Source organism: Equus asinus, chromosome 10 (genome assembly GCF_041296235.1).
Source record: "Equus asinus isolate D_3611 breed Donkey chromosome 10, EquAss-T2T_v2, whole genome shotgun sequence".
In the NCBI taxonomy this organism is placed as follows: Eukaryota; Metazoa; Chordata; class Mammalia; order Perissodactyla; family Equidae; genus Equus; species Equus asinus.
In genome coordinates, this window is record NC_091799.1 from 45,854,892 (window position 1) to 45,923,908 (window position 69,017).

A 69,017-nucleotide genomic window follows, 5' to 3' on the forward strand; every position below is an offset into this window, starting at 1 on the left:
GGGGTGAGACAGGAAAGGGGAATAGGCAGGATATGGTTTTGTTTCTGATTAAGTGTCTTTGAAAATTTCCCATCTTGTCTAGATTAACAGGAAGTGGGATCTGTTTGACCCCAGGGCAGGTGGGGGCAGTTTGAGGGAGAGGAGGGCCTGGTAATGAGACATAGTGGTGGTAGCTGGGCTGTTCTAGGAAGGATTGCTGAGCTGGCAGAATCAGGAGGGGTCTGGCTTCCATGCTGGTCCATCCTGCGGGCGCTTAGCTTCCTCCAGGCTGTTGGGGTGGGTAGGGGTTCTTTTCCTCCCTAAAGCAGTCCAGCCTGTCCCCAGGAATCCAGGCCCCTGCTGCTCCTCCCATCTTCACTGCATCTCCAAGAGGAGGGCACCCTCCCTGCCCCAGGGATGGGCACTGCAGGGGAATCCCACAGGCCAGGTGGACAAACGGGCTGCCTAGCCTTGGTCCACATGACGGGACCAGGGACAGATATGGGTGCATTCTGCAATTTCCTACTTTGCCCCTGTAGCAGTCTCTGCTAATCAGTCACAGGATTCTCACTGGGATGTCTAGTTGGCAATGACATCATGCCCCACATGGCTTATAAGAGTCTGGGGAATGGATGGATTCTGAGTGGATCCTTCCTGAATGGAAGTCAGAAGCTTCATGTAGAAGAGGAAACAAAGTGTTACCAGCCTGTGCCCTGGTCATCCCCTACCCTGTCAGAGATGGCACTGGGGCTTCCGCTTCCTGAGTCCATGAAGCAAGTGGTGTTCAGGCGAACATCCTGAGGGGTACCTTGGGGAGGTGAAGCCTTGGCATGGCCTCAGGCCCAGCCAGCGGGGCAGAGACTCCAGTGGGGCTGGGGCAGCAGGAGCCACTCACCTCAGCTCCCAAGACACCCCATCCCTCTCCCTCCATGGCTCAGCCAGACAGGGGCCTAGACACTCATTGAGATCCCAGAGGACAGGACTCTGGTTAGTGGTGGGGCTGGGGTGGGGTGAAGGCAGCTGGGACAGGGCCTCCAGCTGGAGGGGGGAGCGGCCTCTCCTCTGTGGGCCTCTGAGCAAGTCACTACCCCACTATGGGCCTCAGTCTCCTCATCTGGAAAATGAAGGATGATGATTCTGTGATGTAGGCCTCACAGGGTGGTATGAGGTACAAGGGAGGAAAGGAATGTGCTGGAGGTGTGAGGGGAGAACAATAATGATAGTAATATGGCATGGAGTCCTCAGGAGGCCCTGTGAGGTAGGTGGTATTCTCACACTTTCTGGATGAGGAAATAGGCTCAGGGAGGCCAGGCTGCAGGCCCAAGACCACACCCTGGTGGGTGTGGAAGCTGGGACTGTTCTAGAATCAGAGCACACTGAAGGATGGAGTAGTTGTTAGCAACTGACTCGGATCAGGTGTCCAGGGTCTGGGTTAGGGGTCTTGGGGGAAATGGGGTGATGGGAGTATGGCCTCACTGACCCTGTTCTTGACCCTGGCAGAAGTGGCCTTCCAAGTTTGCCATCCTGGAGATGCTCCCCCAGAGAGCCCACAAGAAGTGGCAGCAGAAGAAGGTGAGTGTGCCTGTGGGGGAGCGGCTCCAGGGTCAAAGGAGAGGGGGCTCCCCCCTCTCAGCTGGAGATCTCCAAACCGACAGAGGAGGGCCCTTCCTCCTCCAGCCCTGCCTCCTTGTTCCACGGTGCCTGAAATCTTCCATTAGAAGTGACCAGGAGGAGGGCCTGGAAGAGCTGGGTGCAGGATGGATTTGGGGGTGGGGAGAGGCCAGAGACCACATGCCCTGTGATTTGCCAAAAGCAGGCCCTGGGAGGTGATTAGGAGGAGTCTGGTGTTCTTAGAGGGTGAGGGGAGCGGGAATTGAGGGGAGGCTGCTCCACTTGGGAATCCTGGGGTGGGCTGGGAGGTCGAGGGTGAGGAGTTTTCAGGGCAGGGTGCATGGGGGCACCTGAGAGTGGGAGCTCGTTACCGCTCCCACCCTGATGGCACAGGGTGTTGTTCCTTTCCTTGGCACGTTCCTTACTGATCTAGTGATGCTGGACCCTGTGATGCAGGATTATCTGGAGGTGGGTGAGCTAGGGCAGAGCAGCGGGGAGCAGGATCCTGAAGCTTGGGAGGAGAGCTCCCGCACTGAACCCTGAGCTCTCAGCACTTGGCAAACCTGTCCTGAGAGCCTCTCAGCCACCCCTGTGCATGACCCAAGGCTGTGCATAAGACACCCGTCCCAGTCCCCAGGCTGGCTAAGCAGCAGAGCCACCTGGCTGCAAAGCTGCAGAAGGTTTTGTGGGAGCTGGAGTCAGCCTCTCCCCCAGATGGTACCCATGGAGAGGAGACAGACTTTGGCTTCCTCCAAGTCTGGCAGCACATAAGTGGCCGAGCAGTCTCTTCCTGCCTGAGGCCTGTCTCCCTCTCTGTCATCAGAGAGAGCTGGGCTAGAAGATCCCTGAGCCTCAGCATCCATGTCCCACCAACCTGGAGCCCAGAGCCTGGCCTAGGTCCAAGCCCGTTTTCTGTGTGTGCTGCCCCCTCGAGGGCACTAGTGGTAGTGCAACATGAGAAAATGTGAGGATGGGCTAGTATGGGCTAGGGGGCTCTTTCTGAAGGACTTTGGCTGTCTGGCTCTCAGAATCAGATCCACCTCCAGAAGAGGAATAAGGTGAGTAGCTGTGGCACTCACTGCAGGGGAGGGGAGAGGAGTGGAAATCAGAAACCTTCTGGGCAGGATGCTCCCTGCCCCATCCCCTACATCTCACATTTATTGGGAGAGTTTGATAACAGAGAAGTGGGAAATCCACTGAATTGGGGGGGAGGGAAAGGGGCTGGCATCAAGGACAATTTCCGGAGGAGGGGCTATTTACACCCATCTCTGAGAACAGGTTGGACCAGGATGGAGTTGGAGAGGAGGAGGGTTCCCATGTGACCAAAGACCCAGGATGGAGCGCTTCCTCGCTCCTCACCCCCAACAAGGCCCCTGCAGCATCCCCCACCAAGGCCCTGTCTGCATTCTGTCCTTCCCTCTGGCCCCAGGAATACAAAGTAATGAGAGATTCTGCTGCTCCAGGTGGCTGCAGATCATTACAACAGAGCCTGAGGAGCGATTTAGGGCCAGGTTCCAGGACATGCAGCAGCTCAGCGAGAATGGGAGGTGAGGCCAGGCCGAACTTGGGTGAGGACACTTACAGACCCTGCCCTTGTGGCCAACTCTCCCTGGTGGCCGGCTCCACAGAGTCTGCAGCCATGGCCCCGGGTCAGTCCCAGACCTTGTTGCATGGCGACATCTGGTGCACCTGGACTCCAGCTGCTGGGCAGGCCCTGGGAGGGACATCTGAGGTGTGGCTCCTGGTAGGCTCACAGGCGCCACTCTGTCCTGTAGCTACAGCCTGTCCTGCCAGCTGGAGCCCTGGCTAGCCCTGGAGTCCTATTTGGCCAGCAGAACTCTGAAAGCCAAGAAGAACTGGCCATCATTGAGCTCAGGTGCAAGTGAGTGTCCAGGCTGGCAGTGGCTGAATCCTAAGGGCTCAGTAAAGCTTTGGGCTAAGCGTGGTCTTGGGGAGTCAGATCCCAGCTCCACTATTGACCAGTCCTGTGCCTGGGGTGAGTCACTTCAGCTTTCTGGGACTCAGTTTCTTCCTCTGTGAAATGGGTGATGCTAAATCATCGCTCACTTGGCAGGGACAAATGGGGTGCTGTTGACTGACCGAGCACTGAGCACCAGGCCTGGAGCTCAGAGTGCAGTGGGGACAGGCTGGGGAGGGTGGGCCGTCCCTGTCTTCTGTCTAGCCACCAGGCCTCCACCACAGAGCCCAGTACCAGTGGCACGTCAGTCTTCTAAGACCAGCTCAAGTGCGACCTCTCCCTCAGAAGTAGGGGCACAGCTGGGGCACTCGGGGTACACTGGGCCAGCTCCTCCTGCTCCGAGGTGAAGGAGAACATTGTGAGCCCTTCCCTGGGGTCTCCTGAAGGCCAGGAGAAGAGGGGATGACCCTGCGTCACCTTGCTGCTGCTCTTCACCAGCACCTGTTTATCTTTTGGGGAGAGCAGTGTTTATTTACTGTAAGTAGTAAATGCTAGACTTGAATAGTAGTATATTAACATCCTGTTTCTTTTACAGCCTGAGAGTTGAGGTTTTGTTCTTTCCCTTCCTATGCTAATTTAAATGAGATACAGACTCTCACATTCCTCCTTGAACCAAGAAATCTTGCAGGGTCATCAGCTTATTGTATGTGGGAGAAGGCAGAAGGGCCAGCTCTCCTCCCAGGCTATGGAAGGAGACCCCCAGAACCCCATTCCTCAGAGGACATGTTCATTTCAGTATCGTTAACCTGGGCCGGGAGCAGAGACAGTTCCCCAGAACTCCTGGGATTTAGAGGATGAAGGTACTTTCACAGGCAGAGCAACCACCACTGACATTTGGGTGTCTTTAAAAATAACACTTGCCAGGCCCATTTCTGCCCCAGGACAGTGGCTACCTTTCTACACTGTGGAGGAAGAGGGAACATTTTCTGCTTCTCCTGTTGAGGTTTCTTTTGGCAAAATATTAGAAACTTACGGTTTTCTAGTTCAGTCTCTGGAACTGCATCAGCAGTGAGTGGGGAAAAAATCTAAGGAGAGCAAACATTCCATGTGGAGAGGACGAGGCCAGAGGAAGATAATTTGCAGATGGACTAAGGGCTGGCAGGACTTTCTGTCCTCAGTCCCCTCTAGGGGCTCCATGATCACTCTTCACCTAGATTTGAATCCTCCTGGGATCCTTGTCCATGACCTTCCATTTCCTTTTCCTGCTTGTTTCATGTCGGGGGAAAGATTTGGGATGTACCTTTTAAGGCTGCAGCTGGGCCTCTTTTCGTAAACGTTTATGCTACCTATGAACTAGGACTTCCAGCATCCCTGCACATCCTTATACAATTCTTTTAAAACAGAAATTCCCTAGAAGCCCCCAGCCTCTCTGTCAGTACATCGTGGCCACTCCTCCCTGGCTGGGACCTGATAGATCACAGATGAGTTCTGATTTGTCAGAATATGGGTGCATATACTTAGCCAAGGAAAGACCCCCACACTCTGCTTTGGTGGCCAAGGTGACTTCTGGGGCTGAATCTACTAATAGGTCTAGAAGCAAATAGGGCTGGTGAGTGTAGGTCCTGAGGAGAATCCGCAGTAATTTGCAAGGCAACTACCTCAGGGAAGACCATTGCAGGCCCCTTTCTTCATGGAGCTGAGAGCACAGCAAGAGCTGTGCAGATATAAATCAGATCACCACAATGTGTAACATTACAAATGACAATAACTGATATTTATTGAGATTAGGATATGTCAGTTACGAGCTTAGAAGTATTTATATGTATTAACTCATTTTGTCCTCAAAATAATTTTGGATGTTACAGGTATTACTCCCTTTTTATATATAAGGGGAAAAGGAAGCACAGAAAGACAAAGTAATTTAGCCAATGTCACTCAGCTAGACGGCGGTGGTGTAGGGATCCCAATGCTGAGTCCCAATTTTCTCAGTTTCTAAAAGCAAAATGATAAAGCTTAGTTGCAGCGATTAAGTTAAAAGAGAAGTATGGCAGACACACTTAGCAACCAACACGACTGGGTTTACAGGAGGTGCTCAGTAATGATTATTGAATTTCAGTGGCTCTGGGACTTGGGAGGTGGACAGGGACTTCCCTCACCCTGTTGGTGGGTCCTCCTGGCACTTGCACAGGCTTCGTGAGTGACTTTGAATGGTCAGACTTTGTACAGGTTCTAGGCTATCAGAGATCTTAGGCTTCGGTGTGAAGAATTTCGGTAAGTACTGGGCCTTCTGCACAACAGGAAATGTCCAGGCCTCCCAGCCTGGCCTCTGGGCCTCCTTGGAATGGTCTAAGCAGCCCCCAGCACCCTGCACTGCATACACCAGGGGGCTCCCCCTCCTCAAACATGCGTGGGCCTTTCTGGTTCCCACACCCTTGCTCTTGTTGTCCCCCATCCGGAATGCCTGCCCATCCTGTCTCTGCCTTCTCAGATAGGCAGCTGTCCCAGGTGATGCTCCCTCGTTAGAGAGAATCTATGCATCTTCTTTGTGACCAAGACCCAGATCAGTTCGGATCTGTCCCTCATCCCAGTGGCCCTGGCAGGGAGAGCTCAGTGTGTGCCAGCTCACCCTCCCAGATTGGAGGCTGGTATCATGGATTTCCTTCTCTCCCACCACCGTGAGGAAGGCCTGGAAAGGAGGAAGCGACGAGGACCCTGTTGCATTAAGGCCATACTTTCTTCCAGAGAAAAACTGCGTCAAACAGTTAAACTCTCCTGATAGAGAAATTTTCCCACCTTCTTCAGTGACACAAAGTTCCATCCTGTGGTCAAACTAAGTGCTTCTCACCATGGAAGTCTCCGAGGCTGCCTCCTAACAGTGGATAGTGGAAATCATTATTAGGCAAAGTTTGTTTAAGAGTAATTCTCTTTAGTTCTTGATCTTTTTGCCAAGGGAGTGAATTAGACCTGACACTTCATTGTTTAGCCCAGCTGCCATCCTGGTCAGTGCTGTGTGCCATGTGCATGGACAGGGGCTGTGCATCGCATCACATTGCAGGGGACAGCTGCTGGGTAGCCCGGGCCTTCTCTCAGGGGCTGTGATCCTGGAATGGCCTTGTAGCAAAGTTGGAGGTCAGTGTCAGTGTTCTGAGCACGTCAACAGAATCTGGGTAAACTCCTGGGAACCATAACCTGCTGTTGATTTTCTGAGCGTGACCAGTCTGGGGTTGTTGATCAGGGTCTGCAGCAGGAGCCACCTCGTCCTGGACCTGGCTGAGACACGGGGACCTAGGATAGAATCAGAGCCGATGGATTAGGACGAGGGGCAGCTTGTCTCTGTCCTTCTGTGAGGCTGTAGGGAAAGCTGCCTGGTAGATGTGAGGTGTGGGAGAAGGAGCTGGACCAGGACTCCTGGAGACATGAGGGCGGGTGGAGGGATGTGCGTTTGTCCCACAGAGCCTGGTATCTGCAGTGGTGGGAGCAGTGGTGAACACAGTCCAGATCAGTGCTGACAAGACATGGCTAACTCGTGGGCTTCCCAGCAGAAGGCAGAGCAGAGTAACAGGGGTGGCAGTAGACAGTATAGAGCCTTGAGGGGGCAGGAGTTGGGGGCAGGGAGAACTTGTGGTGGGCAAACTGAGTGCCATCTTGGAGGGCATGCGGCCTGCAGCCTGGGATATGGGTGGGGTCTCAAACAAATGAGGAAAGGAGGACCCAGCCAGCAGAACTAGAGCTCATTTCCCAGAAGAAGGAAGAGCCCAGTCAGAAGGACAAGGACACAAGGCCTCGGGCCCAGAGCCAGGCTGACTGGGGACTAAGCCTCCTGGTCTTCCAGGTAGAAGGTTTCCCCGGGCAGGGAGTGTGGAGGAAGGGGGGCGGGGAAGGGTAACCTGGGACATCTCAGGGATCCCAGAGAAGCCTCAGTGTGCTTGTTTCCTGGTGTCCAACCCCAGTGTAGGTTCAAACAGGAGACTTACATGCTGACTGGTTTAGGTACCAGTATTTGATGGCCCGCTGCAGCCTCCTCTCCCTGTGGCCTGTGATCAGGATGTGGCAAAAGCTGACGAGCACAGGGTTGGTATGATAATGATCCACATAGAGCATGCCGATCCACGCACTGTAGCCTGAAATCCAGAAGACGAGTCAGGCCAGGCAGGACTGCCCAGGCCGGCCCCATCGTGCTTTTTATAGCGTAACTGCAGCATCACTTTGTTCCTAAATGGTGCCTGTGTCTTTGCTGAGAATCTAAAAAATGAGGTAGGAAGAGCTGGAAGAGTTCTTAGAGATGACATCCTAATCCATCCCTTTATCGGGAAATTGAAGCTCAGCGGGGCTCGGAGCCTCTGGCTAATATGGAGAAGGCATTGGTCATATAAGGACCGGTGAGTGAGTGAGTGAATGGACACGGCCTAGAAATAGAACAAAAACCATTTTTGCTCCACAGAAATGCCTTTGATTTTGGAGTATTTCAACTGAACAGACCGTTTTCTTAACTAAAGAAATTTCCAACTAATACCAGTAATTCTGAGATGTGTTCTTTCTCAAAATTTTGAGAGCCATGCATTCGTAAATTACCTGCTAACTGGACAGAATTCCACTACCTCTCACTGCCCGCCATGGTACCTCAGAGGTCTGTCACATGTGAGGGGTTTAATAGCCTGACCTCCCTTCTGAATGAGTGTGTTTTTCCTACTCAGCTTTGTAGCCTCCATGGGAAGATAAGCTCTGAATGTAAGTGAAGAGTGTGAACTGTGGCCTCTGACCCCTGCCCTCCAGGCAGCTTGTACAGAGCTAAAGACCAGCCCTCGCCAGATGCTTGGCCATCAGGGGCTGGCCACTCACCCATGTCTGCTCCCTCATAGCCACTCTGCATGATGGTCCTGTCGATGCGGGCGATGAGCCACGCGCCCAGGATGCAGCTGATGAGCAGCCTGGAGAGGCAGGCGCCCAGGCCCAGCAGCACGTTGTAGAAGAACAGAAAATAGTTGAAGTTGTGGAACGCTTTCCTGCAAACGGAAGCAGGCAGAGGGCAGCACCCTTTCAGTATGGGAAGGTGGCTAGGCAGGTGGGCTCAGGGTGTGCCCAGACCTGTGGTCAAATACTACATCTCCTGTCTGCTAGCTGCGTGACCCCGTGCTGTAAGCAGGAGCCGACTGTCCCCACCTCACAGCACTGGGGAGAAGACCAGCTCAGAAGCAGTGTAGTGGGCACTGAGCGCAGTGCAGGACAGACGTTAGCGGGGACTGTAAAGTTGCATGGAATCCTTGGGTTTTGGGGTTTCCTGTACAATAAGAAATCTCATGTTGCTACAGCTGGTTTTGTGGCTATAGCAGAGGCTATAACAGTGGAAAAGCACTGTTGTGACAGTGACATGCCCCTAGCGGGGACTGCTCCAGTTCCTCCAGATGAAACTTCCCAAATGACCACCTGATCCCATGGTTTCCTGTTGCCTATGGGATAAAGCCCAAGCTTTGCATACTGAATTTCTGGGCCCTCTCTGAGAGGGGCTTTCTGTCATTGTCACTTTGTGCTTCCTCCCTGACGCTCACCACCTGAGGCCATTGCACAGCCACCATATTGGATTCTCACTCTGCTCCCAACATGTCCTGCCTTTCATGGCTTCCTGCCTGTATCCATGAAGCGGGAGCTGCCAGCCATGCCCTCTCCTCATCTCTACCTGTAGGAATCCTGCCAACCTACTCAGCTCAGCTCAGCTCAGTTGTCCACCAGCAGCTGAGTTAATACTCCTGTCTCTCCTCCATTACTCGCGTTTCTCTAGTATCCTCCCACACCCTCTCGAGTCTGCCGTCCCTATGGGTCTGTGTCTGTCGGCTCCAGTGGACTGTGAGGAGCTCACAGGCAGGTCACATGGGGATATCTCTTTATCCTCAGTGCCCATGTGTTTGCTCCATGAGTGATGAACTGGAAAGGATTACCATGGGCCAGGCACTGTTGTTCTAAGTTCATATCTTAACATTTCATCCTCTGAACACCTCTTGGGGTATGCCCAGTTATCTGTAAAATGAGGAAGATGAGGTTCACAGGTGTTTAGTAAGGTCACCCAAGGTCACACAGCTCATAAAGGGTGGAGCCAGGATTTGAACCAGGCAGTTTGGCCCCAGAGCCCACTCCTGAACCACTGCCCCTCACCCCCTCAGAGAGTACAGAGTCCGCCCAGGAACCTGCCACGGGTGGAGAGGAAGGAACGAGAGACTGCTGAAGCCAAAGCCCTACAGTGCCTGTTCCCTTCTCTGCCCGCACCTGTTGTTGAGAGCCAAGGGCTTCTGCGTGTCGGCTGTGCCCATCTTTGGTTGCAGGAAGAAGCTGGTGGCGATCCATACCTGCAGCATCATGAGACCCAGGACGGTGGATATGGTGAGGCTGAAACACAGGGCGAGACCATCCTGAGGTAGCCTTGTCCACTCCTCCCAAGCCCTTCTCGAATGCCGGGTGATACAGAGGGGACAGGTGCCGATGGCCCGCCACACTAACAGTAGCACAAGCTTTGTGCTTTCTGCTTACAGAGCATTCTCACACTCATTGCGCAGATGAGAAAATTGAGGCTCACAAAGGGGAGATGACTTTCCTGAAGCTGCAGAGTCAGGTCTTCTGGCTCCAGAGCACAACTCCAGGGTTTAATTGATGTCCTTTTGTCCAGAGTGCGGGCAGCTGGGATGAGTGGTTTAACAGCATGGGACTCCATGAAAGGAATGGGGCTTTTAGAAGAGCTCATGAAGGCCATGAGAGAGTGGACAGGGCAGGCTCTGCCCCAGGCTCACAGGGGGCTCTAAAGGAGGAGGGAACCAAGGAGCTCAGAGCATGGAGGTCCCCAGACAGTACCACATCCCGTGTGTGCATCCTCTGAGCATCAGTGTGGGGTAGGGCTTAAGTGAGGCTTTGATGTTGATTGCCCAGCTCCAATCCTGTCTCTTCCCCCTCCTTGGACAAACTGCTTAGCCTCTCTGTGCCTGTTTCCTCGTCTGACAAAAGGGGGCTAATGTAAGCCCTAACCTTAAAGGGTTCTTAAGAGAAAAGATGCATAGTAAATTCTCAATAATGGCACCATTCACCTTCCTCTTCCATATGGGTAGCCTGAGGCTCAGAGAAGCAACTTACCCAAATTCAGAGCTGATCTAAAACCAAAGCTCAGATTCCTTCTTTCCTTCCACTATACTGTCCTCTCTCTCACTTCACCTCCCTGAACCTCAATCTTCCCAGCTATAAAATGGACATACATATATCTTCCCACACACAATTGTGAGGACCCTGCTGGACAGTGAGAGTGGAACCATCCTGTAAACTCTAAGGCTCCCATCCTGTGAGTTGCTATGATGGCTCATCCCTGCATCAGAGCTGAGAGCATGGTGTCACAGGTTGGTAAGAGCCCAGAGGGAAGGGGCATTTTGGAGAGGGGCAGCAAGAGCCCACCAGCCCCCAGGCCCTGGGTAATGACAGAAATCCCCAACACTTACGTCCCGATGCCCAGTCCTCGGAGCATCTCCAGGCCCTGGTTGTGGATGATGGGCAACACTAGGCCATACATGATTGCCAGGCCACACAGGCTCTGCACCACGTGGATGATGAGGTAGCCTGTGGGCCAAGGGAGCCCACAGTCACTCAAGGCCCCTCATGATCCAGTCCTGCATGTCCCTCCTTGCAGTCCCCCTCTATCCTCCTCTCACCGAAGCCCTGGCACTTATGATTATGCTGCTTCTCCTGCCTGGCATGACTTCCCTTTTCTTCCTGCTCGTCACCTGCTCATCCTCCCAGGTGCAGTTCAAATGTCAACTCCACTAGAAAGCATTTGTGCCCTACCCTGGGCGTGAACTGTCACTTCCCCCTCTGGGTCACCACCACCCTTAGTGTATACGCCCTGTGGGCTCAGGACAGATGGTGATGAAGATCTATATGAGTGTTGCTTCTCCCTCCTTCCTGCAGGTCCCTCGAGGAAGGGCTAGGGCTGCTTCTGCCTCACCTCTCTCCTCCCTGCCCACACCAGGAGTCTACCGGTGCCCGCGGAATGTGGGTTGACCGAATGGGTCACGTGATGGCACTTACCCCACAGAATGTAGGCTATTTGCCAGCCAGAATACCTTGCAATGGCCACCTGAGATTTAAAAGAAAGGGTGGTCTCTCAGAGGGGAGAGAACCTTGATTGCCTCTGACACATGCATCCAGCATCCCTGTCTCATTTGAGGTTCCCCGGCCAACCCACTGAGGCAGGTGTTGTGATCATCCTCATTTTACAGATGAGGAAAGCGAGGGCCGGATGGGCACAGTGACTCATCCCAAGTCAGTCAGCAGGAGAGCATACTAGAATGGAGGACTCTGGACTCCAGTCCAGGGCTCTTCCTCCCCCAGCTCCTGCCCCCATCTGAGAGGCAGAAGAGCAGGTTTTGGCAAATTGCTTAGTCTCAGCAGAGAGAGGCCTCTGCAGGCTTACCACACTCTCCGACGAGGAAGGATGGTGGAACTTCAAAGGCAGAAAGTGTTTATCTCCTGCCCACAACCTCCTCATGTGCTTTCTAGAGAAAGAGTGGGAAATTAGTAATGTCCATAACTACGGCTCTTTATGCACCTAGAGCTCAATAGATATAAACCAGAAGGCTTGTGGAAGGAGATGGCAGGCAGCTCAGCCCCCCTGTATTGACCACAGCTCATGGGACGGTTCTGATTAGCCTGAAAATCTTTAATATATTTTCTAAAAATACCATACACTTTCCTGGTCTTAATGGAGGCTGAATGTGATAGTTGACACTGTGTGAGTCTTTGATCTTCTTCATTTCACTCTATTATTTTTTCTACCATGAATATGTATTACTTAACTAATAATAATTAAAACAGAAAGCCATTTTTAGTGCTAGACCCACCTTATAACAACATAAAGGGAAAGGAAAAGGGCCACAACCCCTCACAACCCCACACCCCAAGAAATCCCGTGCGCTGGTCTGGCCCTTTGCATAAAGATTAGGTCGGCATAGTTATGATCACAGTCCATATCCACAGCTGTGTCCTGCTTTTTCTTAACCTCTGGTCTCCAGCGTTTCCCAAGTTGTTTTGCAATTTCGTGACCACTGAATTGAGAAGACTTAGTATGAAATAAAGGATGTAAATATCTCATTAATAGTTTGTATTTTATTACATGTTGAAATGATGGTGTCTGGCTTATGTTGGGTAAATTATTAAATCATTTTCACCACCCCTTTTACCTTTTTAATAGTGTCTACTAGAAAACTAAAATTGCATCTGTGGCTTTCGTCGTGTTTCTGTTTGGCAGCACTGGAGCAGAGTGCGCTACCAGGAACACGAACACACACAGATATATTTGACTAGAAAATTCCTGGAAGGAAACTCAGAAAATGAATGCCAATGTTTAGCTCCAGGGCAAAAAACTGGGGTCTGAATAGCAGGAAGACTTAGTTCACGCTACATACTTTTTGTAACATTAAAAAAAAGAGCCCGGGGGCCGGCCCAGTGGTGCAGCAAAGTTTGCACGTTCCACATCTCGGCAGCCCAGGGTTTGCCGGTTCAGATCCCAGGTGTGGACATGGCACCACTTGGGAAAAGCCATGCTGTGGTAGGGCTCCCACGTATAAAGTAGAGGAAGATGGGCATGGATGTTAGCTCAGGGCCAGTCTTCCTCAGCAAAAAGAGGAGGATTGGCAGTAGTTAGCTCAGGGATAAACTTCCTCAAAAAAAAAAAAAAAAAAAACAGCCTGTAAGTAGGTTGGAATAATGCTAAGGAAAATAAAAATACTGCCACAGTGGTAGTGCTTCCCACTTTGTAGGGTGCTTTCCCATCCAATATTTCCTTTGCCCCACGGTCCTGGAAAGGAGACAGGGCAAGGATCATCACTCCTGGGTGACAGGTGTGGGGGCGAGGGGCCAGCCTGGACAGGAAAGAGGCCTCCCCAGCACAGGTGCCCTCTCTTCCCTGTGCTGCCTCCACCCACGTCCATGCAGCCAGCTCTGCACAGTAGTTGTCCCTGGTTGTGGTCAAATGCCTCAGTGAAAATCTCCCAGCCACTTGCAGCCTAATGAAGGAGCAGACATCCCTACGTCAGATCGGGCAGGGAGAGCAGCAGAGTGCGATCCACCCACTGGGTCCAGGGAGAAGAAAGCAGAGAGAGGGAGCAAGCCAGGGTGGGGATGGAGAAGTGGGCCCTCTTCGTGCCAGGAGAGTCTTCTCTTGGATGCCATCTGCAAGAGACCCCACCCTTTGAGCAGCCAGATGGGGAGCATGTGAAGGCAGGATGCTCTGGAGTAGTGGGAATTGGCCCTGGGCTTCCTGTGAGTGAGTATGAGTTACAGACTGAGCCAGAAGGACAAAGGGGCAGAGGCAGAGAGACAGAGACAAGGGAGCAGTAGATACCCAAAATTCATCTGCTATCTGCATGCAAATGCTGGCTACAGATTGAAGGCCATCGCCTCCTCCTGCGCTGCTGTTCTTGAACCTGCTACACCTGGGCCCCTGGACCCAGTGTCCTGTGAGGTCCCCTTGAGCCAGATTCACCTGCCGGGAGCCCAGTGTGATTGGTTCTGAAGAGCAGGGTAGGTCTGACATCCAATAGAGATGCCAGAGTGGACAAGAAATGACGGTCTCTGGGGTCAGAAGACATGATTGGCTGCTAATTGCTTGGGTAAGTTATTTTGTTGAGTCTCAGATGTAAAAAGGGAGTTGAAAGTACCCCTCAGGGTTATCGTGACAATCTAAAGATGATTCTAGCACAACGTCTAGATGATAGTAGAAGCTCAAATCAATAGTTTTCTTTTTCTTACTACCAATAGATGTGGTTGTCCCTGGATCTTGCATAAACTCCTGGTTCCAGGGCTGCCACTGCTGCACTGCTCAGGAATTCTTAGGGAAGTCTGTCAGATGCTTTCCTGGCGGAAGACACAAATGACTCCCAGAGCCCTCTTACCTGTAACAGGCCAAAATGTGGAACAGATAGCTCACACACGTAAGGAAGGCAGGCAAAATGGTCACCACCCAGACTCCTAAAATAGAAAAAGCGGTATGAGAGGCCTCAGAAGATGAACCAGAAACAATATTCTCTGCAGAAACTCACATCAGACAGGTCTGGGCAAAATACATTATGCTTCCTTTAACATGTTCCTTGTGTAAATAAAGGTTTGCTTATATTTCTGTTTCATTTTAGGCACACAAACCCTTGATATACTTTATTTCCTATACAATCCTCTCCTTCGGTATTAATATTTTCAATTTACAGTGAGTAACGGGAAGAGAAAATTATGGAGTATACACATCACAGGTCGCCTCCATCCTTGTCAAGCCATTAATAGTTGAACTTGTAGCTGCCACTTTTTGGGTGGTGGTGACCCACACCCAGTTAACCATTAACCACGTGCAAGGATAACTGGAATCGAGAGGGCTGGAGTATCCATTCACCCATCTTCCAGCAAGTTTTGAATACTTCATATCTAATTTGCTTTCAGAGGGATTCTGTGTATTTCTGAGAGAGTGATGGAGAAACAAGGAAGGACGATGATTTGTGGTTGTAAAAGCTTCCATACGAGCTGGTTCTCAATAGGTGCAGAGAAAGCTTTGAAAGAACCCAACACCTCTTTATAATTAAAAGCACTCTATAAACTATAAATAGAAGGCAACTTCTTCAACCTGATAAAAAGCATCTGCAAAAATCCCACAGCAAATCATACTTAAGGGCAAAAGAGTGTTTTCCCCCTAAGTTCAGGAATAAGAAAATCAATATCCATTCTTGCCAGTTCTACCCAGCGTTGTACTGGAGGCTCTAGCCAGGGCAATCAGGCAAGAAAATGCATCCTGACTGCAAAGAAAGAAAGAAAGCCATCACTATATATATATATACATATGACTATATATATATATATGACTATATATATATGAATATATAGAAAATCATAGGGAATAAATTTTTAGAAAATTAATGAGTTCAGCAAGCTTGCAGAACACAAGACCAATATATAAAAATCACTTGTATTTCTGCACACTAGCAATGAACGATCTGAAAATGAAGTAAGAAAACATTGCATTTGCAATAGTATCAAAAAGAATAAAATACTTCAGAATAAATTTAGCAAAAGAAGTATACAACTTGTACACTGAAAACTACAAAAATTGCTGAAAGAAATTAATGAAGACTTAAATTAATGGAAAGACAACCCATTTTCTTATTGGATTTTCTCTGTTTACAGGGCAATACTCCTAATACAATTGATCTACAGATTCAACCCAATCCCTATGAAGTTCCAATGCCATTTTTGCATAAATTGATAAACTAATCCTAAAATTCATATTAAAATGAAGGGACTCAGAGTAGACAACACATTCTTGAAAAAGAAGAACAAAATTACAGGACTCACATTTCTTGATTTCAATCTTACTACAAATCTACCCTAAGGAAGACAGTGTGGTACTGCCATAAGGATAGACAAATAGATCAATGGAATAAATTGTGAATCCAGAAGTAAGACCTCATTGTCAGTGTATTTTCAGCAATGATGACAAGACAATTGAATGGGGAAAGAATATGCTTTTCAACAAATGGTACTGGGGCAACTGATATTCATGTGCAAACATTGAAGTTAGACCCCTACCTCACACCATATACAAAAAGTAACTCAAAATGGATCATAGGCTTAAATGTAACAGCTAAAATTATAAAAATCTCAGAAGAAAATATGAGAGTAAATATTTGTGACCTTAGGTTAGGCAATGCTTGCTTAAATATGCACAAGTGATAAAAGGAAAATAGATATGTTGGACTTCATCAAAATTAAAGACATTTGTGTTTCAAAAGACACTATCAAAAAAGTGAAAAAGTGGGGCTGGCCCTGTGGAGTAGTGGTTAAGTTTGTGTGCTCAGCTTTGGAGCCCGGGGTTCATAGGTTTGGACCTAGTACTGCTTGTCAAACCACGCTGTGGTGGCATCCCACATAAAATAGAGGAAGATTGGCACAGATGTTAGCTCAGTGACAATCTTCCTCAAGCAAAAAGAGGAAGGTTGGCCACAGCTGTTAGCTCAGGACCAATCTTCCTCACAAAAACAAAAAAGTGAAAAAGTAACTCACAGAATGGGAGAAAATATTTGCAAATTATATCTCTCAAAGGAATTTGTGGATTGAATATATAAAGAACTCTTACAGCTCAATAATAAATCAACAAATAACTCAATTTTAAAATGGGCAAAGAATTTCAATAGACATTACTCGAGGAAGATGTACAAATGGCCAATAAGTACATGAGAAGATGCTCAACATCATTAGCCATCAGGGAAATGCAAATCAAAACCACAATGAGATGCCAGGTCTCACTTACTAGATGGCTATAATGTTTAAAAAGGCAGATGTCGACAAGTGTTGGTGAAAATATGGAGAAATTGGACCCCTCATACATTGCTGGTAGAAATACACAGTGATGCATCTGCTTTTGAAAACAGTCTGGCAATTCCCTGAAAGGTCAAACATAGTTACCTTATGATCCAGAATCCCACTCCTAGGTATATACCCAAGATATATGAAAACATGAAAAACTTGTAGATGAATTTGCGTAGCAGTATTGCTCATAAAAGCCAAAAAGTTGAAACAACCCAAATATCCATCAACTGATGAGTGGATAAATACAATGTGGTATATTCATACAACAGAATAAAATTCATCAATAAAAAAGAATGAACGTCGGACACATGCTATGACATAGATGAACCTTGCAAACATTTTGCTATGTGAAAGAAACCAAGCAGAACAGACTACATATTGTATGATTCCATTTATATAAAATGTCCAGAATAGGCAAATCCGTGAAGCCAGAAATTAATGGTTATCTAGGGCTGGGAGAGTGAAGGAGAAATGAGGAGTCATTGCACATGGTTGTGATTTCTTTCTAGGGTGATGAAAATGTTCTAGATTTGATTGTGGTGATAGCTGCACAGCCTTGAGAATGTAATAAAACCCAATGAATAGTACACTTTAAATGGGTGAATTGTATGGTATGTGAATTATGTTTTCATAAAGGTGTTTTAAAAAGAAGGAAAAAGAAGCTGATTTCCATTCCTTTCAAGTTTCAGTTGTGTCTTTGTCTCAGCATCACCAGGATAATTGCTTTATCCCAAACCTCAACTAACACAAAGGATGCCGGTAGACAGCCATGAATCTCCTGCCTGGGGATGCAGGGGAGACATCCTTAGAAGGGAAGGACGGGAGGAGTCTGGCCACAGAAGAGTGAGTGAGGACTTGCTCCAGCAAGCAGCAAGAACATGACTGCACACCTTTAATTTAATGCCTTCATCTTCCCCAGGGGGAAGCATCTTCAGCATAAAAGTCTTTCTTGGCAAAAGGGTAGCTTTTTAAAGCTGGAAGAGATCGACATAGGGTGAAAATTTTATGTTTTGATCCTCAAAGGGCTGAAACATATGAGAAATATATCAAAGAGGGAATAAAACATGAGTGAATATGGTGATATATTTGCTACAATTCAAGACCGAGAAATCCAGACCAAGAAACTGAGGTTTGTGTTAAACTTGCCCAGAACAGGGATGGAAATGTGAATTTTAAAAGTATGACTTGGAATAGTGGTACTGAAATCGTAGAATATGCTAGCTGAGTATTACACTCAAGGACTCATCAGGGTGAACATAAATCTACATTAAAGATGAATAAAAATGCTTAATGGCAACAAAGTATGGTAACACAGGAGAAGCAGTACCTGCCTGTGTTCATGTAAAAGGTATTCCATGTCACATATATGTAAGAGAATTTTCCTCACATCATTCATAGAAGATCTATTCCCCTCTGGTTTTGATGTTCTACTAGCTTATGAATCTTAAGTAAAAATACCATTTGCATCACTTGTTTCATGGCTTAAGGAACATTTGGTAATTCACAGCCATCAAATATTAGAGCTCAAAGGCTTTTGGAAACCATCTAGCACCCCTATCCAAACCCCGTTTTAAGTATGAGGAAACTGAGGCCAAGAGAAGGGACCTGACTTGTCCAATGACACAGAGTGAGTTTATCCTGACATCTTGTCCAGGGTCCTTTTTCATCAGGGAATAGTGAAGAACTCTCCCTCCTCCATGGGCAAGGGACATATAATTAGAATATGTCATCTTCAAAGAAAGGTGAAGTGGCTGCTATGGATGGGATGTTTGTGTCCCCCTGATTTTCATATGTTGAAACCCTAATCCCCAACGTGGTGGTGCTTGGAGATGGGGCCTTCGGGAGGTAATTAGGTCATGAGGATGGAGCCCTCATGAGGGGATTAGTGCCTTATAGGAAGAGACACGAGAGAGCTTGCTTCCTCTCCTTGTTCTCCAGCATGTGAGGATACGAAGAGAAGATGGTCAAAGCAGGAAGCAGGCCCTCTCCACACACCAGATCTGCCGGCACCTGGATCCTGAACTCTGAGAAATACATGTTTGTTCTTTACACCACTCAGCCTATGGTAATTTGTTACAGCAGCCTTAACTTAAAATTTGAAAGACATAAATAAACTTTTCACATAATCTTAAAGAAAACTCAAGAATTGGTGTTTTATTTTTTTCCAAAGTGAAAGATATATGATGATTTTAGTGTTCCCACTGGCATTGAAACAAAATAAGCTATTTAGGTGAGAAAATTCTCAGGGCTTATTCAATTCAGCCCCAAATGGGTTTTAACAACATGGCCTGTGTCCTGACCCCACTGACCTTCTGGTCAACGCAGGCAGGCATTTGTCAGTCGTAACACATTTTTCTCCCAGACCAGTCACCTCATGCAGGTAATATCAATACTAGCAGCAATAATCATACAAGTGTGCACCTGCCAGCAGTTACAAGTCCCTCTGTTTCCCACACAGGTGGCAGGAACAAAGGTGGCAGGATGGTTTTACCTTTGGTGACGTTCATCAGCTCTTTCACCTGCAGGATGACTGGGGTCAGGGTCCCCGTCTGGTTCACGGAGGCGATATAACTCTCCAACTCTCCCTCAAACAGGTCTAGCTCATCTCTCACATACACGAACACGCAGAACTCAATGGCAGTGAACTGGGGACACAGAGTGAATGTTTCAAGGTCTCACCTGAGTCCAGCTCAGTACATGAATAACATGGGTCTCTCTGGTTTTAAGGCCAAAGCTCACTGAAGTTCGAAACTCATCTGAAATAGACTTCAGATTGGCTATACCGAGATGAACGGGATTGTGACTTCTTTGGAGACAGGAGTTACCCCACGCTCTGTTCTTCACCCTCTAGCATACAAGGTTAGGCCCCACAAGGGCTCAAGGACTTTTCAAACATTAATGAAATCAGAGTGAAATGAATGGCTCACTTTGAATAAGGGGTGACCTTGGGGACAATTCCAGCCATCTCTCTCACAGCTCCCCTTCTTGCATCTTGGTGGTAACCAAGTTGGAGAAGGTACTGCTTCCTGTACACATATCATGCTTGCTCACTCCCACCATCCTGTCACCATGCCATGATGCCTCCTATCATCATGCCACTGCTTCTAGAGTTGCTGCTGCCATTTTACTTCACCAACTGAATCTTGTTTATCTCTGAGTGTGGAGCTCAAATGCTATCATCTTCAGGCAGCTTCTCAATCTGGAATAATCACTAAACTTCTGGAGCACTTTCACCTTTCCTTTTTCTCTCTTTAGGTGGCAGGTACTTTATACCATATCTTAGCTCCTTCTCTTAGACCATGGGCTCTTCCCAGGCCAAGACTCTCTCTTCCAGGTCTTGGCATAGTGCTTGCCACAGAGTATAGAACCAATAAAAATTTAAGGGGCTGGCCTGGAGGCACAGCAGTTAAGTTCGCATGTTCCTCTTCAGTGGCCCAGAGTTCACCAGTTCAGATTCTGGGTGTGGACATGGCACCGCTTGGCAAGCCATGCTGTGGCAGGTGTCCCACATATAAAGTAGAGGAAGATGGACATGGATGTTAGCTCAGGGCCAGTCTTCCTCAGCAAAAAAGAGGAGGATTGGCAGCAGATGTTAGCTCAGGACTAATCTTCCTCCAAAAGAAAAAATTTAAGAAAACACAAGAACTCCAAGTGAGTCGCTTAGTGTTGCAAAGAACTCTAGTTGTCCATTAAAATCCATTCTCCCTTCTTTGGGCACAAAGCTGGACCACATTTCCCAGCCTCCCTTGAGTTAGATGTGGCCACCTGACTGGTTCTTGCCAATGGACGAGGAGTGAGTGGGAGGAATGTGTGCTGCTTCCACATGGCCTTTGAAAACCTCCCACATGCATTTCTCCACGCACTTTCCCCTTCTGCTGACTGGTTGCAGATGGTGAGGGTTCTCGGGGATAATGAAGGCACATGATGGAAGAATCTGGGTTATGGAATAACACACGGAGAACTGCTGCTTCCCAAACCTGAACACCACTCAACATTGCTATGTGGGCAAAAATATATATAGTGTTAAGTCATTGAAATTTGGGCGTTTATGTGGTACTCCAGGATAACCTAACTAATACATTCACTTAAAACTTAATCACAGGATTAATTTATACAAACATCATCCTGGAACATTTAAAACGAGCAGATTACAATTTGGCCTTGCTATTTTTATCCCTCCATTTTGACTCAATCATTTTAGCTCAGATAACTTGGACCACATGAAATGTTTTGATTCTGTGCTTAATAAAATAATCAAGTCAGAATTATGCCAACATTTAAAATATCTTGTTGAGAAAGCACACTTAAATAAGAGCAAAATGAAATAAAGCATTTTAACTTTTGAGCCATTTTTTTAAATATAGTACAGTAAACCAATTCTAATTTATCCACTTTTATTTTTAATTCAGTGAAATTATTCATCAGGATCAATTATTTTATATTTAAATGAAGTGATTCTTGTTCACAGCATAGTTTGCTGACTATAGATTCTGCTATTGTAAGTTTTCTTTAGGTATCATTATTTCTACCAAGTCAACTTTCTGGGGCCAAATTTTGCATATCAAAATGTTTTCAAATATATTTCTCTCCCATCAATTTTTAGTCAGTGATAAATTTTACCATGAGCAGGTTTAACCGTTATCAGTTTGATTTTCTGTGGATTACTTTTCTTATTAAAGATTTTATTTTTTAAGAGGGGTTTAGATTCAAAGCAAAACTGAGAGGAAGGTACAGAGACATTCCATAGTCCTAATTGCCCCCACACTTGTATAGCATCCTGCATTATCAACATCCCCCACTAGAGAGGTACATATGTTGCAATTAATCCACCTATAATGAAACATCATTATCACCCGAAGTCCATTACTCACCATCAGGGTTCACTCTTGGTGTTGTACATTCTATGGATTTGGGCAAACATCTAATGACATGTATTCACTATAATAGTATCATACAAAGTATTTCCACTGCCCTAAAAATCCTCTGTGCTCCGCCTCTTCATCCCTCCCTCTCCCTAACCCTTGGCAACCACTGATCTTTTACTATTTCCATAATTTTGCCTTTTTCAAAATGTCATGTAGTTGGAATCATATCATATGTAGCCTTTTCAGATTCGCATTTTTCACTTAGTAATATGCATTTAAGTTTCCTCCATGTCTTTTCATGACTTGATAGGTCAGTTCTTTTTAGCACTGAATTGTATTACATTGTCTGGATGTACCACAATTTATTTATCCATTCACCTACTGAAGGTCACTTCCACATTTTGGCAGTTATGTATAAAGCTGCTATAAACATCTATATGTAGGTTTTTATGTGGACAGAAATTTTCAATGCATTTTGGTAAATACCAAAAGGGATGATTGTTGGATCATATGGTAAGAATATGTTTAGTTTTGTAAGAACCCACCAAACTGTCCAAATGCATTCCATTTGGCTGTACCATTTTGTACCTCCACCAGCAATGAATGAGAGTTCTTGTTGCTCCACAACCTTGTCAGCATTTGGTGTTGTCAGTGTTCTGAATTTTGGCCTTTCTAATAGATATGTAGTAGTATCTCATTGTTGTTTTAATTTGCACTTCCCTGATGAAATATGCTGTAGAGCATCTTTTAATATGCTTATTTGCCATCTGTATATCTTCTTTTTGAAGTATCTATTAAGGTCTATGGTCCATTTTTCAATCAGGTTGTTTGTTTCCTTATTGTTGAATTTTAAGATTTCTTTGTATATTTTGAGTAGCAGTCTTTATTAGATGTTTCTTTTGCAAATATTTTCTCCCAAGGTGTGGCTTGTCTTTTCGTTCCCCTGACAGTGTCTTTCACAGGCAGAAATTTTTTATTTTAATGAAGCCCAGCTTGTCGATTCTTTCTTTCATGTATTGTGTCTTTTGTGTCGTATCTAAAAAGTCATTACCAAACCCAAGGTCATCTAGATTTTCTCTTATGGTATCTTCCAGGAGTTTTATAGTTTTTCATTTGACATTTAGGTCTGTGATTGATTTTAAGTTAATATTTATAAAAGGTTCAAGGTCTGTGTCTAGATTCATTTTTTTTGAATGTGGATGTATAGTTCCAGCACCATTTGTTAAAAAGAAAATCTTTGCTCCACTGTATTGCCTTTGCTCCTTTGTCAAAACTAAATTGATTATGTTTATGTTGGTGTATTTCTTGGCTCACTGTTCTGTTCCATGGACTCATTTGTCAATTTTTTTGTCAACACGACACTGTCTTGATTAGTGTAGCTTTATAGTAAATCTTGAAATCAAGTAGTGTCAGTCCTGCAATTTCTCCTTCCCCTTTAATATTGTGTTGGCTATTATGAATCTTTTGCCTCTCTATACAAACGTTAGAACCAGTTTGCCAATATCCACAAAATAACTTCCTGGGATTTTGATTGGAATTGCACTGTATCCAAATATAGATCAATCCCGATATATGTAATCAAGTTGGGAAGAACTGATATCTTGACAATATTGACTCTTCCTATCCATGAATATAGTATATCTCTCCATTTATTTAGTGCTTCTTTGATTTCTTTCAGTAGAGTTTTGTAGTTTTCTTCACATATATCTTGTACATATTTTGTTAGATTTACACCTAATTATTTCTTTTGGGGTAGTGCTAATGTAAATGGTATTGTGTTTTTAATTCCAAATTCCACTTGTTCATTGCTGATATACAGAAAACCAATTGACTTTTGTATGTTAACCTTGTACCCTACAAACTTGCTATAATTGCTTATTAGTTCCAGGAGTTTCTTTTGTTGATTTTTTTTATTTTCTACATACACAATCATGTCATCTGTGAACAAAGACATTTTTACTTCCCAATCAACATACCTTTTATTTCCTTTCCTTGTCTTATTTCATTAGCTAGGATTTCCAGTAACTGTTGAAAAAGAGTGGTGAGAGGGAGCATCTTTGCCTTATTCCTGGTCTTAGTGGCAAAGATTCTTATTTCTTACTATAAAGTATGATGTTAGCTGCATATTTTTATCAGATTGAGGAAGTTCTCCTTTATTTCTAGGTTACCGAAAATTTTTATGATAAATTGGTGTTGGATTTTGTTAAATGCTCTTTCTGCATCTATTGATATAATCCTGTGATTTCTCTTCTTTAGCCCATTGCTGTGGTTAATTACATTAACTGATTTTTTTTAATATTGTGCCAGCTTTGCATATTGGGGATAAATCCCACTTGGCTGTGGTGTATAATTCTTTTTATACATTGTTGGATTTGATTTGCTAATATTTTGTTTAGGACTTTTGCATCTATGCTCATGAGAGATACTGGGATGTAATTTCCTTTTCTTGTAATGTCTTTGTCTGGTTTTGGTATTAGGATGATGCTGGCCTCATAGAATGAGTTAGGAAATATTCTCTCTGCACTTATCTCCTGAAAGAGATTGTAGATAATTAGTACAATTTCTTCCATAAATGTTTCATAGAACTCACTAGTGAACCCATCTGGGCCTGGTGCTTTCTGTTTTAAAGGTCATTACTTACTAATTTATTTAATAGATAGCCCCATTCAGATTGTCTAGTTCTTCTTGTGTGATTTGTGGCAGATTGTGTCTTTCAAGGAATTGGTCTATTTCATCTAGGTCATCAAATTTGTGGGCACAGAGATGTTAATATTATTCCTTTATTATTCTTTTAATGCTCATGGAATCTGTAGTGATGTTCCCTCCTTCTGTTCTGACATGAGTAATTTGTGTCCCCTCTCCTTTTTTCTTAGTTATTCTGGCAAAAGCTTATTGACTTTATTGATTCTTTTTAAAGAACCAGCTTGTGGTTTCATTGATTTTCCCTATTGATTTCCTCTTTTAAATTTCATAGGTTTCTGCTCTAATTTTTATTATATCTATTTTTCTGGTTGCTTTGCATTTAAATTGCTGTTCTCTTTTTAGTTTCCTAAAGGTTTCCTAAGGTGGAAGCTTAGATGATTGATTTCACATATTTCTCCATTTCTAATACATAAATTCAATGCTGTAAATTTCCCTCTAAGCACTGCTTTTGCTGCCTCCCACAAATTTGATAAGATGTTTTCAATTTCATTTATTTTTAATTTTTCTTGAGATTTTTCCTTTGACCTACATTTTACTTAAAAGTGTGTTGTTTAATTTCCACTATTTTGGGATTCTCCAGTTATCTTTTTGTTATTGATTTCTAGTTTAATTCCATTGTGGTCTGAGAGGAGACAATGGATGATTTCTATTCTTTTAAATTTGTTAAGGGGTGTTTTATGGTCTAGGATGTGGTCTATCTTGGTGAATTTTCCTTGTAATCTTGAGAAGAATGTGTATTCTGCTGTTGTTGATGAAGTAGTCTATAGATGTCCAAAATATCCAATTGATTGATGGTATCGATTACAGTTCAGATTTTCCTACCTCAGCACTAGTTTCGATGGGGTTTCTACTCCATTCTGTTGTGACTCTCTATATCCACCTGTCTCTCCAATTTTAGGGGAAATGGTTTGTCCCATGACCTCATTTCTCTGACAGATCTAGGAAGAGTTGTTGATTTTTCAGCTCAGAGTTTTACCTGTTGTTAGGATGGAGTGGTGTCTTGAAAGCTCTTTATGTGTGTAATTGGCAACTGGAAGTCTCCATAAATAATTCAATTATATTTATTAGTTACCTTTGCCACATGAGTTAAAGTGTACTTGGAGTCAAAGAATTGTACTTCTTTGATTTACATGGATGCAATTTTGACCCAGCTTTTTAAGAACAATGCCTGCCCTAGCCCCAGCCCATTTGTAAATCAGAAAAGGATTTACTCAGATCTACTTACAAGGTACAGGCAGATAAAAGCCAACACAGTGGTTCCAATCATTCGGCTTGGGAAATGAAAGCAGGGGTCCCACTCATATATCCTGGTTTGGAACCAAGACTTTTTTTTCTCCCTGTGAATGAATAAACGCCAAGAAAAAACAGGCTGTGGATGGTAAACAAACACCTGATTTTTCTGAAAATAACCTCTTCTCCTCCTCTTCATCTTACAGTTTAGTGAAGAGAAAGAACACTGGGAGATTCCACAGTTTTCCTTCTCCCCTTATTCTTAAGGACAGAGACTCAGGTTTATTCAGTACAGCAATTCACCAAACTAAAAGGCTGTAGTTCCTGACCTCTCTTACAACTAAGAGTGACCAAGACTAAGAAGTACAGGCCAATTAGCTGTGACCAGAGGTGTGGTGTGAGACTTCGGGGAGGGTGCTTAGATGGAACTGACACAGCTGCAAGGGACACCATTGCCGGTCCTTTTCTCCTGCCTGTCCTCTGAAATGCAGACATGGTGGCTGGTCCAGGCTGGAGCCCCAGCATCTATCCATCTGTGACCATGGACTGCCTTCATAAATGGAGACCAATAAGATACTGGAGCAGAAAGACAGATGATTGGTAAACTGCCATGGGGAGCAGTCCAGGGTCAGTACACACTGCTCACCTCCGGAATTCTTTTACATGAGAAAGAAATAAATCTCTCTCTTGTTTGTGCCACTATTTTACATTTTCTGCTATGTGTAGCCAAATGTAGTTCTAACCAAAGCACGAGCTTTGGCACTGTGTGACCTTGGACTAGACACGTCCCTTCTCTGGGGCACATCCCCTTGCACATAGTGCCAGTGGCGGGGGTGGGGTGACCTGTATGATCACTGAAGACCAGGTGCCTTTGCCTGGCCATGAGCTATGTCCTCTTTTACTGGTAATGACATATGGGTTTTTCTCTGGGAATCTACTTCTCCCCACCAGCAGTCCTGTGGTTCAGTGAGGCTGAACCACTTCCTGGTTCCAGTGGTGAACATGTGACCCACGCTTAACAATCAGTTTTCTCCAATCACCCAGCCACAGGAATTGGTTCTGGGATGGCGTGTAGTCCAATTTGATCCAGTGAAACACACTCATGGGACTTTTGTTTGAATTCTTAGAAAGGAAAATTTCTCTTTCCTGTGAGCTTAAACCAGGAGGGTATAAATTGAGATTCTGGGGGACACCACGGGAAGGAAGCCCCACTAACTATGAGGCTAGCACAGATAAAAGCAGAGCTGAGAAGAGGTGAGGCCAAGAGATCTAGTTCTGATGATGGCAATTAAGCCCCTGGATCCACCTGTGTCCGAAACTGACTACGTCTACACTTTTAGGTTCTGTAAGGCCCTAAATTTCCTTTTCCTCTTTCATCCAGTTTGAGCTGAGTTTCTGTTATGAGCAAACAAGCGCCCTTCCCGTCATCCCAGGGTCTCTCCCGCCGTCAGGGCCCACCAGTATTGCCGCACACACTGAGGGGCGAATGGACCATCCGTGGCTTACTGCCTGGGGGACTTTCTCAGGAGCTTCTTGACATGCTTTGCCTGGTGAACTTCCAGGAAAGGCTTTTCTTCCTGTGAGAAGAGAGAGAGGTTTATGCTTCGGCTCACAAATTCTCGTTAGGGTTTTGGTCTCTTTGAGGGGCTTTTACCACAGAGGGCAGGAATTTGGGTAACACTGAGCCATTCCCAGACATCTGTCATTTCTTCAAGAGAGGGGCAGGGCCCAGCCTCCTGTTTAGCAAGCACTTGCTTTCATGAACCGCCAGGGGTCTGGCCTTCCATGACTCTTCTGCTTACTGACCGCACCAGCCATTGTTCTGTGAAGTCTTTTTCCCTTTGAGATTTGGTGATTTCCCATCATAGTTCAAAACATTCTTTTAGGAATGAAACACCCCAAATCCCACTGTTTTTACCTCTTATGAATAGGAGTTTCTTTTGCTCATTTCTTATTTTGCAGTATTTAAAGAAATAAATGTCAATGGTATGTTTTGAAATGTTTTATCCAAGTGTAATAAGCTTTCTAGTCATCTATTTTGCTATGTATATTAAATATGTAAATTTTATATGCTATGAGATGAAATCTTACACATCGCCAATATGTAAGAGGGAAGTTTATAGCAGTAAATAACAACATTAGAAAAAAGAAAGATCTCAAATAAACAACCTAACTTTATACCTCAAGGAATTAGCAAAAGAACAGTGAGTGTTGAGAGAGCCTCAACAGCCACTGTCTGGGTTCCTATTCTGGCTCTACTACAGACTAGCAGGGTGACCCTGGGCAATGCAACTCACCTCTCTGGGTCCAAGTTTCCTAATGCTGAATGGAAGATGTAATAATAGCAGCTACTTCACAGCACTGTTGTGAAGACCACACCTGTCAGGGCACACACAGTGCTTGTATGTAGTACTCACCGTCGGGAGCTCCCAGCCCAGGTAGACCCTCAGAGACTTGACAAACATGTGTAGGAAGCGGCCCAGCAGGAAGGCCAGGCACAGCAGTGACGGCCAGTAGAACATGATGGTCTCGTACCTCCCCACAAACTGCAACAGAAGCAGACCATGGGCGTGGGCTCTAGGCAGGGTAGGGCCAGAACCCTGGTGAAGCTGTGGACAAGAATCTGCCTGCCCCAGCCTACTCTCACCAAGGCCCGGAGCTTGGATCTCCCAGAGCGTGGATCCCTGCCCCCAGCCCCCCATCACTGAAGGAGCAGTGGGCTTGAGTCTGGCAGCCCTGGATTTGAGTCTCAGCACACCCATTTTATTTTATACAAAGGGCTTCCATGGCTTTTTTTCTCATTAGGCATTAAATACTTCTTTTGGAAAATACACATGAGAGACAGAGGGAGGCTGAAAGAGTGAGAGAAAGGTGAGGCAGGAGAAGATAGAGAGGGGAAAAAGGGAGAGAGAAATAGAGGGAGAATCAGAGATAAAAGAAAGGAGAGAGGAAGTAAGGAGGGAGAGAGGAAGGGAGGAAAGGAAGGGCCTGTAACTGCTATCATGTTGAGAACAGCACAAGCTCCCACATGTAACAGGTCTCTCAAGATGATGCTCATAGTTTTTCTGTGTTTTCAGTTTCATTTTGAAGAAAAAAAGTTTTTTTCACTATTTTAAGACTAATAACATTGTGGTTTATCTTTCACAATTTACTAGTTGGTTTCATGTTTTATTATGTTTCCAAAGTATTTCCCCCCATGGGAAATCAGGGTTTGATGTTGGGATGTCAGGGTGAAGGATGGAGACATGCTGAGAATTGGGGGGCTCATGTCTTCCTTTCATCCTCCTCTCCAACATATACTTATAGACATAACCACTGTCAATACTTCAGTGTCTTTCATCTTTACCTATATCCATATTCATATGTTATAAACTGAGATTGTACCAAATATATTGGTCTGTAGATAACATAATCATTTCCCCACATGGTTAAAAATTATTTGCAAATATCACTTTTAATGCTCCATAATAATGCATTATTTAGATGAATCACACTCTATTTAAACTTTCTTCTAATATATGACACTTTAGATTCTTTCCAATGTCTCTTTTTATAAATAGTTTCCATGAATACATTTGAAAACATGAGGCCAAATCTTTATTATTTCCTTAGTCTGGATTCTGGTTCCCTGATTTTTAACTGGTAAGTCATGTTAGCCCCTGAGCCTCTCTTTCTTCTCAGTGAACGAGGGATGGCACTGACACACTTTCTTCAATGTGTCTTGAGGACTCAACAGTTAACTTTTGGGACTGAGCCTAGAACAATGCCTAGCACACAGCAGTTCTTACTGTTAGTGATTCTGAACATAGAAGTAAGACCCTGCCCTCTCCCCCAATTAACCATGAATATTTCAAAAGAGCCTCTGGAAGACTGAAGCTCTCTGAGACTCTGAAGAAAATCCCTGTGGTGTGGAATCCTGGGCGCTGTGAGCAGTGTGAAGGAGGGTATCTTTCTGGGCAGAGGTCTGCCAGAACGCTCTCCATCCCAGTGCAGAGGTGCAGAGGGAAGGCCCGCCTCTCAGCTGCATTTTCAACCCGGCTCCCCACACTCTTCCTCACCCGCTTTGATGCTCCTCAGTTACCACAGGGCGGGAGAGGCTCCAGCAAGGCTCCGCGGGCTCCTGGCGCAGGCAGCCTCCCTGCTCTCCCAGCTGCCTGGTAACCTTTCTAGGTGCAGTGTGACACCATCTTTCTCCTTTCTCCTTTTCCTGGGGTACTGGGCTAAATAGATGAACTAGTTTCCCCCAGTTCTGAGAAGAACAATGCATGGCAAAGCTGTAAAGGGTTCATCTAGTCCGAGTCTCCAGAGAAACTGAGGCTACATGAAGGAGTGGAAAGAAATGAGCTTGGGAGTCACCCAAACCTGCTTTCAACTCCCAAATCTGCTGCTTCTGAAGAGTTACTTAACATACTTGGGCCTCAGTTTCTTCACCTATAAATTGGTTTGCTGAGAGCTTCTCCACAGTGAGGGGCTGCTGTGAGCATCAAATGAGAGAACATCCATCTGTGAATGAGCACCTTGATAAACATAAGATGCTGTACAGTGGAAGCAGCATGAATAGCTCCAACTCTCCTTTTGTACACATGGGGAAGCTGAGGCCCAGAGAGTGGTAGAGGCTTGTGCAAGGTGACACAGCAAGTTGGCCATGGTGATAGGACTGAATACCCTAAACATAGCTCAACGAGGACTCACCTGCCCATGGGGACACTGTGTGATGTGATGGACAGTGACGGCAAACCTGCAGGACAGAAACAGGACTTGGGGCACTGGGGTCCCTCCCAGCACAGTCCTTGTGAAAGCAGCCCAGATCCCATCAGCCTGGAGCTACCTCCCATCCCCATCCTCCTTGGGAGGGATGGTTCCCAGGCCTGCGCATACATCCCACCCACATCAGGCACCCTGCTTGTGCCAAAGTAGGTGCACACTGAATTCATTTAACATGCCCTCACTTAGGATACAATCCCAGAATCCACACGGCAGAGCGGACAGACACTGAGAGATCTCTCCTCCCCCACAACCCATCACTCGGATGGAGAGACTGAAGCCCAGGGAGGGGAAGGGACTTGTCCAGAGTCACACCCAGAGCCAGGACCAAGACCCAGGTCTCCTGACTCTGGGGCCGAGGCTCTTTCTGCCTGGGCATGGCCTTGTGTGAAAACACTGCCCTGAGGAATGGGCCTCAAGGCTTGACCCCCGCTGGACACACTTTCCTGGCCATGTTCAAGCTTGGGTCACACTCTCAAGGTGCCCAAACTGGTGAACAATTCCCACCTCCCTTTCCTCTCCTGGTCAGAATGTCTGTCAGAGGCTGATAAGATGATACTACTCCACATCTAACCCTGAATACCCTCTTTTATTTTTAAAAAGCGAGCCACTTACAAACTTTGGAAATGTAGCCATTGGTGTGTCAGGTGCTTGTGAGCCCCGTGCAGTGGCCCACACGCTGGACCTGGGGCCCTGCCCCACAGAAAATGCTGTGGGAGAAGCCGGCCCAGTGAGGGGAATGTGGACAGGGAAATGAGCCTTGGGGCTGGAGAGCAGAATTGTTGGCGGGATTATTCAGTCAGCAAATATGCCCTGGGGCCAGCTCTGTGCTGGGTCTGGTGCCAGCACTGAGGGCAGAGCTCAACAGGAGGATCAGCCCTCCCACCTGTGGGGACGATGATCCACCAAGGATGAGCAAGTATCCATCACTGGGCACATGGGGGAAGATGATCCACACAGGGAGCAGCAACATACAGACAAAGAGGCCAGAATGCATGATCCACGAGGGCCTGTCTTATTTTCCAGTTTATCCCCTGGCTTATAGTGGGTATGGCATAGCACGTTTACTGAATGAATACTGAATGAGTACACGGATGGATGAAGGAATGTAAGAGTTCCGTATGACCTGTATGTGTGCTACAGACTGTTAGAGAGAGACAGGGAGAGGCCAGACTGCGGTGGCCCTGAACGCCAAGCTGAGGCACGCACAGTTTCTCCTGGGCTCCCGGGGAAGCCATGGTAGCACAGAGAAGAAGCATCTAAATGGGACTCTTGCTTCCCCCAAAAGACCCCAGCAGTTTACAGAAATGAATTTTTCTATGTTCCTGACTTCTGGGTATATTCTAATCATGAGTAGCTTCCTGTGAACCTGACAGAATGCTGGCCTGACCTTCTGAAGCCTCAAGTGCATCCCAAGGAGGGACCGCAGTGGGACCTTGGACCAGTCACTCTGCCCACCTACCCTGGGCCTCAGTTCTAAGCAAAAGTACCCTCCAAGAAGAGCTCTCAGGTCACCCGCAGCCCTTTGTCCAGAGTTCAGCCATGGCCAAGGAGTCACAGGAGGGCAGGCAGGATGAGTCCATCTTACCAGATCAGAGAGTAGCTGAAGCCGAGGATGGAGCTGACCAGCTGGAACTCCGAAGAAAGGCAGGCAAAGAAGGGGAAGTGGGACAGGCCGACTTCGATGCCTCCGATCAGAAGCACAAAGGCTGGGAGAGAGAGGGCTGGAGATGCTGTGAGGTCCTCTTCTCACGGGCTCTGGGGAGTCCCAGGGAAGCTATGGGGCTTCATGCTGACTCGTAGTCATGAACCTCAGGACCCACTCAAGGAGATGAGTGGATGAGCCCCAGCTTAGCACAAAGAGGAACGCAGGAATGTCTTTGATGTAAAAGACCCTGCCCAGTACCTCCTCCATGCCAGCACTGGCTAACTACTGAGATGAAGAAGCCTTGGTCCTTACACTTGATTGGCTCACAGCATGATGGGTGGAGACAGACCACAAAAACCAGCAAACAAATGAACAAACAGAAATCCATGAGCGTGAAGCCCTGCACATGCACCACAGCAACACAAAGAGCGGCTATGTGCTGTGTGCAAGACCTCTTGTAAACTATCGTGTACCTTATACATAAGGCAATGATAATAATTCCACCACTGATGAGCACTGAGATGGTCAAGCAGCATCCAGGAAAATCTAATCATGCAAGGCGACCTTTACTAAGTGTCTGCTTTGAGCTGGGTCCCGGGCCAGGCACTAAGGACACAGGGGAAATGAACAAGGTTCTCACTTTGAGATGCTTACAGTCCCATAGAGAAGTTCGGGAGGAAAGTAAGTGTGTGATATGTACTGTACGAGAGGCATATTAACCGGCTGTGGGGACAAGAGGAAGCCACTGACCTCACCTGGGGTCTGGGTATCAAGGAAGTCTTCCTGGAGGTGGGGACATTTAGCAAGGCCATGAAACATAAGCAGGAGTTTGTAAGATGGAGATAAGGAGGGAAAGAAGGATATTCCTCACTCAAAGGATGGGAGATGGCTGGCTGGGGCTGGTCAGTATTGCTGTGAATCTGAGTGGTGAAAGACTGGCAGGAAAGGACAATATAAAAGGAATAATTGCTGTAAAGATAGAAGTTTCAGCAGCATAACTTTTTAATTTACCTGAATTCCCCCTGCCATGGAAGCAGAGAGACCAACTAACATGGCAAAACCAAAAACCCACAGACAACACCTACAACAAATATAGGTGAGAAGACCCACTTGATATCAATATCTGAGTGAGAGGAAGCAGAAGGAAGGCAATAGGATGTGAAGGCCCAAGAACAGAAGAACCCAAAATTGCCAGCAGATGTGGGAAATCGAAGCTGAAATGACAGCTGAATCTGAGCAAGGTGCTGAAGGCCTTGATTCACAGGTGAGAATAACCAGACATTAGTGAGGTCAGAAATGTGGGAGTTGTCAGGGCCCATGAACTCACTGTATTAAATATCTAAGTACCCGCCCAGGATAGAGCCCCACATGAAGGTGGACTGCCCGCAGAAAGACTCCAGTGAGAAGGACAGAAGCATCAGGAGCTAGGAAATAGTGGCTGCAGACCAAAGTGGAGGGAAGAAGCCAAGTCAGAAAGAATGAGGATGTACTGAGGGTACATATATTTAATCACCTTGTGAAAATAGAAGAGGGAACCCTGATGTAAGACACAATGTTCTGGCCCAGCCAGATACTCAACGTCATTAGACTTTAGGGAAATGCAAATCAAGACAACAATTACAGACTACTTCATACCTACTAAGATGGGTATAATAATTAACCAAAAAACAGAAAATAACAAATGTTGGCCAGGATGTGGAGAAATTGGAAACTTTGCACATTGTAGATCAATGGAACAGAATACAGAGTCCAAAAATAGACCCAGACCAATGTAGCCAATTGATTTTTGACAAAAGTGCAAAAGCAATTTAGGGCAAAGGACAGGTTTTTGTGACAAATAGTGCTGGAATAAATGGATATCCAAAAGCAAAAAAAAAAAAGAACTTAAATCCACACTTCACATGATATGCAAAAACATTAACTCAAAATGTATCATAGACTTAAGTGGAAAACATCCTAAGACTATAAAACTTCTAGAAAAAACATAGGAGAAAATCTAAGTAACCTTAGATCAGGCAAAGATTTCTTATATGACATCATAAGCATGATCCATAAAAGAAAAAAAATGAATAAATTGGATTTCATCAAATTTTAAATGTCAGCTCTTCAAAATAAACCACTGATAGAATGAAAATACAAGCTACAGACTGGGAGAAACTATTTGCAATTCACACATCTGATAAAGGACTTATATCTAGATTATATAAAGAACTCTCAACACTCAATAAGAAGAAAACAAAGAAACCAATTTTTTAAAATAAGCAAATGATTTGAACAGACCAAAGAAGGCATAGGGATAGCAAATAAGCACATGAAAATATGCTCAGTATGGTTAGTCGTTAAGATACCATAATAAGATACCACTACACACCTCTTAGTGTGGCCAAAATTAAAACGACTAACCATGTGTTGTCAAGGGTATAGAGAAACTAGAATTCTCATATGCTGATGGTGGTAATCTAAAACGGAACAATCACTTTGGAAAACAGTTTGACAGTTTCTGAAAAAGTATGACTTACTACATGACCTATATGATCTAGTCATCCCACTCAGAGCTATTTACCCAAGAAAAACGGAAACACAATATATTCGAAGACTTGTAATGCTCATAGAAGCTTTATTTGTAATAGCCAAAAACTGGGAATAAATCAAATGCCAATCCACAAGTGAATGGATAAACACGCTGTGGTATCTCCATATAGTGGAATACTCCTCAGCAATGAAAAGGGAATGAATTTCTGATACGTGCTAAACATGTATGAATATCAAAATAACTTTGCTATGTGAAAGAAATCAGTCCCTCATCTCCCCCCAGAATGAGTATATTCTGTATGATTCCATTTATATAATTGCCTTGGGATGGTGGTAGTCACAAGACAGGGGTGGGAAGGAGAGATTACAAATGGAATAAGTTAACTTCTGGGGTTCATCATCTTGATTGCGGTAATGATTTCATAGATGTCAACATTTGTCAAAACTTATCAAATTGTATACTTCTAAGAGGTATATAGTGGTATATTATATTGGTTTTAATTTGCATTTCCCTGAAAACTAATAAGATGTTGGTAGGCACTTGCTCATATAGGCTTGGAGTCCATGAGAAAGATAAGGACTGAACAGAGAGGTTTGGGAGTCATTGTATTAGGGATGTTTGAACCTATAGATTAGAGTTGTTCCCTCAGGGAGAGCATGAAGCATGGGGAAAGAAGAGGCCTCAGACCAATGGCCAAAGAAGTAGGCATTGTTCTTTGAGGAGGTATCTGAGGGCTTATTGATAGCAAGAAGGAGGCCATGGTTCTGACTCAGGAGAGATTTTTGGGGTGGGTGATGGTGAACGTACTTTCTGAGTCTTTGTTCTACTATGTCTAAAGGACCTCTGAATCTAACTGGGAGCAAGTCCCCTCAAACAAGCTTTGAGACTTGGTGGCTAGATATTGATCTTGGGCAAGTAACAGGCCAGGAAGAACATTGACAGTTCATAATGCTTATCCCCTCATCCCAGAGAACCCTGCCATGTAATATCTAAGCAAGAATTTCCCTGGCGAAATTCCCAGCAGGTGTGAGGCAGCCCTTGTACCTTGGGCCCACTGCGGGACCTGCAGGGGCTGGTAGCCTTCTGAGAACAAGAACATGACCTTATTGGCTGTGGCCCCAAAGGCCATTCCATAGGACCATCGGTTCCTAAAAGTACCCATGAAGTCCAGAGGTCTGTGAAGAAGATAAACAGTTTGTGAGGCTAGGAGGTGGCTCATTCTGACAGCTCATCTCCAAATTATCCAGCCTACCCTGAGGAGAGATTACTGGGTAGTAAACTATTCATTTCAACTGACATTTCCTGAGGCCCTCTCTGCCAATTCTGGGACTAGGCATGGATTCAGGGTAATGAAGTGAGGAAGACAAAATTCTTGCCCTTGGGGAGCTCCAAGTCTAGGAGGACTCAAGCAAGGACTCCAGTAGCCATGATGACAGGCAAAATGGGATGAGATTCATCTATGAGAGACCAAAACAAGTAGCATACCCCAGACAGGTTTGGGGGTGCCTGCCCTGAACCTGGCACAGCTTGTGAGAGTTGTTCTTGCCAAAATGTAGGTCTGGGTATCACTGGCTGTGCTGGTTCCATGCAATTGCCCCTGCTTGACCACAGCTGATTGGACTATGGGTGACTACCTGACTTAGGATTGGTCAATCAGATACTTGGTCTTGTATTTTGGACTTGTGACCCTGAGGACATGAGCCAGTTAGATTACGGTTCTGTTCTGGAAAGTCATGCCAGTCCCCCCAACCCTGGGCCCTCCATGGACAGCCCTGCCCCTCCCTGCCCCAACTCAACCAAAGCTCAGAAAGTTCAGAATTGGCTGGCAAGCCCTTGTAGCCTCAGCACCCAGGGCTGTCCAAATGTGCTCAAAACATCTCAAGGAGGCTCAGCTCACTATGGGAAAGGCCTTGCCATGCTCAGCACTGTGGCTACCTCAGGGAGCAGGAGGGAGAGAGTGCCCCATCACAGGATAACTGGAAGTTATTCTGGCCTTACAATTGGTGTTGGCCCCAAACACAGGGTACCCCAAACAGTAGTGATCAACCCTAGCTCAACTCACATGATGATTCCAAAGTGGTTCCCCAGCAGGTAGCAAGTGTCACCTCTCTGTCTATGCTGCTCTCGTCTTTGGAGAAAAGACAAGACTAAAATGATGAAAAGCTATAGGAAGAGAAGATGAAAGTGTCAGTGGGAATATTCATCCTCGGCGTGGCCTTGATGCCCTCTCTGAGAGAGTGTGTGGGTGAGCAGAGCACTCAGGATGCCCATGAATCCCCAAATGCCAAACTCAGGGAGCTGACTGCATGCGCCCTTAAGCTGCCAGAACGTTTTGTACTGGGCTTTCCATGGTGTTGCCCTGCACAGACACGGGTTCAAATCTAGTCTCTCCCACACACTAGCTGCGAGGGAGACTTCACTTCTCTGAACCTAAGTTTTCTTATCTGTAAAAAGGGGATAATACCTGTCAGGTTGAAAATCCTTCTTTGCTTTTTTTCCTGTGGATTCAGTCATATTCTTACATACTTGGTACCCCTTTTCTCTCTCCCTTCACTAGAAACTTCTTGAGAATTGTCTACACTTGCCGTCTCCATTTCCTCACCTCTCACTTGTTCTTCAGCCCACTAACCTGGCTCTTTAACCCTCATCACTCCACAGAAATGGTTCTGGCCAACATCTCTAATAACCCTCTTGTTGCTCAGTCCAATGTAAACTTTAAGCCCAAATCTGGCTTGACCTCTCAGCTGCATTCCACAGGGTTGACGACTTTCTCCTCTTAGAAATACTCTCTGTTCCCTAGGCTTACATCAACCATGCTTTTCTGGTTTGTCTCCATTACTTCTCAGTCCCCTTTGCTGGATCATTCTTTACCCAACCACTAGATTTGGAGTTCAGTCCAAGGACCTCTCCTCTTATTCCCCACACCTCTCTTCCTCAGCGATCTCATCCAGGTCTGTGCTGTCAATGGCCACCAATACACAGCAGACTCACAGACATGAATCTCCAGCCCAGACTGCCCCTGAGCTCCATAACTGTTTCATCCAGCTACACAGTCAGCATTTCTTTTTGATGTGTTAAAAGCTTCTCAAATTTAGTATGTCTTAAACCAAACTCATGATTTTCCTCCCTGCCCTGTCCCTTCATTCATTCCAAACCTGGATCTCTTCTAATTTTCCTTAACTAGTGAATGGCAGATAGCACCATCCTTCAAGCTATGCAAGTTAGAAACCTGAGTCATCCACAACCTCTCCCTCTCCCTAACTTCTCTATACGACACATTACCAAGTCCTATTGTTTTTATCTCCCAAACATCTCCAGTTGACCACCATCATCTAGAATAAGCTAAAATCACCTCTCACCTGGACTGCTGCAACCATTCCTAATTGGTCTTCCTGCCCCTTCTCTTGCCCACCTCCGACCTATCTCCACATTGCAACCAGAGTGATCATTTCAAGACATAAATCTGACTACACCACTCTCATGCTGGAAACACTCCAAGTACTTCCCATTTTACTTTCAATAAAGCCCCACCAGGCTCTACCTGGCCTGGCCCTGCCCATCTGCCCAGACAACTCCACCTCCATTCTCCATTCCAGACATGGCAGCCCTCTCGGTTCCTCATACTCTCCATTCTCCGCCCCTGCACAGAGCCTTTGCACATGCTCTCCCCTCTGCCTGAGATGCTCTTTACTATGTCTTCAACAGACCTCAGCACCATCACTGCTTCCTCAGAAAAGCCTTTTTTGACTCCCCTAAAAGCCAGTGTCCCTGACTCTTGAGCCCTTAAAAGCCTTCTTCTGCCTGTGTTCTTGGTGCATAATGTAAGAGAGCGAGATGAGGTTTAGAAGGAAACTCAGCTGATATCTCTCCCCTGACCTATTCAGGCCCCTTTGGGAGCCTGTGTAGGGGAGTAGCCCAGCTCCCCTTCCCTCCCCCCTCAGCCCTCCCCTGCCTTTACTTACTGATGGGATGAGGGAGTAATGGAGGAAGAGCTCCATGTCCACTGAGCTGGCACAGGTGCCATTTAGCTGCCTGGTCCTGAAAAGCAGACAAAAAACACATTCACATCATCGGTCACTGCTGCAGTCCTGGACCTTTCAGCCTTGAGCATCACTGTCAGGAGTTTGGCTTGTAGCCCATTAAGATCATCTGATCTTTTTAAATTTCACTTTCTCAGGGCCAGTGCTGCTCACCTGTGATGTGTCTCCCATAAGTGGATTAATCTTCCTTCATATTCCTTTCTCCAGCTTGATTATCTATCCAACTGCCCTGCTAACTGGCTCTACCTTCTTCCTGTCTTTAATGACACATCGAGGGCAGATTTAGATTCTGTGGGGCCCAAAGCCTATATAATTTGGATGTCTTTTTTAAATAAAACTACAAAAATAACTCACTTTTTCCTATTTCAGGGAAAAGATATTACCATGCAAACAGTTAACTAAGGTGCATCCCGCCCTCCCAGAGCCGCGGTCGTGTCCTATGCAAGTGAGGGGCCTGGGACTTCAGCTTCAATAACTTCACAGGAAATCAGCCTTTGGACTTGGTTTTCCACAACCAGAGGTCAAGAAGCATCAGCCCACTCCTGATACACTGCTGGCTGTTGGGACAGGACAGGGGTTATCTGGACTACAGACTGGACTTTGTCCTCTCCAGGCTCCACAGTCTGCAGGACAGGGCTTCTAGGGTCTCATGTCTGAAACATGTGACAGCAATTTCATGGCTTCTCTTTGAAGAGGACCTCCTCCTTTCTGGGGCTCCCACCACACTTTGTCCTCACTGCTCTGGCTTCCACTACACCACCACAGCATGCTCTCACACACCTCCCGATCTTTGCTTACTCCTGATCTTTGCTTAGATGCAGCAGCCATCTAGCCTTCTCCTGGGCATCCCTCCCTGGCAAGCTCCAACTTTCAGAAGTCTCAGGGAAGAGCACTCCCCTGGGGAGCCCATGAACATGGCGTATTCCTCCATAATTCTTTAAGACCCCAGTACTTCACAGTTATGTCTAACCCTGGGGCTGAAACATCCTAGCAGTGGTGGCGGGAAGTAGGGGGACTCAAGCTGTCAGAAATGTGATGGAACGGTAAAAGTCAGATTTCTGCTTTTAGGAAGGTAAACTGAGCACATACATCAGTCTCCTCATCCCATACAAAACCCTCAAAATGATAAGAAAGATGTTATTGTTTAAAAAAGAAAGAAAACATAGCTATATTTGAAAGCAAGAAAGGAAGCTAATGCGGACAAAGAAACTACTAGAAGACCTGGAATGATGGAGAGCAATTGGAACTAGATCAAAGAGAAAAGCATCAGCCAACATGGCTACAGACTGTGGGGCCACAGAAGAAATGCTCTACACCCACAGTGCGAAAGGCTGGAGCCAGATAGAGCTGCCAACAGACCACAGAACAGCAAACTGGAGTCCCACAGAGACCCAAGTGTTCTACCTCAGCTGTTTGGCCGGGGCAGTGAGGTTTATGTCTCCGGGAGTAGCATATATGGATCAAGGAGAGGCAAGTGGTACCCCAGGCCATAGGTGGCACCTGCAAGAAACCAGGAGCTTTGGTTCCTGAGGTACCCCATCTAGCACTACATCCCATCTGCACCCTGCTGCGTGGAGAGCAGGCCTTCATGCGAGCCATGGGGGAGCTACCCTCCTCTGCAAAGCAAGCATCCCAGTGCATGGAGAGCAGGCCTTTGTGTGAGCCATGGGGCAGCTATCCCCCATCTGCAAAGAAAGCATCCCAGTGGAAAGCTCCATCACAATGACAAGCACACAATCAAGGGCCATCAAACATCTGAGGAAAGATCACACCACAAAAGGGAGCCCGAGACTCAACAGATAGAGGAACCTATTCCTGAGGAAATGAAGTTAATACAGAACTTCTCTGAGATAATTACCAAAGGAAATGCTCTACACAAAGGATAAATCTAGGAGGAAGTAAGATGTGCAAGAAGCAGCAGTAAGCAAAGAAATTAGCAAAAGTTGCTGTGAATCCTGAGCACAGGATTTTAACTAGATATATTTAAGTTTATATACATTTTTAGAAAGATAAGGACTCAAAAAAGACCCTCTCTGAAAGAAATATTGAAGGAAATTCTCAAGTAATAGGAAAAATGAATCTAGGAGGACAAGGATTTAAAAGCAACAATAATCAGAGAAATTAGTAAAACATTGCTAAATATCTAGATAAGAAATTACTGTAAACCAAAATGCTTGAAATGCCGCTTAGGAGCTGAAATACCAGATGATATCCCACATGGGATGAGGGAGCAGTGGGAAGGAACAGGTGTGGACACAGAGAGAAGTAAAATGATGGCCAAGTTCTCAGCATGATTGGGAGGATGACGTAGAAACTTGTTCTCTCTTTCAGGGATTTACAGAAAAAATATAATTCTAAATAAGTATGTTAAAAATCCATAGTTAGCTACTAGAAGAATATAAACAGAATGTAAACCAGTACATTAAAAATATATATGAAAGAAAGACAAAACTCATGGTAACCACTAAACATATAATCAGAACAGAGACACAAATGATAAACAAAGAGAAAACTTAGACAACTACCAAACCAAATTGGTAGTCCAAAATACACAGGACAAGAAACAAGAGAAAAGCAAAAGAACCAGAAAACAAGTGATGAAATGGCAGCATTAAGCCCTCATATATCAATAATCCCTCTAAATGTAAATGGCTTGAATTCTCCAATCAAAAGACACAGAGAGAGGGCCAGCCCTGCAGCCAAGTTGTTGAGTTTGCGCACTCCACTTTGGCAGCCCAGGGTTTCACCTGTTTGGATCCTGGGTGCGGACATGACACCACTCATCAGACCATGCTGAGGAAGTGTCCCACATAGCACAACCAGAGGCACTAACAATTGGAATATACAGCTGTGTACTGAGGGGATTTAAGAAGAAGAAGAAAAAAAAATGGAAGGTTGGCAACGGATGTTAGCTCAGGTGCCAATCTTTAAAAAAAAAAAAAAAGACACAGAGTGGCCGGATGGATTAAAAAACAAGACCCAACAATATGCTGCCTCCAGGAAACACAACTCAGCTCTAAAAGCAAACACAGGCTCAGAGTGAAGAGATGGAAGATGATACTCCAAGCCAATGGAAAACAAAAGAAAGCAGGTGTTGCCATACTTATATCAGACAAAGTAGACTTCAAGACAAAGAGGTAATGAGAGACAAAGAGGGGCAGTACATAATGATAAAAAGGACACTCCACCAAGAAGACGTAACACTTATAAATATATATGCACCCAACACAGGAGCACCAAAGTACATAAAGCAACTATTAACAAACCTAAAAGGAGATATTAACAACAACACAATAATAGTAGGAGACCTTAACATCCCACTTACATCAATGAATAGATCATCCAGACAGAAAGCCAACAAGAAAACAGTGGAATTAAATGAAAAACTAGACCAGATGGATTTAATATATATATATATAGAACACTTGATCCAAAAACAGCAGAATAGACATTCTTCTCAAGTGCACATGGAACATTCTCAAGGATAGACCATATGTTGAGAAACAAGGCAAGCCTCAATAAATTTAAGAAGATTGAAATCATAACAAGCACCTTTTCTGACAATAATGCTATGAAACTAGAAATCAACTATAAGAAAAAAGCTGAGAAAGTGACAAATATGTGGAGACTAAACAACATGCTACTGAACAACCAATGGATCATTGAAGAAATTAATGGAGAGATCAAAAAATGTCTGGAGACAAATGAGAATGAAAATACACCATACCAACTCATATGTGATGCAGCAAAAGCAGTCCTAAGAGGGAAATTCACAGCAATACAGGCCCACCTTAACAAACAAGAAAAATCATGGGGCCAGACCTATGGCTGAGTGGTTAAGTTTGCATGCTCCACTTCAGTGGACCAGGGTTTTGCCGGTTAGGATCCTGGGCATGGACATGGCACCACTTATCAGGCCATGCTGAGGCGGAGTCCCACATAGCACAACCAGAAGAACCTACAACCAGAACATACAACTATGTACCGGGGCGATTTGGGGAGGAGAAGAAGAAGAAAAAAGATTGGCAACAGATGTTAGCTCAGGTGCCAATCTTTAAAAAAAAGGAAAGAAAGAAAAATCTCAAATAAGCAATCTTAAACTACACTTAACAGAATTAGAAAATGAAGAACAAACACAGTTCAAAGTCAGCAGAAGGAGGGAAACAATAAAAATTAGAGCAGAAATAAATGACATTGAAACCAAAAAAAAAACAGTAGAAAGGATCAATGAAACAAAGAGCTGGTTCTTTGAGAAGATAAACAAAATTGAAAAACCCTTAGCCAGACTCACTAAGAAAAAAAGAGAGAAGGCTCAAATAAACAAAATTCAAAATGAAAGAGGAGAAATTACAATGGATACCACAGAAATACAAAGGATTATAAGAGAATGCTATGAAAAACTATATGCCAACAAACAATCTAGAACAAATGGATAAATTCTTAGACTCAAACAACCTCCCAAAACTGAACCAAGAAGAAATAGAGAATCTGAATAGACCAATCACAAGTAAAGAGGTTGAAACAGTAATCAAAAACCCCCCCAAAAATAAAAGTCCAGGATCAGATGGTTTCTCTGGAGAATTCTACCAAACATGCAAAGAAGATTTAATACCTATCCTTCTCAAACTGTTTCAAAAAATTGAGGAAGACAGAACACTTCCTAACACATTCTATGAGGCCAACGTCACCTTGATACAAAAGCCAGACAAGGACAATACAAAGAAGCAAAATTAAAGGCCAATATCACTGAGGAACGTAGATGCAAAAATCCTTAACAAAATATTGGCAAACTGAATACAGCAACACATTAAAAAGATCATACACCATGATCAAGTGGGATTTATACCAGGGATGCAGGGATGGTTGAACATCCACAAATCAATCAATGAGATACACCACATTAACAAGACAAGGAATAAAAATGACATGATCATCTCAGTAAATGCAGAGAAAGCATTTGACAAGATCCAACAACCAGTTATGATATAAATTCTCAATACAATGGGTATAGAAGGAAACTACCTCAACATAATAAAGGGCATACATGACAAACCCACAGCCAAAATCATACTCAATGGGGAAAAACTGAAAGCCATCCTGCTGAGAACAGGAACAAGACAAGTGTGCCCACTCTCACCTCTTTTATTCAACATAGTACAGGAGGTTTTGGCCACAGCAATTAGGGAAGAAAAAGAAATAAAAGGAGTCCAAATAGGCAATGAAGAAGTGAAACTCTCACTGTTTGCAGGTGACATGATTTTATATATATCCCTAAAGAATCTATCAGACAACTATTAGAAATAATCAACAACTACAGCAAAGTTACAGGGTACAAAATCAATTGACAAAAATCAGTTGCATTTCTGTACTCCAATAATGAACTAACAGAAAGAGAACTCAAGAATACAATCCCATTTACAATCACAACAAAAAGAATAAAATATCTAGGAATAAATTTAACCAAGGAGATGAAAGCCCTATACAATAAAAACTATAAGACATTATTGAAAGAAATCGATGATGACATAAAGAAATGGAAAGATATTCCATGCACATGGATTGCAAGAATAAATATAGTTAAAATGTCCATACTACGTAAAGCAATCTACAGATTCAATGCAATCCCAATCAGAATGCCAATGACTTTCTGCACAGAACTAGAAAAAAGAATCCTAAAATTCATATGGTGCAACAAAAGACCCCGAATAGTTAACGCAATACTGAGAAAAAAGAGCAAAGCTGGAGGCATCACAATCCCTGACACCAAAATATACTACAAAGCTATAGTAATCAAACAGCATGGTACTGGCACAAAAACAGGTGCACAGATCAGTGGAACAGAATTGAAAGTGCAGAAGTAAAACCACACGTCTACAGACAGCTAATCTTGACAAAGGAGCTAAGAACATACAAAGGAGAAGGGAAAGTGTCCTCAATAAATACCATGTCTACTCAGACAAAGGAAACAAAGGAAAAAATAAACAAGTGGGACTATATTAGACTAAAGAGCTTATGCAAGGCAAAGGAAACCAGGATCAAAACAAAAAGACAACCCACCAACTGGGAGAAAATATTGGCAAATCATATATCTGACAAGGGGTTAATCTCCATAATATATAAAGAACTCACACAACTGAACAACAAAAAAAGAACAACCTGATCAAAAAACGGGTAGAGAATATGAACAGATATTTTTCCAAAGAAGATATACAGATGGCAAATAGGCACATGAGAAGATGTTGAACATCACTAATCATCAGGGAAATGCAAATCAAAACTACAATGAGATATCACCTTATACTCATTAGAATGGCTATAATCACCAAGACAAAAAATAAATGTTGGAGAAGATGTGTAAAAAGGGAACCATCATACACTGCTGGTGCAAATGCAAACTGGTGCAGCTACTATGGGAAACAGTATGGAGACTTCTCAAAAAATTAAAAATAGAAATATCATATGACCCAGCTATCCCACTACTGGGTATTTATCCAAAGAAGAACAAGAACAAATATGTCCAAAGAATACTAAGCCACCAACAAAGAATAAATACAAATATTCAACAAATTCTAAAAACTTCAACTAGTAATAGAAGTAGAAATTTAGATGAAATGCTGTCTTACTGGGAACGATTGAAAATACTACCAAGCATTATTGAAGGTTAACACAGGTTAGTATTCATTGACTGGTGATCAGAGTGTAAACTGGTATAACCATTCTCAGGGTTAATTTTGCAATATATACCAAGAAGCTTTAAAATGCAGCAATTCCATTTCTAGGAGTTCTACTTCTAAAAAATATAAGCTAAGGAGGGGATAATCCATGGCCAGGTGCCGGCCTCCTGCTCTCCTGTGCCTCCTAGCCATGCCTCAAAAAATTAAGGAAATCAAGGACTTTCTGCTCATTGCCAGGCGAAGGATGCCAACTCTGTCAAGACCAAGAAAAATAAAATTGAAGTTTCAAGTTTAATGTAGCAGAGACCTTTATAACTTTCTCATCACAGACAAAGAGAAGGCAGAGAAACTGAGGTAGTCCCTGCCCCGGGTGTGGTGGTCAAGGAGCTGAAATGAACCAAGCATGCTGATTAAAACTGAATCAAAATTTTTTAAACTCTTAAAAATATATATATGCTGGGGCCAGCCCTGTGGCCAAGTGGTTAAGTTCACGTGCTCCCCTTAGGCAGCCCAGGGTTTCACCAGTTTGGATCCTGCATGTGGACCTAGCACTGCTTGTCAGGCCATGCTGAGGTGGCGTCCCACACAGCAGAGCCAGAAGGACCTACGACTAAAATATACAACTATGTACTGAGGGGCTTTGGGGAGAAGAAGAAGAAGAAAGAAAAAGGACTGGCAACAGATGTTAGCTCAGGTGTCAATCTTTAATAAGAAATATATATGTGTATGTATATATACACACACATACACATGCTAAGAAAATAATTGGAGAGGTGCCTGAAGATATGTACTAGAGTGCAGAGGCATCTCTCTCTCTCCCTGTTCCTCATAGGTATGTATAACATTTACATGTAATATCTGCTATTGTAGAACATTCAAAATATGTAAAAATGTATAAAGTAGTCCTTTCTCCTTCCATAATTATGTTTATAACCTATATTGTTTTAAGCAAAAATGGGATCAGACTAAACTTGATTTCTTCATTTTATCAGTAAAAGAAAGAAAATTCATTTAATAAAGAAAGAAATTTCTCAAGTCAGTATACACAGACCCATCAGACTCCTTTGGATGGGTGACCTTGCCTACACAGACTCGCAGCTGGGCCTGTCTCCTGCTTGGAGGGGCTGAGCCGAGAGTTAGTCTGGCAACAGCTCCCAGCAGGTGAACTCAAGGAGGGTTGATAGTGTAGCTTTCTAAATAAGGGGCCCATCCTATGGAGTCTGGGACCCCTGGGCTACACTTCCGTGCCAGCAGCCACTGCAGGAACAGATGAAGTGTGCACAGAGTCACCCCAAGTTAGAAGGCCACTGAGACCCATTTCTTGGTCTCTGAGACTCATACTGCTTCCCTCTGGGTCCAGGCTGGTGCGGCTGATCTGTTGGAGGGTAAACAGTATCTACAGGCCAGCAGCAAAACAGCACCCCTAAATGGAGAAGTTCATTCTCCAAAGATGGTGGCTTGGAAACGTGTTTATGATCTACTGTTAAGTGGGGGGGGGGGGGGGGGGGGAATATAAAACAATACGATCCCAAGTTGTGAATAGTGGTTCTCTCTGGGTGGTGGGATTAGAGATCATTCTACTACCTTTTTCTTTATGATGTTTCTAGATTTTCCAAGTGCAGTACATAGAGACATACTGCTCCACAACTGTGTGTCTATCCCCAGTGCTTAGAACAATGCTTGACACAAGGGAGACAGCAATACACATGTGGTGAATGAATGAATGAATGGGCTGCTTTTGTAATCAGGGAAAAGACAGAACATTGTCCCAAAGCAACGAAACACCATTCTGAAGGGAGGATGTCCATGAAATCAGCAAAAAGTGAAAACACGCAAGGTTTGCTCTGTGATCAGGTAAAAGTTACAAGTCGTTCATTAATGTAAAAAGTTGAGGGGCCGGCCCTGTGGCCGAGTGGTAAAGTTCGTGCGCTCCGTTTTGGCAGCCCAGGGTTTCACTGGTTCAAGTCCTGAGCACGGACATGGCACTGCTCATCAGGCCATGCTGAGGTGGCATCCCACATAACACAACTAGAAAGACTCACAACTAAAATATATACAACTATGTACTGGGGAGCTTTGGGGAGAAAAAGGAAAAATAAAATCTTTAAAAAATAAATAAATAAAAACTTGAAAATAAACAGCTATGAGGGCCGATCTGAGGAGTGCTATACCACAGGTACGTCTGGAACACGGATTGTCTGTATTCCCCACTCCTTTCTCCAACACCCCATGTGGATCACCTGCCAGGGCGGGAGGTGTCTCAGTGCTCCCACAATCCTTTGGCTTCCCTTGGTCCTGACATTATTGCTCTACAGTAATAAAAGCTTTCACCAATTGATGTTACTTTACTGTGGGTCACTATGTCCTAGGCACTCTGCTATTTTATATTATCTAATTTAATCTTTATAAGAATCTTGTGATGTGGATTGTATTATCTCCTTTTCAAAATGAGGAACTGAAGCCAGGAGAGGTTTTGTAACTTTCCCAGGAGGAGGTGAGGCTGGGAGCCAGGCTCTCCTGTCTGTCACCATCCTCCCAGCCCCAGCTGTTGGCTCACATGGCTCCTCCCAGCTCCTGGAAGTCCCTGACCTTCCGGGCTGTGACTGACTCATCTCTGATCCCCAAGTCTAGCTTAGTGCCTGGCACAGAGAGGCTCAGGGAATGTCTGTTAAATCCCATGGGAACCTCCCTCAGGAAGTTGAGGCCCACCAGGTCTCCTACTTCCAGCATTACCTCCCCAATCCGCTCTCCACCCTGCGACCAGAGGGACCTTCCTAAAAGTCCACATCACTCCCTGCTCCCTCTTAACAGTTCCCTCCCAGCCCAAGGAGCCCAGCTGGAGAGAGGGGAGAAAGACACCCACTCTCTCATGTTCCCCCACCCACCCAGCTGGCTCCCCTCTCTGTCCACCTGTCCTTCAAGCCACCCTCTGGTCTATTTCCTGTCACATGTCCTTTTCCATCCACTGCTCTCAGGCTTTCTCCCTCTTGCCCCGAGCCTGGGACTCCAGGGAGCTCCTTTTCCAAGTGACTCTCATTACACCCATCTGTGTTCCCCTAAGTCCTTTTCTCTCTTTAATCCTCTGTAGCATCCCTGACAAGCTAAACAGATACACTAGGACACCAGAAAGTGATGGTTCTATTTGTTGTATATTTTTTAGTAGACTTTTCAGTTCTTAGATCTTAAACATTTAGAGTGAGAACGCTTTTTTTTTAAAGATTGGCACCTGAGCTAACAACTGTTGCCAATCTTTTTTTTCTTCTTCTCCCCAAAGCCCCCCAGTACATAGTTGTACGTCCTTCTAGTTCCTCTATGTGGGACACCGCCTCAGCACAGCCTTGATGAGCAGTGCCATGTCTGCATCCAGGATCCGAACTAGCAAAACCCTGGGCTGCTGAAGTGGAGCGCGTGGACTTAACAACTCGGCCACGGGGCTGACTGCTGAGTGAGAATTCTTACTTTCTGACATCTGGGCATCATCTCAAAGTCCTTTCACATTCTTGCTTCATCTGATCTTCACAAACTTGTGGGTTAGGTAGGACAGGGGTTATTATACTTGATTTGTAAATGAGGAAACTAAGGCTTTAAGATTTGTCAGAAATTACAGAGCCAGGTGTCAAACCCAGGTCCTCTAACACCACATCTGGGCTCTTCCCACTCCACTCTGTGGCTCCAAACTGAAGATGAATGGAAATCTGTTCACTGACCCAGGAACCCATCTGTGGCTCCTTCCTCCGTGCATGCCTGCCTACTAATTAGCTAAACCATGCCTTTCTCCCAGTTTCTTTAATCACCAACCTCAGAGAGGACAGCTGCCAGGAAGCCGTGGTTGTCCAGCTCGTCTTGTCTTTAACCTGATTCTTATAACTCACCTTCCGTTTGTGGAAAGCATCTCAGTGGAAAAGCACCGCCTCAGCCCCAGTGAGCAATCTGCTTCTCTGGATTGTTCTTCGGGCTTCTCTGGCGTCTTGGTTATGACTGCTTCTGATATTCTGGTATTCTGCCCAGTTCTCTTCACAGCACCAAAAAACTCAGAGAAAAGGCAAACATTCAGTCAAATATTTACCAGAGATACGAAAGCAAGTGGGTGGACTTCTTCCTCGTTTTAGAACACTGCTGGCTATTCTTCTGTTCTTCCTCCCCTTCTCATGCTGCAGATACAGGCACTTCCTTTCAATTTCCTCTCTCCCGGGCTCTTGCTGTCTCTTTTTGGCCCCTGCTGTGGGCACTGGCCCCCTGAGCTGTCTGAGCTTTGCCCAGCAGCTGAGGCCTCTTTGAGTGGCTATAAAAAGCGTTACAGGCAATAAACTAGGACTCTGCCTCAAGGCAATAAACTAGGAAACTAGGACCACTGACTTCAAGATTCCCCTTGGAAACAAGGTCGCCCATTTGCAGGGAGAAGAGGCAGGAAACAAGTTCAAAACTGAACACTGCCCATGTTCATGTTTTTTTATGATAAGATAAGATTTCCCAGTTACCAGAATGTCCCTTGGAGTCTAAATCCATCCCTTCACCTTTGTGCCTGAGGGCTCAGGACGTGGTTATGTCTTCTTCACTTCCTCTGTTCCCTTCTGCCTGCGTGGGTTGGTGTTTAGAAGGGTGGAGCCACAACATGGAAGGAGCCTGGGTCCCTGATCAACGCTTCAGACTAGGAATAGCTGTTTGAGGCTTTACGTGAATAAGGAACAAACTTCTACTATGTTAGAGCCATTATATACTTTGGAGTTTGTTACAGCAGCTAGTCCTTAATCAATACACCTTCTCCATTCACGCTACTATAGCCACAGATCCAGCCCTCTTCACCTCCTGCCTGGACTATCCCAAGAGCTCTCTAACAGCCTGCAGCCTCCAGTCTCCATGCTCAGTGCATACACACATCTCCCCAAGCTCACCTCAGACTTGTCATGCCCTTGCCAAGCATCCTCCCATGGTCCGCACTCCTGACAAGCCTCCCAAGAGATTGCTTCAACCCTTTCTTCCAGCCTAATCCCCCACTGGCTTCCTGCACACATATATAGGTATTTTAAAGTTGCTTATTCATCCCTAAACATAGCCTTTCATGCTACTCTGGATCTTTAGGGAACAAGAAACAGAGATCCACTCAAATTGCCTAAGTTAACAGGGTTTCCTATCACTGCTCTGCAAGGGCTGGGACCCAATCTGGGAAAGTGTTGGAAACTGGAGCTGCTCTTGGGAATGCCTCCTCCCTCTTGTGGCCAAGGGGTCTCTCTTTCTCGTCTCTCTCCCTCTGGGCACTTTTTCTTTAAGCTGTTCTCTCTGTGGCTCAGCCCCTTTGTTTCCGTATGGTTTCTGCTCTCTCGTGGCTTCAACTCACCACTGTCCTGACTCTAGTTCATGGTATCCTTTCAACTTCTATATCCATTGATCACTGGCCCCTTCCCAGGGTTTCCTCCAGCTCTAATTGCTAAGAGAAAAGATCTGTCCCAGTTTATCTTTTACCCCAGGTAGGTCACAGGCCAGTCTATGCCTTTGTGTTTTGGGCTCAATCACACACCCCTTGTTTTCTTGGACTTCCATAACAAAATACCACACACTGGGGGTCTTAAACAGCAGACATTTATTTCCTCACAATTCTGGAAGCTGGAAGTACAAGATCAAGGTGTCAGCAGATTTGATTCTCCTAAAGCCTCTCTCCTTGGTTTGCAGAGGGCTGCCTTCTCGCTGTGTCCACATGTGGCCTTTCCTCTGTGCACGTGCATCCCTGGTGTCTCTCTCTGTGTCCTAATCACCTCTTCCTAGAAGAACACCAGTCAGATTTGATTAGGGCCCACCCTAGAGGCCTCATTTTAACTGAATTACCTCTTTAAAGGCCTGGCCTCCAAATACAGTCACATTCTAAGGTACTGGGGATGGGGCTTCAACATATGGATTTTGATGGGACACAGTTAAGCCCATTATACCCTTGATGTAATGAGCTGTGGTGGAGCAGGAGGGGGTCATGGAGGCAGCGAACAGGTACCATAACTGACAGATTCAGGCCATTTGTGCTTGTCCACTTGGATCCCTTTCCTCCTCCCTACAACACCTCCTCCTACTTCTGCTCATCTCCCTTGTTTTTGGTCATTAAGTCCTACCTCAAGCATAACATCTGGTATAAAGTGTCTTCTGATCGTCATGGTATAGTCTTACTTCTCTTGGCTTGGTCTACATCTCTTTTATGGTACATATGTAGGTCTTCTTTATTTGTTCATTCAAGAATGAACAATGATGGAGAGGTAGTCTGGGGCAGTGGTTCAGAGTGTGGACTTTGGGGCCAATTCCACCATTTACTAGTTGTGTAATTTTGGGCAAGTTACATTGTTAACCTCTCTGATCCTCAGTTTTACCTGAGATAAGTGACACCTACTTCATGGACATGTGAGGTTGAAATTACCTGATATGCATACAATGCTTAGGAGGCCGCCTGACATACAGTAAGCACTCAATGAATGTTAGCTATTGTTGGGCACCTGCTGTCCACCATGTGCTGACTGGGATGTGAAGTACACAGTCATGCCACAGTTAACTGTGTCCGAGCCTTAGCTCCCTGCTGGATCACAGTGGCTTGGAAGCCATGACTAGATCTGATTCAGCACATCATATGGGAGACAAGGAGGCCCCACAAATGCTTGTTCTCAAAAGTGAAAATAATGAAAGAGGAATGAAAAAGACAGAGAAATATGAAGATGGGGTACAACATAAGTCTCTTCCTGTATGCCTAAAAACAAAGAAATACTGTAAACATGTTTTTTCTGAAACCAGGCCCTCACTTTCCTTGGAATAAGCAGTTCTTGGTGCATCCATGCCACATTGTGCCAAGAAAAGGACTGCAAATCTCTTCTTCCAGGCACAAGGAGATGCAATCTCTTCCAGGAGTGCCCATCTGCCAGGTGCTTCCTGGCTCCGTTGCCCAGGCTTCAAAGGGATATTTTTAATTCTTGGATTATCATGGTGGTCTCCCTCACAATTCTACAACTGCTCTCTTCACACCACTCAGGAAGAGCCATTATTGAATTTCTCCTGACTGCCCTGGGGAGGACTGGGAGGGCAGCCACCTTAAAGTGGAAGAAAAGCTAAGACATTTGTTCTAAAATGCTTAACTTCCGGGAAATTTCATCCACAGTAGTAAGGACCCATTTCTAAGTGGCTACCATGCTCCAGACACAGCCTCTCGGAACCTGGAGGCCACACTCTTTGATAGATTTCACTTCCCCTCTCTCATGCTTCCTCATTTTAGTGTTGAATCTAAATGGAGAACTTGACATGTATCTGTGGAACATTTCAACATTTGATTTCTCTCTACCATTTGAATCTATGCAAACCTTTTTGAATATTGCTTCTTCAATCCAATGTCCAGTAATTCCTGTCTGAAGATTTGGGGCATCCAGGTTATTGATAAAAATACTGCATATAGAGTGACATCAGCATCATGGCAGAGTGAGCTTTCCCAGTAATCTGTCCTCTCCACCATACAACAAAAAAAATTCATACTCCAACAGAGGACATCTACACACAACACAGATAACGTCAGACAGATCCACACAGCCATACAACAGAAGGTGGAGAGGCTGGAGCCGCCCTTGGAGGAGGCAGAACGGGGTAAGAGAAAACTTGGCTTCTTCCCCTAAAGACTGAGATCTGGGACTACGAGGGGTTCCATGAGAGAAGGAACGAGGGAGGGGATGTTCACTCGCAGGAACATCAAGGATCCCAGAGGGCTCAGGCAGCCTAGAGGGAAGCCCTCTACCAGGATGAGAGCTTGTGCAGGGGGTGACCTCATCAAGCCAACACCCCAGGAGAGCAGATAGCGAGAGCAGAGTGAGAAAACCTCAAGAGCACAGAGGAGAAAGTTCCCCTCCACCCACCCGCTCAGTGCAGCTCTAGCGCCTGGGATCTGGGCTGACGCAGAGGGCTCAGAATACACAGCTCTCAACCCCCACCCAGTGGCGATAGGAGGTAACTGCAACCAAATAATACCAGGATGCTAGAAAACAAGAGCCACGCCCTCTAGCAATATCAAACATTATATTAGATCTCCAGACCAGAGAGAAAATGACAAGTACCCAGAAATCAGCCCTGAGGACACAGAAATATGTAATCTTGAATTCAAAATAGCTATCATCAAAAAACTCAATGGGGTAAAAGAGAAAGTAAACAAACAATTCAACAAGTTCTAGAACTACTTCAAAAAAGAGATTGAAACTATAAAGAAGAATCAATCAGAAATATTAGAGATGAAATACACAATGGAAGAAATAAAACAAAATACAGATTCCATGAACACTCAAGTGGATATCACAGAGGAGCATATCAGCATAATCAAAGATAGACATGTTGAAATGCTTCAGACAGAGGAGGAGAGATAACTAATACTAAAAAGAAATGAAGAAAGTCTCCAAGAAATATCCGACTCAATGAGGAAATGCAACATAAGAATTATAGGTATTCAAGAAGGAGAAGAGAAGTAGAATGGAGCAGAAAGCTTGTTCAAAGAAATAATAGCGGAGAACTTCCCAAACCTGGGGAAAGAGAGGCAAATCTGTGTGGAAGAGGCTTCCAGATCTCCTGGATATGTCAATGTAAAAAGACCTACTGCAAGGCATATAGTAGTAGAACTGGCAAAAATGAATGACAAAGAAAGAATACTCAGGGCAGCAAGGCAGAAGAAAATAACCTATAAAGGAACCCCTATCAGGCTTTCAGTGGATTTCTCTGCAGAAACCTTACAGGCTAGGAGAGAATGGAATGACATATTCAAATCTTTTAAAGACAAATGTTTTCAGCCAAGAATACTCTATCCAGCAAAAATATCCTTCAGATGTGATGGAGAAATAAAAACTTTCCCAGACAAACAAAAGCTAAGGGAGTTTGTAGCCATGAGACAATCAAGAAATCCTCAAGAAGGCCTTCATACCTGAAAAAAAAAAAGGAGTTACAAAGCATGGAGTAGGGAGATAAATAGGTAGACAGAATCAGAATACGATAGCAAATACTCAAGTATGGCATTAAATAAATATAAAGGGCAGGAAAACACCAAAAACAAAGATAATCTTGACCTTTTAACCACAAACTCACAACACAAGATGGAATAAGATGTGAGAAAAACAACTTAGGAGGGGAAGAGGAAAGGGACTGAATCAGTTTAGACTTAGGAAATAAGACAGAAAATGGACTAACTTATACATGAGATTCTGAATACAAATCTCATGATAACCACTAAACAAAAAATCAGAACAGAGTCACAAATAATAAATAAGGATGAAACAAAGAAACACAATATAAAAAACTACATACTTCAATCAAAAGACACAGAGTGGCAAGATGCATTAAAGAACAAGACCCAACAGGATGCTGCCTCCAGGAAACACATCTCAGCTCCAATGACAAACACAGGCTCCGAGTGAAGGGGTGGAAGATGATACTCCAAGCTAATGGCAAACAAAAGAAAGCAGGTGTTGCAATACTTATATCAGACAAAAGAGACTTCAAGATAAGACAGGTAAAGAGAGACAAAGAGGGGCAGTATATAATGATCACAGGGACATTCCATCAAAAAGAAATAACACTTATAAATATATATGCACCCAACAGAGGAGGACCAAAGTTCATAAAGCAACTATTAACAAACCTAGAAGAAGATATTAATAATGACACAATAATAGTAGGGGACCTCAACACTCCACTCACATCAATGGATACATCATCCAGACAGAAAATCAACAAGGAAACAGTAGAATTAAATGAAAAGGTAAACCAGTTGGACTTAATAGACATATACAGAACACTCCATCCAAAAACAGCAGAATACACATTCTTCTCAAGTGCGCACGGAGCATTCTCAAGGATAGACCATACCTGATCACAATGCTATAAAGCTAGAAATTAATTACAAGAAAAAAGCTGAGAAAGGGACAAAGATATGGAGACTAAACAACATGCTATTGAACAAGCAATGGATCGTTGAAGAAATCAAAGGAGAAATAAAAAAATATCTGGAGACAAATGAAAATGATAACATATCATACCAACTCATACAGGATGCAGCAAAAACCATATTAAGAGGGAAATTCATTGCAATACAGGCTCACCTTATCAAACAAGAAAAAATCCACATAAGCAACCTAAAATAACACCTAACTGAATTAGAAAAAGAACAAACAAAGCTCCAAGTCAGCATAAAGAGAGAAATAGTAAAAAATCAGAGCAGAAATAAATGCTATTGAAACAAAAACGGCAGTGGAAAGGATCAAACAAAGAGCTGGTTCTTTGAGAAGATAAATAAAATTGACAAACCCCTAGCCAGACTTACAAAGAAAAAAAGAGAGAAAGCTCAGATAAATAAAATTAGACATGAAAGAGGAGAAATATCAACAAATACCACAGAAATACAACGGATTATAAGAGAATACTATGAAAAACTATATGCCAACAAAATGGACAATCTAGAGGAAATGGGTAAATTCTTAGACTCTTACTACCTCCCAAAGCTAATCGAGAATAAACAGATAATCTGAATATACCAATCACAAGGAAAGAGATTGAAACAGTAATCAAAAGCATCCCAAAGAATAAAAGCCCAGGACCAGACAGCTTTCCTGGGGAATTCTACCAAACCTTCGGAGAGGATTTAATACCTATCCTTCTCAAGCTATTCCAAAAAATTAGGGAAGATGGAACACTTACTAACACATTTTACGAGGCCAACATCACTCTGATACCAAAGCCTGATAAGGACAACACAAAAAAGGAAAACTACAGGCCAATATTGCTGACGAACATAGATGCAAAAATCCTCAACAAAATATTGGCAACCCAAATACAGAAATACATCAAAAGGATCATACATCATGATCAAGTGGGATTTATACCAGGGACACAGGGATGGTTTAACATCCACAAATCAATCAATGTGATACACCACATCAACAAACTGAGGAATAAAAACCACATGATCATCTCAATAGATTCAGAGAAAGCATTTGACAAGATCCAACAGCCATTTATGATAAAAATCCTTAAAATGGGGATAGAAGGAAATTACCTCAACATAATAAAGGCCATATATAACAAACCCACAGCCAACATCATACTCAAAGGGCAAAAACTGAATGCCATTCCCCTAAGAACAGGAACAAGAAAAGGATGCCCACTATCACCACTCTTACTCAACATCGTACTGGGGGTTTTGGCCAGAGCAATTAGGCAACAGAAAGGAATAAAATGAATCCAAATAGGGAGTGAAGAAGTGAAACTCTTGCTGCTTGCAGATGACATGATCTTATATATAGAAAACCCTAAAGAATCCATTGGAAAACTATGAGAAATAATTAACAACTACAGTAAAGTTACGGGGTACAAAATGAACCTACAGAAATCAGTTGCATTTCTATACTCTAATAACAAACTTACAGAAAGAGAACTCAAGAATACAATTCCATTTACAATCAGAACTAAAAGAATAAAGTACCTAGGAATAAATTTAACCAAGGAGATGAGGGACGTATACAATGAAAAGTATAAGACATTACTGAAAGAAATAGACAATGATGTAAAGAGATGGAAAGAGATTCCATGCACATGGATTGAAAGACTAAACATAGTTAAAATGTCCATACTACCCAAAGCAATCTACAGATTCAATGCAATCCCAATCAGAATCCCAATGATTCTTCACGGAAATAGAACAAAGAATCCTAAAATTCATATGGGGCAACCAAAGAGCCCAAATTGCAAAAGCAATACTGAGAAAAAAGAACAAAGCTGGAGGCATCACAATCCCTGACTTCAAAATGTACTACAAAGCCATAGTGATCAAAACAGTATGGTACTGGTACAAAAACAGGCACACAGATCAATGGAACAAAATCAGAAGCCCGGAAATAAAACCACACATCTACAGACAGTTAATCTTTGACAGAGGTGCCAAGAACATACAAAGGAGAAAAGATAGTCTCTTCAATAAATGGTGTTGGGAAAACTGGACAGCCACATGCAAAAGAATGAAAGTAGATCATTATCTCGTGCCATACACAAAAATTAACTCAAAATGGATCAAAGACTTGAAGATAAGTCCTGAAACCATAAAACTCCTGGAAGATAATACAGGTAGTAAACTCTTTGACACTGAACTTAAAAGGATCTTTTTGAATACCATGTCTTATCAGTCAAGGAAAACAAAAGAAAAAATAAACAAGTAGGACTTCATCAGACTAAAGAGCTTCCGCAAGACAAAAGAAAGTAGGATCAAAACAAAGAGACAACCCAAGAATTGAGAGAAAATATTTGCAAATCATATATCTGACAAGGGGTTAATCTTCATAATATATAACGAACTCACACAACTGAACAACAAAAAAAACAAACAGCCCAATCAAAAAAATGGGCAGAGAATATGAACAGACATTTTTCCAAAGAATATATACAGATGGCCAATAAACACATGAAAAGATGTTCAACATCACTAATCATCAGGGAAATGCAAATCAAGGATACCAACTTACACCTGTTAAAATGGCTATAATCACTAAGACTAAAAATAACAAATGTTGGAGAGGGTGTGGAGAGAAGGGAGTGTGGGTAGTATGGACATTTTAACTATGTTTAGTCTTTCAATCCATGTGCATGGAATCTCTTTCCATCTCTTTACATCATTATCTAATTCTTTCAGTAATGTCTTATACACTGCTGGTGGGAATGCAAAATGGTGCAGCTACTATGGAAAACAGTATGGAGATTCCTCAAAAAACTAAAATAGAACTGCCATATGACCCAGCTATCGCTCTACCGGGTATCTACCCAAACAATTTGAAATCAACAATCCAAAGTAATACATGCACCCCTATGTTCATTGCAGCGCTATTCACAATAGCCAAGACATGGAAGCAACCCAAGTGCCCATTGACCAATGATTGCATAAAGAAGATGTGGTGTGTATATATATATATATATATATATATATATATATACACAATGGAATACTACTCAGCCATAAAAAAGACAAAAATCATCCCATTTGCAACAACATGGATGGACCTGGAGGGAATGATGCTAAGTGAAATAAACCAGACTGAGAAAAGACAAACACCAGATGATTTCACTCATATGTGGAATATGAACAAACACATGGACAAAGAGAACAGTCCAGTGGTTACCAGGGGAAGGGAGGTGGGGGGTGATCACAGGGGGTGAAGGGGAGCACTTATGTGGTAACAGTCAAGAAATAATGTACAACTGAAATTTCACATTGATGTAAACTATTATGAACTCAATTTAAAAAAATACTGACTAGAACAGAGCCCTATAGCACTTTACTGGAGACCTCTTTCCAAGAGCTAAGTCCACAGGAGATCTGGACTGACTGTCATGTGCCATCCACCTCTCCTGCCCTCACCCATCCATTCATGTCACAAATATTCACGAAGTACCTGTGCACCAAGAAGGAGGCTAGTCCCTGAGGATGGCGCTCTAGGGACACAGCTTGTGCCCTCTTCCCAGGTTGGCCACGATCCTGGCTTAAGCATGGTATCCTCCTTGGGGCGGGTTCTGGTGCTTTTCAAATGATCACAGATGGAATGCAGAGTGAGGGAAGAGAGTACTGCACCAGAAGGCAAGCTGGGACAAATTGCTGGGATGTGGCTGCTCAGGCACCAAGAGGAGCAGCAGATCAGACTCTGCAAAGGCCATTTCCAGAGCGCCAGGAGGGGGACCCATTTAAACTGAAGGCCAACCATGCAGAGAAAAAGGAATCCCTAGCTAGGACACCCAGACACCTAGTCCTCACCCCAGCTCTTCCCTGAAGGGCTCTGGGACTTTGAGCAAGTCCCGTCCTATCCTGTGCTGCAGTCACCCCTCTAGAAAGTGAGGATGTCATGGGTGGTCTCAAAAGACCCTTTCTCCCCACCTGACCCAGCTCAGGTGTCACCTCTGTAAAACCTTCCCTGATCTCTCTCACTGACCCCAGTGCTTCAGGCAGACTCACAGCTCTGAGCATTTGGTGACTATCTGCATGCATTTCCATTCTCTCCTCCCGACCCAGAGTGCCTTACCCCAGCACTTTGGCTCATTTGAATTAGTAGGAAATATATATTGAACTAATGCATGAGGACAATGTCATTGCTAGATCTGTAATCCCTACATTGTTCACAAGGTGGCAATGTGCACAGGTGGCCACAACGCAAACCTTGCATTTTGGTGGATGCCCTGGGAAAGGATGCTGGAGGGACAAACTAAGAACCTAGAAGGACTTTCCTCAAAGACGTGTCCTCTGGATCCCCAGTGGGTCTATGCTGTCCCCTTCCCCTCCACCGTTACAGTGTCAGCCTGTCAGACAGCAATACAGGCCTGAGCTCCCAGGGCCAAGTCTGGATTCCACATTTCCAAGCTTTTCAGCTGGCTGGGCCAGGCCAGTGGTCTAGCCCTCACTGACCTCTTGGGCCTCTCCTCGCATCCTTCCACATCTGCACGCAGCACTGCAGCTGGGCTGTGCTTTCTGCTCGCTCCTGACTGTACCATGTTCTCTCTGGTCTTCATGCCTTCGGATACACAGTTCCCTCTCTTTGCCCTCCTTCCAGAGATCACCTACGGGCTCTCCAAGATTCAGTTTAGGGCATACCTTTTCCAGAAAGCCTCCTTGACAGTTTTCCCCTAGCACTTTTCTATAGCACAGTTTACTGAACTGAAATTTCTCCCTACCTGTCTCACTGAGGCCGCTGTATTGAGCTCACCATGCCTGGCTTACTCATCTGTGTCCCACCCCCACCCCCACCCCCTGCACAGCCTGACATGCAGTCATAGGCCCTCTGGGAGCTTCTGAATGAGGAATGAATCAATGAATCCACCAATTAGGGATGTGATGTAGCAAGATGAACAGAGAACCATCTCTCCCCAACAGAGGAGACATTTGAGATAAAAGAAAACTACTATATTTTCACGTGGACACTGGCCCTGGAAAGGAGCAAATGCTCCTTAGCACAATAAAGACACTTTATTACTTTGAAAGGAGAATGGCCAAAGGCATGTTGAAAGGAGGCAAATGCTTTCCTCACGTGAGACTAGGACATGCTGTCTTCTAAGAAAATGAATCCTGCCTTTGGCAAGGTGACTTCTCTTTCAATTATTTATGAGGAAACTGATGGCAGCTGTTTAACTCTCCTGATAGGAAAGGAAGTTCCAGGGTCTCCCACTTGGCTCTGCTCCTTACTCCATGGGTCACAGAATGGACACCGGGGTTCTGCCATTGCCAAATGTGTCTGTTCTATTTGGGACCTGAGGAAATAACCAGGGGGTTCACTGTGATTTGAATGTGAGCCATGATTGCTGTAAGCCCCTCTGACTGTGGGCTACAGTGGACCACTCTAGTCAATGGCTGGAGGTCCCTCTAGGGAGCCTTACAGGAGGATTAAAGAATTTGTACAGAGTCCTTCTTCAAGGGTACCCGGGCTCCTCTTCTAGACTAGGTCTGAAAACTGGATAAGAGACCTTGGCTCTCCACTGAGGGGATTCAAATCAGCTTTTGGACACCAGACCTGGAGTTTGTCCCACTGTACAGAGCCAGTAACATTTTAGTAGGATGCTATTTCATTCCTAGGAATGTTGTTGACAACTAGCTAATGCCAAAGGTCCCTGTGGGTCAAAACATTGTCATGTGCACTTCACCCTACTGCCCATCATGGTACCTGTGCCCTACTATGTGTTTGGTGGTTACATGCTGCCACTTGGCCTCTGCTGTTCTGGGATCCCATCATCCCCAGTGGACTTGGGGAGTCCATCTCAATGATGGCAACTCTCATCGTCATATGTGGCCAACCAGAGACCTCTTCAAGGATACTTGTGCTCTGTCACAGACAAATTTCCTAATGTCATAGGGAAGGGAACGTCCTCTGGGCCTCTGTGCGGAAAGTAGTGGGTGGGTGGGTGTGCAGATTGTCCATAATAAATCTACCCCATCTCCCCTAAGGCTTTTGATTCCTCCCTTCACAACACACTAGGAAGGTACTGGCCTCTCGACATGACTAACTGTAGGTCATCACTGAGTCTCAGTTTCACTTAAACAGCTAAGTAAAATGTAGAGTCACTTCCAGCTACACAAACCAACACATTAAACCCAGAATCTCAGGTAAATGCACCTGTATCAATAAATTCAACTCAATACAGAGTTGTATTGTATTCTGTCCTCCTTGGTCTCACACCTTAGAATCCACTCTTGCACATATCCCCCAATTTACTGCAATGTGATTTAGCAAAATCTTGCCATTCTTTTGGTACAGCAGTTATATCTTCCAAGATCAGGCTTTGTACTTGTCCTGCTCAAGCATGTGGAGCTCTGATGCCAATTGTGAGTGGCCACAAGAGGTGGGTGGCTTAGGTCTTGAGGATAAAAAGATCTCTTGCAAGGTAACTTCCTATATATATGCTGCAGATAAGAGACACACTTCAGACCTAAAGACACTCACAAACTGAAAGTGAAAGGATGGAAAAAGATACTCCATGTAAATGGCAAAGAAAAGAAAGTGGCGGGTAGCAATACTTATATCAGACAAAATAGACTTTAAAACAAAAACTGTAACAAGAAACAAAGAAGGGCACTACATAATGATAAAGGGAACAATCCAAGAAGAAATATATCTATGCACCCAACACAGGAGCACTTAAATACATAAAGCAATTATTAACAGACATAAAAGGAGAAATAAACAGTAACACAATAATAGTAGGGGACTTTCACACTCCACTGACACCAAAGGATAGATTATCCAAACAGAAGATCAATGAGGAAACATTGGCCTTAAATGACACATTAGACCAGATGGACTTAGTAGATATATACAGAACATTCCATCCAAAACACACAGAATACACATTCTTTTCAAATGCACATGGAACATTCTCCAGGACTGCTCACATATTAGGACACAAAGCAAGTCTTAATAAATTTAAGAAGATCAAAATAATACCAAGCATCTTTTCTGACCACAAACGTATGAAACTAGAAATCAACTATAGGAATAAAATCAGAAAAGCCACAAAAATGTGGAGATTAAACAAAATGCTACAGAACAACAACTGGGTCAATGAAGAAATCAAAGGAGAAATCAAAAAATACCTAGAGACAAATGAAAATGAAAATACGACATGCCCAAATCTATGCGATATAGCAAAACTGGTTCTCAGAGGGAAGTTTCTAGCAATTCAGGCCTACCTCGACAAACAAGAAAAATCCCAAATAAACAATCTAACAATGAAACTAAATGAACTGGAAAAAGAAGAACAAACAAAGCCCCAAATCAGTATAAGAAAGGAAATAATACAAATCAGAGCAGAAATTTAAAAAATAGAGACTAAAAAAACAATATAAAAGATTAATGAAACCAAGAGCTAGTTCTTTGAAAAACTAAACAAAACTGACAAACCTTCAGCTAGACTCACCAAGAATAAAAGAGAGAAGGCTCAAATACATAAAATCAGAAATGAAAGAGGAGAAATTACAATGGATACCTCAGAAATACAAAAGATTATAAGAGAATCTATGGAAAGCTATACACCAACAAATTGAATAATCTAGAAGAAATGGATAAATTCTTAGAATCATATAACCTTCCAAAACTGAAGCAAGAAGTAGAGAATTTGAATAGATCAATCACCAGTAAGGAGATCAAAAGAGTAATCAAAAACCTCCCCAAAAATAAAAGTCCAGGACCAGATGGTTTCACTGGTGAATTCTACAAAACATTCAAAGAAGACTTAATATCTATCCTTCTCAAACTCTTCTAAAAATTGAAGAGGAGGGGAGGCTTCCTAACTCATTCTATGAGGCCAACATTACCCTGATACCAAAACCAGACAAGGAGAACACAAAAAAAGAAAATTACAGGCCAATATCACTGATGAACATCGATGCAAAAATCCTCAACAAAATACTAGCAAACTGAATGCAATAATACATTTTAAAAATCACACATCATGATTAAATGAGTTTTATTCCAGGGGTGCAAGGATGGTTCAACATCCACAAATCAATCAATGTGATACACCACATTAACAAAATGAAGAATGAAAACCACATGATCATCTCAATAGATGCAGAGAAAGCATTTGACAAGATACAGCATCCGTTTATGATAAAAACTCTAAATAAAATGGATATAGAAGGAATATACCTCAACACAATAAAGGCCATATATGACAAACCCACAGTCAACATCATACTCAATGGGGAAAACCTGAAAGCTATCCCTCTAAGAACAGGAACCAGACAAGGATGCCCACTGTCACCACTCTTATTTAACATAGAATTGGAAGTCCTACCCAGAGCAATCAGGCAAGAAAAAGAAATAAAAGGGATCCAAATAGGAAAAGAAGAAGTGAAACTGTCACTATTTGTAGACAACATATTTTATATACAGAAAATCTCAAAGAATCCACTAAAAAACTTTTAGAAATAATAAATGAATACAGTCAATTTGCAGGATACAAAATCAACATCCAAAAATCAGTTGTGTTTCTACACACTAACAACGAAGTAGCAGAAGGAGAAGTGAAGAATACAATCCCATTTACAATTGCAACAAAAAGAATAAAATACCTAGGAATAAACTTAACTGAAGAGGTGAAAGATCTGTACACTGAAAACTATAAAACATTGTTGAAAGAAATTGAAGAAGACACAAAGAAAGGGAAAGAGATTGTGTGCTCTCGGATTGGAAGAATTAACATAGTTGAAATGACCATACTTCCTAAAGCAATCTATAGATTCAATGCAATCCCTATCAAAGTTCCAGCAACATTTTTCACAGAAAAAGAACAAAGAATCCTAAAATTTATATGGAACAACAAAAGACCCTGAATAGCCAAGCGAATCCTGAGGAAAAAGAATAAAACTGGAGCTATCACACGCTCTGATTTCAAAATATACTACAAACATATAATAACAAAAACAGCATGGTACTGGCACAAAAACAGACACACAGATCAATGGAACAGACTCGAGAGCCCAGAAATAAACCCACACATCTATGGACAGCTAATTTTCGACAAGGGAGCCAAGAGCATACAACGGAGAAAGGAGAGTCTCTTCAATAAGTGGTGTTGGGAAAATTAGACAGCCACATGCAAAAGAATGAAAGTAGACCATTATCTTACACCACACACAAAAATTAACTCAAAATGGATTAAAGACTTGAATGTAAGACCTGAAACCATGAAAGTTCTAGAAGAAAACATAGGCAGTATGCTCTTTGACATGGGTCTTAGCAGCATTTTTTCAAATACCTTGTCTGATGGGGCAAAGGAAACAGCAGAAAAAATAAACAAATGGGACTACATCAAACTAAAAAGCTTCTGCACAGCAAAGGAAACCATCAACAAAACAAAAAGACAACTTAACAATTGAGAGAACATATTTGCAAACCATATGTCAGAAAAGGGGTTAATATCCAAAATATACAAAGAACTCATATGTCTCAAAGAACTAAAAAACCAACAACTCAATTAAAAAATGGGCAAAAGATCTGAACAGAGATTTCTCCAAAGAAGATATATGGATGGCCAATAGCATATGAAAAGATGCTCAACATCATTAGCTATCAGGGAAATACAAATCAAAACTACAATGAGGTATCACCTCACTCTGGTCAGAATGGCTATAATTAACAAGACAGGAGACAACAAGTGTTGGAGAGGGTGTGGAGAGAAGGGAACCCTTGTTCACTGCTGGTGGGAGTGCAAACTGGTGCAGCCATTATGGAAAACAGTATGGAGTTTCCTCAGAAAATTACGAATAGGTCTACCATATGACCCAGCTATTCCACTGCTGGGCATTTATCCAAAGAACTTGAAAACAGAAAAGCATAAAGATACATGCACCTCTACGTTCACTGCAGCATCATTCACAATAGCCAGACTTGGAAACAACCTAGGTGCCCATCAAGGGACGAATGGATCAAGAAGATGTGGTATATATGCACAACGGAATACTACTCAGCCATAAGGAATGATGAAAATCCGGCCATTTGTGACATGGGTGGACCTTGAGGGTACTATACTAAGTGAAATAAGTCAGAGGGAGAAAGTCAAATACCATATGATCTCACTCATAAGTACAAGACACAAACAATGACAAACAAACACATAGAAACAGAGATTGGATTGGTGGTTACCAGAGGGGAAGGAGGCGGGGGAGGAGGGCAAAAGCGGTGATTAGGCACATGTGTGGCGATGGATTGTAATTAGTCTTTGGGTGGTGAACATGATGTAATCTACACAGAATTCGAAATATATTATGATGTGCACCTGAAAGTTATGTAATGTTATAATCCAATGTTACTGCAATAAAGAAAAATAATAATAATAAATACTTTTAATATCAACCCAATTAAAAAAAAAGCTATAGGCCAAAGGTGGAGTCACTTGCTCCCAGGACAGCAAACCAAGACTGAATTGCCATTTCAAGCCCTCCAGGAACATGACTGTAAATGGAAATTCCTGATCAACACCACTGAGCTAATCTGCCTGATAAGCCCTGCTGCTCTTCACCCAGAAATAGATGACTCTTCCTAAAACAATCTTTTTTTCTTTTTAATAACTTTCATGTCCCACAAAATTTCTGCCTATAAATACCTTTTATTTTGTGTAGCTCCTCAGAGACCCCTCCCACCTACTAGATGGGATGCTGCCTGATTCATGAATTATTGAATAAAGTCAACTTTATTCAAACCCACTTAGTCAAACTTCTGTTCATCAACACTACCTATGTATCTACCTTCATATCTATTTGCCTATCTCCCAATGCTGTGAAAAGAAATGGAACGTATATTATCAAAGAAAAACCGATGGCAGTTATCAAGGGACCCAAAATTTAGTTACTGTCAACCAACCTGGGTAAGTCAATCTCATTTCTCTAGGCTTCAGTCTACTTATTTGTACAACAGAGATTATATTAGAGCATTTGAAAAGAACTTTCCAGTCCTAAAATTCGTCATTTACAGTAGATTCCCCCAATTAAAATCGCTAATATTTCTTTAAATGAACTTTTTTATAAGCTGAGCACAATGAGAGAAATATCAAGCAGTCAGTTACGGGCTTCCTGTCCATTTGTTGATTATTTTTTCTTAATTACTCCTTTTTGATGCCTCATCTTGAGTCCTTTCCATCTCCCACTCCAGAGTGGGGAAAAATAATGAAACTATTTCATAAAATTATCTTGAATTATGCAGTCACTCTTCCCTTAGAAAATAAATGTACTTAGGGGCCAGCCCACTGGTGTAGTGGCTAAGTTTGCACACTCCGCTTTGGCAGCCTGGGGTTCACCGGTTCAGCTCCTGGGCATGGACCTACATGCCTCTCATCAAGCCATGCTGTGGCAGTGTCCCACATAGAAGAACTAGAAGGACTTACATCAAGGATTTACAACTATGCCCTGGGGCTTTGGGGAGGAAAAAAAAAAAGAGGAGGATTGGGAACAGATGTTAGCCAAGGGCCAATCTTCCTCACAGGAGAAAAAAAAGCATACCTAAAAAAAAAGAAAAGAAATATATTTCCAACAATGTATGTATGCCAAAAACTTAAAATAATCAGGAGTACTAAGAAGAATTGGTTATTACACATAGACTTACAGAACATGTGTTATTATTGTTTTCCAAATAACATACACAATACAGAATTTGTTGTACTTTCTGTTAAAACTAAATCTAAGACTTTCTCATGGGAAAAATATATCCCCTACGACCAGCAGTGGAAAACAAATTTTTAGGTATATACTGTAATATAAAAATAATAATAAGTAAAAAGATAGAAATGGGTAAAGACAAACAAGCTAGAAAAACACAGGGCTAACTCTTAAAATTAACACAATAGTGATTTTTTTTATAATTGCAATTCAAATGAAACAATGATGAAGTTTAAAGGTATTGATTGTAAAAAATCAAAATCATATAATAAAATTATGGGAAACAAGATTAGAAGATGCAGGAAGCAGAATTAGTTTGAAGTGAAGAAAATGCAGGCAGCAAGATAGGAAAAAAGATTCTACTTCATAAAATGCAACGAGAAGAGGTCGTTTAGAGCTCAGGAAAAATAATCATGGAACTACTTCAATGTTCAGTAGGTGTACTCAAAACAGCATGCATGAGAAGATACTAATTTAAAATACTTCATTTAAGAAAACCTACAAAAATAAATTCTGCAGCAAGCTTAAATTAGTTGACTGCTATCTTAACATGGCAATAACATTGCATCGTGAAACAAAATCAGGAAAGGTTACACAATAAGCTACATGAAATCACAGGCTGTGTTACGCTGGAAGATAAAACATCACAACCCTGGTAATGATGTGAATGGTGTACATAAACACAATGTAAATAAACAAGTGGATCTGTAGTTCATTAAGTGCATCCTCCATTTTATTATTTCTATTTTTTCACACCTGTAGCCTGTCACTGATTTATTTTTACTAGACGGAAAATGAAGAAATTAAACATTATACAAGCACATTAGCTTAATTTAGATTGAGTTTCCGTCCACCTGTAAGTTTATTATTTGATAATAACTAAGATATCAAAGGCAATAGTTGTCAAAAAAACACATCTGTTTCCAAAGGATCAGCAAAAGTAAATGCTTTTTGGTTCATTGAAAGCCATTCCAATAGCAAATCTGATAGAAATAAGCACACTTTACTCAACACCAAACCAGCTATATACCTAACATGTGACTGACTGCTGGCGGAGCGGGTGGAGTGTGCAGAGTTGTCCCCTGAGGTCTCTCTGGACTGCCCAAGCCCACGGCTAAGCTGGAGGAGAGACATACGCTTTACACCCTTCGCACTTCATCCTTGATCCCAGTCTCAGGCATTTACAGGCTGGTATACATTCATTTCTTACAGAAAGCAAGATTTTGAGGCCAAAATGTAAACCTCTAAAACTTTAAAATTATACATGAAATGAGCAATACATTATTGTTTAGAATGAAAAGGGGGGTAATGTTTTGATTATGTAGTATGCATCAGGCAAGAATGGGATGCTTTTCTGAGGAGATCTTATTTAAACTCCACACTGAACTTGAAAGAAACAACTGTGAAACTGTCTTCCCCACAGAAGTCCTACGAAAATTACTAAAGGAAAATAGAATGTAGAGCCCTCATTAATACCACTGCGTTCAACAAGCAGGTAAGCCTATAGCATGAGGCCACCTCTGCAAGAACAAAGTCAATGTTCTCTCAAAACGTTCTTTCCCAGCAAAACCTAAGTCTCACATCCACATTAATAGTAAATGTGGGATACGTGGGAAAACTATCAACCACCCACCATAATGCACGGAACAGAGTCCTGTGGTGGGAGCCAGCTCAAAAGCCTTCAAAGAGATCTTCTCAGCCTCATCCTAACCAGCTGTGAAAAACAGAGAAAATGGATGATTCAGCAATGAATTGTGAGGGATTCTTCACCTCTGCGCCCAAATGAAGGAGAATAATGTCTACTTGGTAATCATAATTTAAAAAGTGTTTTGTTTTTATCTAAACAGAAAATCAAGAGAATACGTTGAGAGAGAAGACTGAAGTCAGAATCCTGGGAAACACCAAGATTAGAATAGACAGGGAGAGTGAGTTATTCAAAGAGACCAGAGAGACAAGGTCAAGGGAGCAAGAGAAAAAAGCGAAACAGTTGGTTTCACAGAAACCAAAAGGATCAGAT

General features: G+C 43.7%; 1 protein-coding gene across 1 annotated transcript; it reads right to left on the reverse strand.

The window, feature by feature from the left end:
* Positions 1–1,557: 1,557 nt before the first annotated feature.
* Positions 1,558–60,072, reverse strand: LOC106843911 (stimulated by retinoic acid gene 6 protein-like). Its single transcript, XM_044779192.2, has 18 exons — positions 49,212–60,072; positions 38,588–38,663; positions 36,688–36,788; positions 35,670–35,800; positions 32,033–32,153; positions 30,373–30,418; positions 28,098–28,226; positions 27,187–27,257; positions 25,676–25,787; positions 19,374–19,527; positions 14,428–14,503; positions 11,949–12,030; positions 11,564–11,612; positions 10,978–11,095; positions 9,767–9,886; positions 8,348–8,511; positions 7,483–7,629; positions 1,558–6,793 (listed from the first exon to the last, which is right to left on the reverse strand). The coding sequence occupies exons 1-18, from the start codon at positions 49,229–49,231 to the stop codon at positions 6,645–6,647; spliced, it is 1,866 nt and encodes a 621-aa protein (XP_044635127.1). The 5' UTR covers positions 49,232–60,072; the 3' UTR covers positions 1,558–6,644.
* Between the last annotated feature and the right edge of the window lie 8,945 nt (positions 60,073–69,017).

Excerpts from the sequence above, each read along its gene's own strand:
- LOC106843911 (XM_044779192.2), bottom strand. The coding sequence starts at position 49,231 with ATGCTTTCCACAAACGGAAG. Across the intron at positions 32,154-35,669 it reads GGTCCCGCAGTGGGCCCAAG|CCTTTGTGCTTCTGATCGGA; the intron begins GTACAAGGGCTG and ends TCTCTCTCCCAG. Across the intron at positions 27,258-28,097 it reads TGGGCTGGGAGCTCCCGACG|GAAGAAAAGCCTTTCCTGGA; the intron begins GTGAGTACTACA and ends CTCTTCTCACAG.